Below are 72,089 nucleotides of genomic sequence, written 5' to 3'. Positions count from 1 at the left end.
ATTGAAGGCTGACACATTGATTAATATAGTTGATGAATGCAAACAGCAGGAGTAGTGTGGATGAGCGCGCGCACACACACATGCACACAGTAAAATTAATCAGGATGATCTTGATTTTTGCACCTTACAGTTTAATTTACAACGTTGTTTTTGACCAATGTACAAAGTAGATTTTTCACACTGTTTATGATGTTTTTTATATAATTATTATTATTATTTGATTATTATATTTTATATTATTATTTTTTTAATTTTTTAAATATTTTTTTTAAGGTGCAGTAAAGGGTATATGAACTACGCAACCCGATCTCACGGCAATTCGTACGTATTTTACGAGGTGGCTAAATCGTATGAATTCATACGACCTCACTCGTACTAATTCATACGTTTTTTGCTAAATCGTATGTATTTTACGAGTTGACAAATTCGTATGAATTCATACGAATGACCTACCCCAAACCCCGCCCCTAAACCTAACCGTCACTGGGGTTTAGACAAATCGTACGAATTTGCACGAGTGATGTCGTATGAATTTATACGAAATAGCCACCTCGTAGAATAAGTACGAATTGGTCGTGAGATAGCGTTGGAACTACGCTGTTGGACACTGTTGATATTTGAAATCAACCCAAACAAACACACCCCTCTCTTCATTGTTCTGCCTCCAAAACTAACTACCCTGCTCCACATCAAGCCCCGGCCCAATCGCTGCTGGCATGCGAGGCGAACATGCTACCAATGGCGCTAAACATCGCAACTCTCACTAACTGGCCGCTGTTACACACGCAGTGCAAGTGGATGTCTGTTTATCACAGCTGACGCGCAACAAAATGTTTCACGAAAAATAAAGCGCAGTTGATGAACGAACAACAAGGAAGCACAAAAAATGAACATACAGTACACACAAGTAAATACAAAGTTTCGTTGTTTGTCGCAAACAGCACAGCAGCTATATACAATCAAAACCCAGTGTACTCACATGATAAATGGGATCAAAGCAGTTTTCAGGCCTTCCCTCTTAGCTCTTTCCAGCACTGGATAGCTTTTCTAATATAAATGTGGGTCCTAAAGCACTTGCCCAGGCATAAACCTTCATTCCAGTGATATTCTTTTGAGCTGTTTTGTATTGTGTCCCATTTCTCATTCTGCATTTTTTTTTATTATTATTTTCAATTCTCGTTCTCTCTCCTCGACTGTCATATGCCTCCTAATGCTGATTGGTTAAATGTTTGTTGTTGGACTCAGCCCGACTAACTTCTAAAACAGTGGATTTGAAATGTCGCTGAGTCCCCCTTTAAAAAAAAAAAAAAAAAATGTTATTAAAACCAATCCTGTAAAGTATATATGTTAATAAACCTGTCATGGCAACTTTCATTCAAGTATGTTTTTGCCTGAGTACTTTAAATCAGGTCAATTTTTGACAAATTACCAATTTGTTAACTGTAATTTCACTGTACTTTTTATATGTTGAAACAATTAGAAATTTTTCATTTTGTTTTGGTTAATAATAAAAAAAAAATACAGCAGTATTTTTATATTATTGTCATTGCTTGACTGCTTATTATTATTATTATTATTATTATTATTATTATTATAGACAGTTTATTACCTATAACATTGTAATAAATGATTTATTACAATGTTATAATGATCACATTGTAAAAAAGTTGCATTTAAGCAGGTTTTATTTGGTGTAATTTCTAGATGTATGCTTATTATTATTATAAAATGTCATGTGGTGCAACTCCTCAAAAAAGTTATTTTTAATTTTTTTTTAATGAATAATTCATGAAATTGGTTCTCATCATTTTACCATGGCAAAAACCTACTAAATATGACTTTTCAGTTGATGGTTGCACTATATGACATTTCCAGGGTTTTTTTTTTTGGAATTGGTATTGGAAATACATTATTATTATTATTATTATTATTATTATTATTATTATTATTATTATTATTATTATTATTATTATTATTATTTTTAAATGGTATAAAATGTTTTTCAAAAACCTATAAAAAACTAACATGAATATAAACTTTATATTCTGGTTTGGATATAAAGAGTAATTTTCAAAGAAAGTAATTTTCATATTTCATATTTTCATAAATAATAAATACAATAAAATGTCATGTAGTATGACTTATGTCACAGTTCTTGTGACTCTTTGTTTACTTGGATTATGTAGTTAGTCTGGAACCTGACTGGTGAGTGTGATGATGTGTTTACAGGTAGAACAGATTTAATCTAATTGGATTGAAGGCTGACACATTGATTAATATAGTTGATGAATGCAAACAGCAGGAGTAGTGTGGATGAGCGCGCGCACACACACATGCACACAGTAAAATTAATCAGGATGATCTTGATTTTTGCACCTTACAGTTTAATTTACAACGTTGTTTTTGACCAATGTACAAAGTAGATTTTTCACACTGTTTATGATGTTTTTTATATAATTATTATTATTATTTGATTATTATATTTTATATTATTATTTTTTTAATTTTTTTAATATTTTTTTTAAGGTGCAGTAAAGGGTATATGAACTACGCAACCCGATCTCACGGCAATTCGTACGTATTTTACGAGGTGGCTAAATCGTATGAATTCATACGACCTCACTCGTACTAATTCATACGTTTTTTGCTAAATCGTATGTATTTTACGAGTTGACAAATTCGTATGAATTCATACGAATGACCTACCCCAAACCCCGCCCCTAAACCTAACCGTCACTGGGGTTTAGACAAATCGTACGAATTTGCACGAGTGATGTCGTATGAATTTATACGAAATAGCCACCTCGTAGAATAAGTACGAATTGGTCGTGAGATAGCGTTGGAACTACGCTGTTGGAAACTGTTGATATTTGAAATCAACCCAAACAAACACACCCCTCTCTTCATTGTTCTGCCTCCAAAACTAACTACCCTGCTCCACATCAAGCCCCGGCCCAATCGCTGCTGGCATGCGAGGCGAACATGCTACCAATGGCGCTAAACATCGCAACTCTCGCTAACTGGCCGCTGTTACACACGCAGTGCAAGTGGATGTCTGTTTATCACAGCTGACGCGCAACAAAATGTTTCACGAAAAATAAAGCGCAGTTGATGAACGAACAACAAGGAAGCACAAAAAATGAACATACAGTACACACAAGTAAATACAAAGTTTCGTTGTTTGTCGCAAACAGCACAGCAGCTATATACAATCAAAACCCAGTGTACTCACATGATAAATGGGATCAAAGCAGTTTTCAGGCCTTCCCTCTTAGCTCTTTCCAGCACTGGATAGCTTTTCTAATATAAATGTGGGTCCTAAAGCACTTGCCCAGGCATAAACCTTCATTCCAGTGATATTCTTTTGAGCTGTTTTGTATTGTGTCCCATTTCTCATTCTGCATTTTTTTTTATTATTATTTTCAATTCTCGTTCTCTCTCCTCGACTGTCATATGCCTCCTAATGCTGATTGGTTAAATGTTTGTTGTTGGACTCAGCCCGACTAACTTCTAAAACAGTGGATTTGAAATGTCGCTGAGTCCCCCTTTAAATAGGACATACTTTAATGTGTCCTAGTTAAGTTTGTTGTATCCATGATTGAGCTACATTGTTCAGCTAAAACAGTTTAACATATTAAAAAAAAAAAAAAAAAAAAAAAAAATGTTATTAAAACCAATCCTGTAAAGTATATGTGTTAATAAACCTGTCATGCCAACTTTCATTCAAGTATGTTTTTGCCTGAATACTTTTAATCAGGTAAATTTTTGACAAATTACCAATTTGTTAACTGTAATTTCACTGTACTTTTTATATGTTGAAACAATTAGAAATTTTTCATTTTGTTTTGGTTAATAATAAAAAAAAAATACAGCAGTATTTTTATATTATTTTCATTGCTTGACTGCTTATTATTATTATTATTATAGACAGTTTATTACCTATAACATTGTAATAAATGATTTATTACAATGTTATAATGATCACATTGTAAAAAAGTTGCATTTAAGCAGGTTTTATTTGGTGTAATTTCTAGATGTATGCTTCTGAGAGGGTGTTTGTGTATGATTTTATCTCCTAATGAAGTGGCATTACATAGACCCCACGACAAGTCTTTCAACCCTTGAGAAGAGAACAGAAATGCTTACGTTATGTAATCGGTTGAAGTGTCAGTGGATTTTAGCATTGTGTTGCGCTAATAAGATTTCTGTTTTTATATTCCAGATTTCATTAAACTGCAGTCTGAGGTGAGAGAATTAAGCAAATATTGGAGAAGAGATTGTACAGACAGGGTTTTTTATTGCCAATAAAAACATTATGAGGGAATCATTTCACCTGGTTGAAAGTAAATATTCACACATTCCAACCGCACAAAGATAGATGGGGGGATCAGATGATAGGCAGATCGATAGGGAGATGCGTAGACAGAGCAGACGAAATCAGGAGCGGATATGTACAATTGGAGAAGAAGTGGGAGGCATGGATTATGGATGGATAGATGAGAGGAAAAGAGAAAAGAGAATGAGGAGTAGAGGTTTGGATAAATGATGAATGTAGGAGGAAAAGGCTGGACTGTGAAATTGAAGAAAGGGAGAGATATGTTCGGCAATTTTAAGTTTCAGTAATTCCCTTGAGGTTTTAGGAGTGTATATGGAAATATCACAGGTTTTATTCTGCATTGAGACACAAGAGCAAATTTTAATTAATTGAATTTAATCAACTTTCTTAATATTTTTGAGTTGGAATTAGAATTAAATTGGCCACTGCACAGGGAGGTACATTTGAATGATAGGAAGATTCAAACAATTTCAACACAGTCACATACTCGCTACTATACTATTAGTATTTAAACACAAGTTGCAACAAAACAACAGTAAATAACGTTTTGTTAATGCAATGCGCTTCTTGTCTATTTTCACCTTGCAGGTTGTATTTAGCTTTTACAGTTTACAGTGTCTATGCAGATGTTGGGTTTCATTTTTTATGGGGACTTTCCATAGACATAATGCTTTGTATACTGTATATTCTATTCCATAACCCTAAACCTACCCCTAACCCTACCCATCACAGAAAACTTTCAGCATTTTTAGATATAATATATATATATTGTATGTGTGTGTGTGTGTGTTTTTTTGTTGTTGTTGTTGTTTTTTTCCTTCATTTTTTTCTGACTTTAGCTGTCTTACATGACATGATGGGAGCCCTCCAACCACACCAAAGGAACAAGATCCATCTGTGGTCTGTGACTTTCTATTTCTCTGTCTCTCACAGTCTTTTTCTGTCTCTCACTCTCATTTTCTGGCTCTATATATTGAGTTTGAGTACAGGTTTGAAATTTTAATAAGCTCTTTCATACAGCTGCTTGTTTTAATATAAGTAATACTTCTGAGGCAGTGATGAACACACACACACACACACACACACACACTGCAGTCATTATTGCTGTTGCTCTCGACTGTCACTGTGCAAAAGCTCTTTTCACAAAAATAACAACAATGCTTGTTTGAGGCTTAGAAATGTAACTGATGAAAAATGCCATATATCCTGCAAAAGCATATGGTTGAATATACATTTTATATTATTTTATATTGTATATTTCATATTTATATTGTACTCAAAAAGTATATTTAAAAAGTTTTAAAGTTTTTTCAATGCAATTATTGAGCATTAAAGGTTTAGTTCACCTAAAATGAAAATTCGGTGATTAATTGCTAACCCTCATGTCGCTCCATAAGACATTCATCTCCTCCACTCCCAGCAAGACAATTAACACTTTCAATGCCCATAAGCAACTAAACATATTTAAAACAGTTGATGTGACTACAGTGGTTCAACCTTAAAGACCCCCTGTGGTGAAAATCAAGTTTTTAATGTTGTTTATATGTATATTTAGTGTTTTTAATATGCTTTAAGACAAACCATATGCAAATTCATAAGTCAGCACCATTGCTGAGTATGTTATATTTGAAACTGCAGTAAACCAAGACAGACAAAAACCCGTGGTTTGAAATCGGTGGTGTTTGTGACGTCACAGACTACCTTGTAACCAATCACAACAATGTGCCGGCAGGCTTTAGCATATCATAAACTATGACTGTTCTGAAGCAGGAAAGTCTCGAGAGAAGCCAGGTTATTATATTTTCGGTTGATATGAAAAATTGTGTAGATTTATCAATATAGCGAGTCTATTACGATGTTATGATGAGCTATATGCCTGTCTCCACTGACAGTCTGAGTTGTTCAAAGCGTTTGTGAGGACACTGATGGTTAGAAGGCAGCTGTCTGACTTTGTCTGAGATGAAGAACAGGAATGGTGTTTGTAACATTAGCAACACATTATTAGCTGTTTGATAACGTAGTCAAGCAAAAGGGTAATTATATTAATTCATATTACTTAATGACAGAATCGTCGCAAGGGCTGTGCCAAGTGTGCGAGTGCATAGGGGCTTGCGCCAAGGTAAAGTGGCAGCTGACTTGACGTAAAGCCAATAAAGTTCATGTTTTTGTCCTTCGAAATATTTCAATGCTATAAAACATAGCTAAAACAATATTGCTCTGAGTGTGTGCGTGTGACCGTGATTCATGTGCATATTCAGTCAGTGTGGAATCGCACGTCAAGTTCTGAAAGAGCTATTCAGTCCATTATAAATTTTAGCCTACCTGATATCTTCCAGTAAATACGCTGGAAGTCCGCGCTCATTCAAGGATATGCATTTGTTTCATGTACGGAAAAAGAACGGGCACCTGCAGGATTTCATCTGAATGTTTTTTTAAATCTGAAAATTAAAAGCAATGAAATTGTCAAAATCCATTTAGTGCATGTTCAGAGGAAAACGGCTAAGCCAGTGGAGGTGGGTATAATTTGCATATTCATTGATCCGTGTATATTAAATGAGACAAGGGTGTACAAGCTATTTTAAGGCATGAAGAAATGTTTTTCACTTGAATTTTTTTTTTTTTTTTAAATATGTCATTTTGGTGATCAAAGATGAGTTTTAAGGGATAAAATAATTGATTACAGGGGGACTTTAATGTTATGAAGCAACAAGAATACTTTTTGTGCATCAAAAAACAAAATTAGACTTCATTCAAAAATATAAAAAAGGATTTGTTGACACAACTTGACTTAGTCAAGTCATCTTGTTGCATCGACTTAATTTTAGCTAACATTAGGTGTTAAGTTCAATTAACTTATATGTAGTTCTTGAAATAAATTGTAAACAGTAAATTGAGCCAACGTACGATATCAATTATAGATCATTTAGAAATTTGTAGTTAAGTCAATTGAAAAACATATTGGTTGAACTTAATTTTTCATGTTTTCACAACCATTATAACTTATTTTAACAAATGTACCTTAGTGAAGCAAGGCGATTTTTGGTGACTACAAATCTTGCAACACCCCTCATCGATAAGGAGTTGTGCTTCCACTCTGCTTGCACTGTACTGATCCTGCAAATAAAAAAACAAAAAAAAGTAAAATTCCAGGCAAGTACACATACATGTTATATATAGAAATATTCACTGAACATCTTACTTCCTAAATACAATGAGGAAAAAAAATATCAACACTTTTTATTTCTATGACTGGGTGATATATTGAATATTATAGTGATGGTGTTTCTGGCAATATAAAATTGAGCAACGTTGTAAATATAGCTTTTATTAGGTGAAATCGTTTTCTACAAATAATGTAATTCTGACATTACATTAATATAAGATCAGCACGCAAGTTAGCTATACAGAAGACACACCCTTTGCACATGCTCAAAAACATTCATATGGTATGTAATTTGAAAGAATAACAACTGAGTGTTTAAGAAACATAAGTCAATCAAGCATTTTTATAATATAACAACAAATTAGAACTAAATGTTGTTGCAACCATGTATAAATAAAAATGCATATTTCTCATATTAAACACAAATATGGACTGGCAGTGGTGCTTCAGATATTACTGGTCATTCGGTGTTTCTATATATGTGTCCCAATTCAAGGGCTGCATCCTCTGGAGGTTGCATTTGAAGGCTGCATACGACGTTGATTCGGACTCATTTAACGTTATATTGCAAAGTAATAAAAAATGAAAGTATTTTACACTTCACAAGCAATAACAGTCAATTTTATTATGGTTACTTTTCTTAAATGACTCGATGACATATGCAGCCTACAAATGCGACCTCCGGAGGACGCAGTCCCTGCATTGGGACACACAGCTTATGATAAAAACTAACGATAATGAGATCCGATTAAGAACATGATAAAAAAAGTCACTTATACATACAACATTTGATCTATTTATCAACATTAACTTGCAATAGTAAAAGACGACTTCACTTTCTGCTCACATCTCGACAGCAGCTTGGTGTCTAGTGAGCAAAAATACCTGGGAGTGCGTGTATCTCCTGATTATTAATCAAGTTGTCTTAGTTCGCAAAATGTGATTGCCTGAAATCAAAACGTTTACAGTGAGAACTAACGAAACAAGCCTAAATTAACATTAATGAAAGCACAAATCAGGGTCAAAGTCCATCTGTAATCATTCAAACGCAGGCTCCTTCATCTTTTCTTGCATGATCAACAACATCTCGTGCAATGGCGGATGGCGGGTCTATCTCAAATTCGTTAAGATACTACGTCATCATGACGTAGAGTTTCTGGCACATGCACATTTCACAGAAAATTGATAGAACCTATGTTTTGTTGTTATATGAAGACGTTATTTAAAGTTTTCCATTTCCCTTCAAGTTGCGGTTGTTATAACTCATCCTATTGTGTAGTGAGACACTGCAAATTGACAGGACATGATTTAAATTGTCCACCTGACTAAAACTCAGAATAATTTTTTTAAAGTGTAGTGATGGGCAATTTCAAAACACTGCTTCATGAAGCTTCGAATCTTTTGTTTCGAATCAGTGGTTCGGAGCGTGTATCAAACTGCCAAAGTAAACAAGGCTTTGTTACGTCATAAGTGTTTCGAAATTGCAATGGTTCACCACTGGGGGGTGTGACTTTGGCAGTTTGATACACGTTTTCGAAACAAAAAATTCATAAATCTTCTAATCTTCATGAAGCGTTGTTTTGAAATCGCCCATCAGTAGATATTGTTGAATAAAGTCGTTATTTTGTTTTTTGGCATACAAAAATTATTCTTGTCGCTTCATAACATTAAGATTGAACCACTGTAGTCACATAAACCTTTTTAAAATATGTCTTTAGTAGCTTTCTGGGCATTGAAAGTGTCTTGCTGGCAATGGAGGCCTCACTAAGTCATCGGATTTTATGAATTTTTTTTTTTTTTTTTTTTGGGGTGAACTAATCCTTTAAACTTGAATTCACTGCATGAATGAATTGTGTTGGATGTTAAGTTCATACATCATGGCTAGATGACAACAAATCCGTTGACAAAAAATAAATCTGTTGTAAAAAATAAATGATTTATTTACTTTTGTGTGTAGTAGTTTATTATAGTATTGTCGTATATTAGATATTATCTTGTTAAAGTGTTTGATTTAGTATACAGTATTCTGTGTCTAAAATTAGGGCAACAGTAGTCTAAGCATGTATAGTACTAATGATACTAATTCATAAAGCCAGTTGTTCATGGACACCTATATTACACACTCGAACACATAAACACACCGGTGGAAGCAGCTCTTGATTGTTTGGGTCGTGGCTTCAAGTGCACAACAGGTCAGCTGCCTTCCACTTCAAAGCTTTTCACGATCAAACTTTAATTAGAGAAATGTTAATTACAATTTAATTACACATTGCTGCTGATGAATAAAATTATGCAGATATAATGAAAATGAGGGGAGACAAAAAAGAAGAAAAAAAAGAAAAAGAATGATTCGCATACTGCTTGTCTGCAGTTAGTATTTCGGTTACAGCCAAATCTGATATCAAAAGATTAAAGCCAAATTAAGTCATAACACAATCAAACCCAGAGCCGAAAGTCATCAAATTATCAATAAAGCAAAATAACGTTATTCCGGGCTCCTTTTTTAATTAGTGCGATCTGAAGTAAATTGCCATTACTCCGGAATTCCATCATGTAAACATTCTTAATTGCATACTTGATTGCTAATAGTAGAAGAGCATTTTAAGAGACATTAACTCAAGAACCCAAATTATTGCAATATTACAAAGTTACATGAAATTAATTGCAGGATGGGGATGGGAAGGGGGGGAGCTGTAGTGATGGCAGCGACGGTGGTGACTTCTGGAAATCTCTGAAATATTAAATCTTAAGATGCTGCTCGGCAATGTCAACCATGAGGATGTTAGTTTTATTGCTGGAAAAGAATTAATTGGACTTGAAAAGAATGAGACAACGTCTCAGAAGTGCCTCTCTAGAAGATTCTAGTTTTCACACTATTGGATTAGGGGCTTTTTCAGTCGCCGCTTATGAGAGAATAAACAGCATGGTGCACTATTGAGAAAGCATATTAGTGAAGGATTGCTCTTTGGGTCAGTTTTGCTCTTCGGTTTATTAGATTAGAGCAGTAGATCAGAGTGGGTAGACGTTAATCTGACCCTGGATCAGTGTGTTTGGGGATTATTGTTATCCTGGGTCAGTTCGGGGACGCAAGAAGATTGCTGAATGGCATATCTACTATTGGCAGACAGAGACAGACAACAGGTGTAGATTCTGTTGTTACCAACAACAGCTTATTTCAATGATTCAGTGTTTCTTGAAACCACAGTTCTAAAGCACATTTGCAAACAACTTAGATAGCAGACTTAAATAGATCATGCTTATGAACAAAATAAGAAAACTAACATATCTATATCATGATATATCTTTCATTCCCTATATGCAAAGTTCATTCTACATTTTTTGGTTGTCAAGATAATGAATGCACCATTTTTTGAAAAGTGTGCATGTGCGTATATGCATTAATACCCTAGGGAACCCACAATTGAATTAAACATCTGGAAATTAAGTAAATCAAAGGAGAGCAAAAAAAAGTCCTCAGGCATGTTTGTTATTTACAACAATAATCTGACATGAATTTGATCTCAAGTCAATTAATTAGCAGAAGTTATTACTGCGCCAACTGCATGATGTCATTAATGGCAGTTGTATATTGTGTTCAAACGATGGATTTGCGACAAAGTGTGTGTTTTCCGGAAACAGCCAATGTGATCTCATGAGTATTCATATATATTTCACATTGATGGGTGGTTCTACCACACGTACATTTACTTGTATTTGGATAGATAATAAAACAAATAATATTGACAGCATCTAAAACATAAATTATTTACGTACTGTATGAAAATAACAAAAAGAACAAACCTCTTTCAGAAGCTCAACCAATGAGGTTCAGTCTCGTGTGTTATGCATGTTTACATGTGAGTAAAAGCCTAAATTAATTATTTTCATCATTAAAAAAAAAACAAAAAAAAACAACAAAAAAAAAACTCTCTGAACTAAAATTTGTTGAAAATTTGAACTAAACCATTTAATTCACGTGGATTACTTTTCCAAACGTCAAAGTGGTAGTTGCAAAGGCAGTCAATGGAGTGACAGACATCTGTCAGATTTCATTAAAAAGATGAACAAAAATTTGTGTTACGAGTTTGGAATGGCATGAGGGTGAGTCATTAATGTCGTGCCATAAATTTTTGGGTGAACTAACCCTTTAATGCATTTGGTTAAGTTCAATAAACTACATCAAATAATTGTTTTGTGTTTTAGTTCCATTCGCCTTTTCCCAAGCATACTGCCATGCACTGGGCCATGAATAAATAATATGGCTTCTTAAATCTTTGTAATTTTACATTCTTGTTTTTTTTTTTTTTTTTTTTTTTCACACATTTTGTACAGTAAGTTTTCTTGTATCAGGATGCGTATGCTACCCATGTCTTGAAGTTTATAGTGTTTTAAGTTTTTTCATGACATGTTTTTATTCTCATGAGTGTTCATGATTTGACGGCAAGCACTTTTGGTCTGTGACGTACATTTCTCCTGGAAAATATGAAGTAAAGCTTATAATGAATAATTTTAAACCATGAAAGTGAAGGAAAGTGAACAATTTGCATAGAAACATTTGCCGTCATAGCTCTACGGTCCATATTTTCCTCATATGATTGTGTGTATGTGTGTGTTAGGTCAGTGTCCTGATAAAGAGAGGCACTTTAACTCTTTAATAATTTCCTCATTTGTTTTTCTCTGCAGGTTGTAAAAATAAAGTGTTTTGTAAAGTACAATGTGGGATTCAATTCATCCCCCACTCGGAAAGAATAATATGTTTTGACGTTTGTTATTTATTCTCTCTGCCTCTCACCCTCTCTCTCTCTCTCTCTTTCCATTTCTGTCTCAGTGTATGTGTCTGTCATGGCTTTCTTTCTTCAGAGAAATGCCTGTTTATTCCTTTGTTAATATGACAGATATAATGAGTTTCCTGATTCACCACCAGGCGCAAATTAAGACTCTCTTTTGAGTTTATACAGTCAAAATCCATTTTTTTTCTCCCTCGTTTTTAATCTTGTTGGTAGTTTTTTTTTTTTTTTTTCCGTTCTCTTTTTTTGTTTTCTTGGTTCAGTTCAGTGTGAAGAGATAATCACATTGCCAAACACACTCGACCATCTCGCACAACTCTTTCTCTCCTTAATACACACTCACAGACAGCCACATATTGTGATTGATGGCAAATTTCATATGAATGACATTTTTTTATTTATTGGTTGTTTATGGTTTATTTCGAAAGACATTTGTCATCCTGGGCGTATAGAGATGAGGACTGTGTGAGTGAAACACACCAGAATATGTGAGAATTGCATGATTTTGTCTTAAGGTAAAATTTGTATTTATTTATTTTTTTCTTCATGTTAACAGCCCATAATACAATTACATGTCAGAAAGAATTCAACAATGGTAATATACTATTAGTCTGAATGAAAGGTGGAGTTATTTGTATATTTATAAGAATACAAAGCGTTTAGTGAAAAATAATGATGGACGAACATGGGTGAATGCAAATGAGGGGAAAATCAAAGATTTGTTTTTGTGAAGTGGATTTTTGAAGAATCGTCACAACAGTTGGCATCAATTGATGTCACCAGATTATCTAGCCTCTTTGCAAGCAAAAATTTAACCGTTTCAGGAGATACTCAATGGAAATACTGCCGTTCTTTCATTTTCACACATATGGTTTCTCTTCTTTCCTCTTTCTTAATGAAAAAAAAAATAAATAAATCTATCTGGAAGTTTCTTATGTACACAAATGGATATTTGAGGCACCTGCAGTTTTATAGTTGTTTAAATACTTCCCTGTCCGCTTAGTATGATTTTGGGGTGGAACTGTTTGGCCGACCAATAGAAGATAGGCAGACTGTAATATGATTTTGCAATTCTGCAAATTGCACACTTTAAATTACAGACTTGTGTTTTTTAAATTTTGTGAATCATGCTGCGTCATTGTTTCTTTTTCCCACTGTTTTTCTGGCTTTCTTGGTCTCTGCACATTTCTCCATCTTTCTCTCCTCATTTAGTTTTTATCTCATGGGCTGTAGTGTGAGACTGACAATGTGCGTAAAATGATGGCTTAACCTCCGGGACGGAGGAGCAGCGGTAAACAGAAGGAAAGATTAAAGAACAATGCTCCCTCGCCTCACAGGACCGCTGCCAGAGGTGTGTGCGTATGTGTTTGATGTGTGTGATAAAACGTACAGCAGATTATGAGAAAAGAAGAAGACGAGCTCATTAGAAGCTTGCACCCTCAAAAGCACAGAACGAAGGATCAGAGAGAAGCCACCAACCTCTACGAACTCCTCCCTCTCATCCCTCCGTTCTTTTGTAGTCCTGTCCCCATCACTTGGCTCTGATCTTCTGCCTCATATGGTCTTCTATGCTTCCTTGGGGATGACATGATCTCTTCTCTTCACATTTTGTCTTTTCTCTTCTCTTCTCTTCTCTTCTCTTCTCTTCTCTTCTCTTCTCTTCTCTTCTCTTCTCTTCTAACTAGGAATGAATTTCAAAAACATGATGCTAAGACAGATTGTCATTTGAACAATAACATAAAATGTGAAATGCTTAAAAGCGATGAACAGATCAATTTAACAATGTCTTGGCTTTATTTTTTTAATGTATTTTGTGCCACCCAATGTCTTTCTCATATTCGTATTCAATTAATTAAATGCAAACATTAAAAATAATTTATTTTGTATGGTGCTGTAGATCCCATCCCTGTTATTGTCAGCTTTCCCTTTTCTTCCCTTTCCTTTATTTCACATCCCTCCTGAGAACCACTACTTTCCTTGTGGTTTCCTCATCTTTCCACTTTTTAAATTCCCCTGTTCAGTCTCATTTGTGAGGAAGGTCCGAATTGCAGTAATTAAGCCATGCTCTATAAGATGAAACCTGGCTATAAATACTTCTAGCATAGTCTGATGCATATATACTTAATGAATCTGAGGGGATGTGTTCAGAAAGACGACACCCCTGCTGCTTGTTCTCGGAAAACTCCTCCACACCTTTTATATGGAAATGTTTTCTATGTTTCAAGATAGTAAGCCTGTATGTGTATGTGTAGAGAAAGGGATAAAAAGAGATAAAAATATATCTGTGTAAGCATGAACCAAAGACAGAACATAAAACCCAATCAAAACTTTATCAAAGGTTCTCACACAGTCTATATACATAAAGACAATTGTATTGTTCAAGCACATGTTTTCAACGCAGAAACATAAACCCAAATACATTTCATCACATTTCAAAATCTTGAGGTATATTCAACAGTTCACCCAGGCTACATTGTAGAAGCTGTTGCTGACCAAGCATCTAGCCAAAGGTCTGGGCCATGCCACCAAGAAGATGATACAGCTTAGGAGGATGACAAGCACACCCCCCACACATAATGGGCATGCAGCTCAGAAGCTTCTCATTAAATTGGCCAAACATTATAAGTTTAAGGTACTGCTACCCTTTCCAGCATCCACAAAGCTCTGAAGAGTTTCTGGAGTGTGCTGCCCAGCAGCTTTATGCCTTCATATTTGACTCTACATTCTACTTCCTTCTTGCAGTGATGGTTGTTCCCTTCCCTACCAAAGCAGAGGAAGTACAGTGGAAATTTTCAAATATGGACAAGTTATTAATTCCCCTTCCTTGCCAAGAATATCTAGCAACCAGTATAAGAGGACCACAGACCGTGGAACAGTTGATCAAAGCCACTGAGCTAGGAAAGGCTGCAATAGCTCCCCCGAAGGACTACCCAGGAACGAGAGTTCTGTCAGCACCCTGGAGAGCTCCACAAGACCGACAGAAATCTGTGGGCGCACACACCAATGTAACACAACAAAGGGTCTTTTTAAAATTAAGTCTCCAGAGGCAGCACCAGAAATGTTTGACCTCATGGCTTGGCTTTCGCTCAGCTTTATCCATAATGCATTGCTGATCAGTACTGCATCAGGCATGACAACACAATACGGCATAGTCTGGATTGTCTACAGGAAAGCATGAGTCATTATTACACACAAATCCTTGGATGCCTTGTGCTAAACAAGGTCAACAAGGAAATACCTTTATCAGTAGTTCAATAGCACTATTAGCCAACTCAGAGAAGAAGTGTACTGCTGTTATTCACAGGCCTAAACCCCCTCAACCACACTTTCATCATAAGTGGATATTGATGTAGTAACAAGACTTGAGCTAGTGTCTGCCACCAGCGATACATAGATGACATCAAGCTGTATTCTGGGAGAACAAGGAACACTGACTCAATGATCCACTTGACCTGAATCCACATCAAATAAGACATTCATGAATGAGGATATGGCTTCCATATGGCTTCATGGCAAACTGGATGAATTGCAAACAGTCAGAACCAGTAAACGTGGCTGTACAACACCAGAAGGTCCAGGGTGAAGCTGCTGATCAGTATGCAAGATTCAGACCAGAACATCATGAACTAACTAGAACCATAAAAGGGCTTTTCACACTGCACTTAACCCCGGGTTATCATTGTTCTAAACAACGCTTTTAACCCCGCGGTTAGCACCACATTTTTACCTCAAATGTTAACCCCACATTGCGGTGCCAAACTTGTACAGTGTGAAATGATGCAGTGTTAGAATTTTATGCTAGATGCTTAGCAACAGACAACCAATCACATGCCTCATATTTGTCTGCTTAGGACAGTCATGGAAACACCACACGTTGTATATAATCAGTAAATTTAGCGTTTGTGGGGAAAAAATGTCAAATGCTGACAGAAAACACATTTGAGTGATGAAGAGACTGTTTCATTCTTACCTTTATAGTCTGAAATGCCCATTCAGTATAAACTCAATAGTTACAGTCAGCAATATGAGGATACACAATGCTATAGCTATGTAAACAGGTTGCGTGCTGTTTATCCAATCAATGACACTGACAGCGCAAATATGCAAATAAGAATATTAACCCAGGGTTTAGGAAAGTACAATGTGAAACGTCAGTTTATGAATGTCCAGGATTAATTGTTAACTCTGGGTATGTTATGAGCAGTGTGAAACTTGATGCAAGATAACCCAGGAATCCGTTTAATCAGAGTTTAGAATGACCCAGGGTTAACTATTTCAAGTGTGAAAAGTCACGGGAATAATGCTATACAGCAATGGTCGGCAATAGGCAGCAATAACAGCAATAATATCTGGCCCGCACCCGCAGCCAGATTATTTTGATAGCGGCTGGTTCTGAAATAGATCTTTTTCTTGTGGTGCCATCTAATATTATTTTTTTCACACTGCAAGAGATAAAAGCTGTCTACTCTGAACTTGACAAACCAACTGTTGCAAAGCACTTTGGACTACGTCATGTGTTGTATCGCTTGACTCGCATCGCACCATGCCGCATCCAGTGTAGACAATCACTGATTAAAATGGGTTATATTATCTTTTGACGCGTAGCTTCACACCGCTCGCGTCTGGTGTAGACACGGTGTTATATTCTTTGAAAACAGCAACAACTTCGTTGCAGATAAGACACACTGGCTTTGCATTCAAAAAACTAGGTAGGATGAAGCATAGTTGTATTTCCATTCTTCTTTGTATGCCCTATTTTCGCTGTCAACTTTCCTCTTTAGACTCTTTGACAGTGCCATTTCCTCTCACCAGCTAGCTTAAATGTTAACATCACGCTGCACACGATGTAATAGCATGCCTCCAGCAGGCAAGCAATTAAAAAAAAAGCAGTTTAGTATGTGAGGATGCCAAGGATTAATTCTGAGTGTAAAAGCAGGCTACGTCAAATAATTATTACAATAAGTTAGGCTCCATTGTGTAACAAGCAAATCAAAATGTGACACATTTATTATTCACAATATGGAAAGAGGAAATAAAACATAGTTCGTTAATAGCATGACTCAAACATACCATTGATGGGCTTATTCAAGTCCTCTTTTATTTTTTTAGTTATTTTTATCCATTCCGCATCTCCCACATATGTGTGTTTTAGCAAGGCGCTCTGTCTTGCAAGTTGGTAAATGAAGATACTTGCCAGGTCACTACTCCACTTTATTAATTTATCCTGTGTAAAACCCAGACACTGCCACACAAATGTGGCTTTTTGTTAATGACTGTCCTACTACAGGATTTAACACAGAGTAACAGCTCAATACCAGTTACAAAAGACACTGTATCAGTCTGTTACAGGCAATTCTAGTTGCATTTTTTATCAATTCATTTAAATTATCCTTTGACTATGTTCTAACATTTTTTTGTCCCGATGCCAAACTTAATTGCCGACCCCTGCTATGCAGGATTCTTCAACACCAGTCCTGGAGTCCACTGTCTGGAGATGTTTAACTCTAACACTAATCGAATGCACCTGCTCGTAAATTTCAAGTAATCCAGAAGATGTTGATTAGCTTGTTCAGATGAATTTCATTAGGAGCTTAACTTTTCAAGACAGTGGTCATCCAGGACCAGAGTTTAAGTGTCCTGGTGAATAGGAATATCTCCACATCTTTATATCCACATAATGTACAGTACAACACAATCCCAACAACACGGCTGGGGTCGTTTTGTATTAAGTTATAGACAGACACACAAGTTACAGGCCACCCTACCTGGCAATATTAGCATAGCTATGGACAAGGGTGACCAGTCCTATTCCTGAAGGGTACTATCCTGCAGAGTTTAGCTCTAACCCTAATTAAATATACCTAAACCAGCTAATAAAGGACATTGGGATTACTGAAAACATCTAGGCAGGTCTTGGGGCAAGTTGGATCTAAACTCTGCAGGAAGTTGGCCCTCCAGTAGCAGGTTTATATGTTCCTGCTAAAGAACAGAAACAGCAGGGATGATAAGTTCGGGAGTGCCAAATGACAGTATAAAGGAAGCAAAGTATAAGAACCTTAAAAAAATGCCAGGAATTCATAGAAGTAGAAGGAATGTGGCAAGTCAAGGCTAAGGTAGTTCTAGGGTTTGCAGGGTTGAACAAACAGCTTCAGCATGTTCAGCATGCACAATCTAAGATGCTGCGTTGAATTCTTTAGTACCCAGGCCTCTGATAAAAAGAAAAACATTGAAATAACACTGTATGTAAATATATGTTTACACACATGGATTATACAGGATTAAAACAATAAATCAAAACCACCAGCTCCAGAGGAATGTGTACAAGAAAAAGATAGTGTGTTTGTAGGGTGTAGTTCAATTCATGTTGTAGTGGTGGTTCATGCTATCACACAGTTTCTCACACACTGGAGCATAAGGGTCAGTTGTTTTTCCACCACACTGCCCTCATACCGTAGACCTCAACGATCAATAGTAAACAATAACTTTAAAGGGCTCTCAGTGGCCTACCTCTGTGTGTGTGGGTTTGTGAGACTGTGAGTGTGAAGGAGAGATTTTGCACTAAGAATACATATTTCTTCTATTCTGCTGTACTGTAACTTGTCCGGATCATGAACAATATAGACTACAATTATCAATAGCCCCTTTCTCTCTGTTGCTAAAAGTAGTACTGTAATCATAGGTGAAATATATATTCTGATACAATTTTACATAATAACAATTCATAGACTTTGATAAAAACAAAGCATTTCTTTTACATTTAAACAGCATTTTATAGATACTATATTGTATTATAGTATAGCATTGTGATATTATTCAAGGACATCATTTGAGAGCCTCCATTTTACTCATACAAAAAAGTGGCTGTACTATGGTACTGTCATGGTATCAGATGGCAGTGCCATGGTATTATATACCATAGTATAAAATGATTACCAAAACTGTTTTAAATAATGCAAAGTTACTTCAATGGCACATCTACAAAAACACGATATTACCATTTTTTGCTCAGTTTTGTGTATACAAGGCCCTAGCAATAGTCACTTTCTATTTTACAACACTATAGTTATTAAGAACACTTAATGTAGGCTATGAGATTTTTCTTGACGTTCTTCCAGAGATAAATAAATATGTGGAATATAAACATTATCTATATGCCCTCATTGCTGTAGATCACATTGCCTACTTAATCATTCACCCAAGCCGCAATGCATGTAATTTCCATACATCTTAATTATTAATGTCACTGATGAATTTTTTAAAGACTTCACACTACCCAAGGCCTCTGTGATGTTGTGTCCTGGTGACAGTCTCTGAGCTTCCATGTCATCAACCTGCGCCAGCAAACAGGAGTATGAGCCAACGTGCTTCAAAGAGATGCTTTATTAAAGAGTAATCATCAAAAAGGGAGCAGTAGCGAGGGAATGGGGGGGACGAGGGCAGTCATAACAAAGCAATCAAAGGCAGTCAAGGAAGTGAGTTGTCGACAGCCCTGTCAGTAAGAAAGGTGCGAGTGATGTTTTTGGAGCTTGTGAATGGATGTGTGTGTGGGTTTGTGATCTTGGAGGACCTCACACCCTCACGTTTGTTTGATTCCTCCATACGAGAGCAGGTGACCTGGCATTTCCATGACTTTTAGAGGTGAGAGCAGCGTGACACGTTGCTCTCCGCCTCAAACCGCTTTCAGCCCTCAAACTCTCTCTCTCTCACACATGCACTTTAGGATATGAGTAATTTTAGTAACGGTATACTTCACAATATACTGTTTGATTTATTAATATCAATTTAATAATCATGCAGTAAATTAAATACAATAGCAGATGAAAAGTACTTACTTGAATTATATTATTATTTTTACTTGGAACTTGATTGCTGAAAACCTAAAGATAAGCCTGCTATCCCCTTCAGTCACCATGAAGACATGTTCCTGGATCAGCATATTTTGTTGATCCTGGAACAACATTCCTGTCCGAAAATGTAAGGCTCTGGTATACTTCAAACAAACTTCTTTTTCGTTCTTCGTTCTTTTAGGGGTAAAACGAAGTTCGAAATGTGTGACCAGCGATAGACCAGATGTAAATGGACATCTGCCGCTGCCCACACTGGTGAGATCAATGTTTAGATGAATATGTAAATATGTGCCGTGCACTTTCTTCTCAGTAACAAAATAAACATAACAAAAATGAGAAAACAGTAAGCATTTATTATAGAAAGCATAAGAAAAGCGTCTAATCATAACAACATGGGTATGTTAGCACGAGCTCTGCAAATTAGCACTCCGGTCATGTCACGTCTTCATATAGCACTTTATTCAACGGATTGCTTAAAATCAAGCAGCTTTACAGTATCAAACATGAAAAACAGTGTTAGTGCCTCATTTTTTTTACAAGCACAACTTCATTTTGTACTATAAAGTAGCTATCTAGTCTGTTCATGTTTTCACCAGCGGAGATCTTACCTCAGCAAACCCTACAGATCAAATGAGTCAGAGACGCGGTCCACGCAAGTAAAGGCGGAGCCTTAGCGCACACCTCCTGTTATGTTATCGTCACTGACCAATGGTAGTACGAAGGTGTTTTGGTGCTGGAACGAACTTTTCCTGAAAGTTCGCTTTGGCAAGCCGTTTCGAACTTCCAAAAAGAGCACAAAACGAACTTCGTTTTGGCCTGATTTTGTTTGAAATGACGTCACATCAGTTCTTTCTTCGATTTCGATGGAAGTATACCGAGGCCTTTAGTCTTAACCTTATTCCCACTCCTTAACCTATTCCTACCCATAACTTATACCTAACATCAGAGGGGAGAAAAATAGGTGAATAAAATTGATGTAGAAGAACCTAACCCTGGTTGTAAGCCTAAACTTGACATAAATTGTTAACTTGTCCCTCAAATCTGATTGGTTGATGGGAATGTTGTTCCAGGATCAACAAAGATGTTAATCCAGGAACATGTTGAACTTGGTGAAACCACATTCACCTATCAGGTCCACAATATCCTACATTTCACTTTATTTCACTGCTAGTATGTTATGAGTGTTTGCTGGATGTGATAAGTGGTTAGCAACTGGGTCAGTCAAGTCAATTTGGATTACTCTTAATTAAAAGCTCTTCTTTGTCTCAATTTGTTTTGGAGATTTTCACAGTACTCAGTGTTTCTTCATCACTCTCATTTGTCAATAACATATTGCGCTTCTGCCCACTGATAGCCTTGCAGATATATCCAAACTTCTGGGATGTTCTTTGCCACTTTGAGCATATGTCTTGGAGATGAATGGGAATGCTAACATTTAATGTTCTCTTGGTAACATTGTCCTCCTTGGACACTGTATAGAGGATATAACAAAATCTCTACAGCTGAATTTTTTTGTACTGCTTAGCCCAATCGCTCATTCGTTTTCCCTCCTGGTCTCTTTTACCATTTTTCTATTACACACCCAACTTCTCCCCTTAACAGGTTGGTATTTAGACCCAGACAGGGAAGTGTGCAGAGGCAGGGTGTGATTGTCTGGCCCTCTCTCCCTTTCATTTCTCTAAAAATAAATGCTTTCTTTTCTTCTGTCTTAAAAAAAAAAAAAAAAAGAAAGAAATAAAAGTCTTCGTCCCACTCCCAGACTTTCTCCAAGGCAGACAACGCTCTGTCCACTGGCATTTTGATCATGCACGGAAAAGCGAAGCCAGCCCAATTATCAGCTCTGCCGGTCTTTATGAAGCTATTGACCTCCATCCTCTGTGTATCTCTGCAATTTAATTTAACCCGCACGACAAGCTCTGCGCTAATTAGATGCATTTCAAAGAAATGCTTCGGGAGCCCACGGAGGAAGTGATGGAAAGGAGACGAAGGTAGATAGAGAGAATGAGTTAGAGAAAAAACAGAGATGCACAGACAAAGACAAGGCGAGAAATTTTGAAAGAGAGAGCGACAGATGGAGAGAAAGAGCCACAGACTGAGGCCATGAGAGAAACAGATACAGAGAAGAGCATTATCTTAACGGCTGGAGACTCGACCCTGTCGACACATTTTGAAAGGATTAAAAATTATAGTGTTTTCTCCCACAGCGTGAGGGTGAGAGAGAGCAGACTGCTGTTTCCTGTTCTATGGTACAGCATGTTAGAGTATGTCAGAGAAGTTGCACAACTCTCTGTTTAAAACTTTCAGATCTGATTTAGCCTCTAATACTAAGGGCCCTATCATACACCTGGCGCAATGCAATGCCAGGCACAACACAAGCATTTCTTGGTAGTTTCAGCCCGATGTAGTTACCATTTTCACGTCCAGCGCCACATTGTTTAAATAGCAAATGCACTCGCTCCCATCTGTTCGCTCATGGGCGTGCTGGTCTGAAAATGAGGTGTGTTCAGATGCGTTGTTAGCGCATTTCTATTTTGGGGCAACTGAAAACGACTGCGCCATCGACGACCAATAAAAACCTGGTCTAAAGTCAATGGCGCAGTATTTTATTTTATTTTATTTATTTTTAATATAATGGCCGCGTTAGTAATATGTGCCTATAGGTGGGTGCACAACGCGCATACACTGCTTGTTACACACACAGGGACTCGCAGCAACACACAAACATTTTTAAATATTAAAAATAAAAGGATTATTCTTTGGAGAAGCATTCTGTCTTTCTGCTTGCTAATTCCGCCATGTAAATAGTGATCCATATAGTGAGCCAGTTGTGCCATGGTGCAAGCGTAACTAGCTTTTAAAGGGAATGGGAGATGACGTTTATTGCACGTTACTCCCAAAATACACCCATGACTCATTAAGAGACTAGGTATAACCGTTTTGGACCATGCGACTGGTGCGCCAACCATTTTTTTTTTTTCGTCGTTAAACTAGTAAAAGAGGATTCGGACACGCCCTAAATGCACCTGCGTCATGCGCTTAGATCAGCCCTTTATATTAAACTTTGGCATACGTTATATTTGGACTACGAGCCTGAATGATATCTCAAATAAAGCAACTTGTTGAGGATTGATGTGCTGTTACTTCCATGTTTCCCAAGATAAGATGCCTGCTTAGAAAGCAATAAAATTGTTGAAAAAATCTCATAGCCTTATGTTGACGAAGGAACTTGAACTAGCAACCCCATAGCAATATAGGGTGTCCAATCTTGCTTCTTGGAGGGCCAAGGAAATTAGCTCAAACCCTAATTAAACACATCTGTATCAACATAATCAAGGTCTATAGAACTACTAGAAACTTCCAGTCAGGTATGATGGTATAAGTTGGAGCTAAACCCTGTAGGGCATTAGCCTTTCACCCTCCAGGACCAGGATTGGACACCTCTGCTCTAGTATCATGGCATGGAGTTTTGAACAGGCAAGCACCACTCATATTTTCAGAAAATATAAAAATCTAGTAATTTCTTGTTAGTTTATTTTTCTCTCTTTCCCCCTCAGTTTTTCAACTCTTGACATATACAGGGCTCTTGGATACTGGAAGCCACTGTTCTGTCTCCCTGAATGTGTATTTGCATGTGCGTGTGTGAGTCCACATGAGTGTTTGTTAAGGTTGATGAAACTGGTGAACTGACACGGAAGACTTGGTGACATTATCTGGGTGCAATCATGGGAGACAGAACATCAAAGCAGACTACACAACCCTAACACACACACACACAAGTACACACACACACACACACACACACACGTACACAAGAAAATGCATAACTGATGCAGTTGCAGCGGATGTGAGACCTGATCCAGTGAGAAGCTTACAAACAATTCACCACTGCGACACATAGCTAAGGGTCTGGAGAGTCATACTGAACGAAAAAGTTTAAAACAGCAAGTGAGAAAGAAGGGTGATGGTGGCCCATAGTATTGCTAATCATTTTAACTAGTCATTTACTAGTCATCAATCAGTTGGAACACAACAGCAAAAATTGTGTGTATGTGTGTGTTTTGTTGTTAGGATTGACACCGCAACATTTGGGCACTTAAAGAAACCCTCACTGCCCAGTCAAGTGCTGCCATTTCATACAGACACCATTATGATTGCAAATACTTCAGGATTCTTCACATGCCAACACACACTCACACACACACACACACACACACACACACACACACACACACACACACTTACACTGACGTGTGTGACACTTCCTGTAAGCCTCTTAGTGCAATGGTGTTTCAATACACTGTGTTTTGGAGTGTGTGTCATTTGCTCTCTCTAAGCAGGATTAACAGGGTACAGGCCTTTTATATAGTTCACACATGGAAGCGACTATGCAATACAATCAAGAAAAAAACAAAAACAATGCTCTCATTTTTTTTTTTTTTTTTTTTGGTCATGTGCAAGGATTAGGAAAGTAAATGAAGATTTGACTATTGTTTTAGTGTTTGATGTACTTTATAGACATATGTGGACATTCATAATGCAAAGCAGCTCCCTTTCATGGGAACATCGACGCTGCGTAGTTGCTTTAGGAACGCCTCTGCGCGTTTTGTCTTGAAGCACTCGTGAAATCGAACCAATAGTGTGACGGGACGTCAGTGTGGGTGACGTCACGGACCAGGAAACTATAAAGCACTCCTGAGACAAAGAACGCCAGCTTCTGTGTCTTCAGCAAGCGCTCTGTGTTATTGTGTGTCTTATTTGGTGTTGTCTGTCATTTACATATACAGAAACGATCTCCTTTGTTTGAGAACAAGAGTATCAGTATTACACCACATATATATCTATATGAAAGACACTATAATAACGAGCAAACAGCATCAGACCGTGTGCCTCTCCCTACCTTCATTACTTCACGGATGGGGATACACACGAGCTCTGTGTTGTTTGTCTGGGAGCGGAGCATGCCCAGGCGGCCCTCGACGGGGTTGTTTGCGAGCATTGTAATATAAAACCTCTCCACTCCCGAGTGGGGAAGGCGCCGCGGTTCGCGTTCTTCGTGTTAGAGCGGCGGCTCAGATCATGGGGTTCGCAGATGAATTTGGCAGAGGGGTTAGAGACGGGCGCTGCCCTTTCTCTGCCCTTACCTGCCAGTTTCAGTGCCGTCTCCCAGGTGGAAGCACGCTCTGCGGTACCGGCACCGGTACTTCACATGTCCAGCTCTGAGGATGTGGATATTGTGATATTGATTTGAGGACTCGCCACCTCACACTCATATCGTGTTTCAAAATCACACGTTTATTATTCTAACATCAAAAACAAATCAGTTGTGTTTGAAAGCCATGATTATTTTGTTTATCTGAAATACTTGTCTGATTATTTTCTTGATTTAACTGAGAAGTTATCTTTCTGAATTTGTCAACTTACAAATATTGAAGATATATTTGTGTATGTATATTTGTGTGTGTATATATATATATATATATATATATATATATATATATATAAAGAAAGTGAACAGCGGTTTGAGTCGCGTTCCTTCCAGTGCTATACTACAAAGCCAGTAGGGATGCACACGATGCTTTGTTTGCTGAGAGTGGAGCATGCACGTCAGTTCACAGCTGACAGTGTCCATTCATAAAAATGTCCCGAAGTGTAAAGAGAAGTATGCACTAGCATGAGTTCCCTTTCGTGGGAACAGTCGACGCTGCGTGGTAACGCATTGGGAACCTTCTGCGTGATGTCGTCACTGAAGCACTCATGTATCTAACCAATCGCGTAGCGAGACGTCAGAGACGGGTGACGTCACGGACCAGGAAACTATAAAGCATACCCGGATGCAGAGCACGCTAGCTTCTGTGTCTTCAACAAAGCGCTCTATGTTATCTTGTCTGTCTTATTTGGTGTTGTTTGTCCCGTATCATTACAATATATCTTCGTCTGAGGACAAGAGTTGCACAAACACACACACATATATATATATATATATATATATATATATATATATATATATATATATATATAAATAAGACAATTATAATGGCGGAGGAAAAACGTTTCAGGAAGTGTGTGCATCCCTGCCCCAGATACATTCCTGACGGGGACACACATGATATGTGCGTTTTTTGTCTGGGGGTTGAGCATGCCCAGGCAGCTCTCGAGGGAGCTGTCTGCGTGCATTGCGAGACTAACCCTCAGAGTGTTGAGATCTCGCCGAGCACTCTTCGAGGAGGGTGCCTCGGCGAGCGTTCCCCGCGGGTCGGGTCCTGCTGCTGCTGAGGCGCAGCGCCGGCTACTGTCGTGGGGTTCGCAGATGGAGCTGGCGGAGGGGGTTGAGACGGGCCCAGCCTTATCTCGCCCTTTACCCGCCAGCCCCAGTGTCTCTTCTCAGGCGGCGGAAGCACGCGTTGCGGTTTCTTCCCCCCGGAGAGAGACACCGGCGCTTCACCTCTCTTCCTCCGAGGAGGTTGATGTGGTGAGCGTCGAGACTGGGGAAGAGGACCCGCCATCCTCTTCCCCAGCATATGAGGAGCTCCTGGAGGTAGTGACCAGGGCTGTGGCCAAGTTAAAGATTGATTGGCCAGCAGAGCGGGCAGAACCGAAACCAAAAAGTAAGCTAGATGAGCGCTTTCTGCCCGCTCGGTCGCTACCCCAGCGTCGGGGTTTGCCGTTTTTCACGGACCTCCACACCGAGGTGTCGAGGTCGTGGAAAAGGCCCGTGCAGCACCACGTATTCAGCCCCCAAACGTCTGTATATAGCAATATAGTGGGGTTGAAACGGCACGGTTATGCGGCGATGCTCCGGGTTGAAGAGACGCTTGCGGGCTATCTCTCGCCCGAGTCGGCATCTTCACTAAAAGCCCCGACGTTGCCCACCAAGCCCTTAAGAACAACATCAAGCTTGGTGGGCAAAGCATACACGGCAGCAGGTCAGGCGGCGGCATGTCTACACACCATGTCGCTGCTTCAAGCATATCAAGCAGACCTGCTGGGGGAGATTGATGAGAGCGGGGAGGCCACTTATGATTGTATTCAAGAGATCAGGATGGCAACTGATCTCGCTCTCCATGCCACCAAAGAGACGGCCAAAGAAATCGGCCGGTCTATGGCAGCCTTGGTGGCTACGGAGAGACATTTGTGGCTGAACCTCTCGGACATAAGGGAGCGAGACAAAGCTGCCCTTATGGACGCACCGCTGTCCCCTGCGGGCCTCTTCGGCGACGCTGTAAATACAGTCGTCGAGAGGTTCCAGGAGGCAAAAAAACAATCAGCGGCGTTCCAGAGGTTCATCCCCCGCCGCTCTATTCCCCCCGAGGCTGCTGAGCGGGAGCAGCCTCGGCCGTCCACGAGCTCCTCAGCGCACCAGAAAGTGAGCGTGGCCACTCGAGCTCCCCCACAAACAGCTTGGGGACCGGGTCGGTCCGCTCACAAGAAGCCTTCCAAGGGTAAAACGGACCTGCGGGCCGTTATCATCGCCAGGAAGGCTTCAAAGCGGTCCTGACATCTGTGGGTCAGGACCCAATGAGGGTGGTCCCCTCCGGAGGAAGCCGGGAAAAAATACATCTAATCCCCGCTCCCCTTCGGCACCCTCAGGGGGACAGTCCGTCAACCCTGCCACCCAGTGTGCGTCAAGGCACGGCGGTCCCCGCCGGTCCTTCGAGGAGGGCCGGCCACTTGATTCGGTTATCTGCCGGCGCGCCGTGTGAGATCACCGAGCCAAGTGCTCAAAAAACACCAGAGACCAGTCTCGAGAGACTGGTTCCCTTAGTAGATTTTTTGGCAGAGTGGAAACTACTTCCAAATATATCAAATTGGGTGCTGCTCATGATAGAAAAGGGTTACAGAATACAGTTCGGGTCTCGCCCGCCCATATTCAATGGGGTCCTTCCCACAGTGGTGACCCCCGAGCAGTCTCTGGTGATGGAACAAGAGGTTATGACACTCTTGCAAAAAGGAGCTATAGAAAGGGTCCCTCCTCCCAGCAAGCTGTCAGGCTTCTACAGCCGTTACTTCATTGTTCCAAAGAAGGATGGAGGACTACGTCCTATCATAGATTTACGCGTGTTAAATCGCTCAATCCAGAAGCTCAAGTTCAAGATGCTTACACTCAAACAGATTATCCCACAGATCAGGTCCGAGGACTGGTTTGTGGCGATAGACCTGAAAGATGCTTACTTTCATGTGTCCATCCTTCCTTCTCAAAGGAAGTTCCTCAGGTTTGCTTTCGGGGGCGAAGCTTTCCAGTACAAGGTTCTTCCGTTTGGCCTATCGTTATCACCCCGCACATTCACGAAGTGCGTGGATGCGGCTCTGGCCCCGCTAAGGCTTCAGGGCATCCGCGTGCTGAATTACATCGACGATTAGTTGATTCTAGCTCAGTCAGAGCAACTGGCAGTCCAGCATCGAGATGTTGTTCTGCGTCACATGGAGAGGCTTGGGCTGAGGCTCAACGCAAAAAAGAGTGTGCTAGTTCCGGTTCAAACTATCACTTATCTGGGGGTAGTTTGGGACTCCACCACGATGCGGGCACATCTGTCTCCCGCTCGGGTGAGTGCCATTCTTATGGCTATGAAAGGGGTGAAGTTAGGCCAGTCACTCACTGTAAAACAGTTCCAGAGGCTGTTGGGTCTGATGGCAGCTGCGTCCAACGTGATACCTTTTGGCCTCCTGCACATGAGACCCTTACAGTGGTGGCTCAGGACCAGGGGATTCTCCCCGAGGGGAAATCCTTTTCGCATGATCAAAGTCTCACGACGATGCCTTCGTGCTCTGGTCATGTGGAAAGATCCCTGGTTTCTGTCCCAGGGACCCGTGCTGGGGACTTCTGGTCGTCGCGTAATGCTTACGACGGATGCTTCCCTCACGGGCTGGGGGGCGATCATGAGTGGCCGTCCAGCTCAGGGTTCATGGGAGGTCCATCAGCTCTCCTGGCACATAAATCGGCTGGAGATGATGGCGGTGTTTCAGGCATTAAAACACTTTCTCCCAGATCTGAGAGGCCATCATGTGTTGGTCCGCACGGACAACACTGCTGTGGTCGCCTATATAAATCATCAGGGGGGTTTGCGGTCTCGCCAACTTTATTACTTGGCCCGTCAGATCCTCCTGTGGGCCCAAGGGAAGCTGCTCTCCCTGAGAGCAGCTTACATCCCAGGGAGCCAAAATATGGGAGCAGACGCCCTGTCGAGGCAGGGCCCGAGGCCCGGGGAGTGGAGACTTCACCCAGAAGTGGTGGATCTCCTATGGAAAAATTTTGGTCGAGTGGAAGTCGACCTATTTGCTTCGGGAGAGTCAACCCAGTGTCCACTCTGGTACTCCCTCACCCATCCAGCACCTCTGGGGCTGGATGCCATGGTACAGACGTGGCCGAGGCGGCGTCTGTATGCATTTCCCCCGATCGCCTTGCTCCCGGGAGTTCTGGAGAAAGTACGCCGGGAGGGGGTCAGCCTAATATTGGTGGCTCCCTTTTGGCCAACCAGAATATGGTTCTCGGACCTAGTGTCCCTACTAGACGGCTCCCCAATGGAGCTTCCCCTCAGACAGGACCTCCTGTCACAAGCGGGCGGCCGGATAATACACCCCCGCCCAGAATTATGGAAACTATGGGCCTGGCCTCTGAGGGGGCCAGGTTCGTAGATACTGGTCTCCCAGCCGAGGTTGTGGAGACCATATTAAACTCCAGAGCTCCCGCCACGAGGAAGCTTTATTTATACAAGTGGAATCTGTTCCCTGCCTGGTGCAGACGTATTAATGTGGACCCTGTCCACGCCTCTATTAGCCACGTGCTTACATTTCTCCAAGAAAAGTTCTCGGAGGGCCTATCCCCTTCAACATTAAAGGTTTACGTTGCGGCTATATCTGCCTTTCATATTCCCCTTGTAGGTGGCCTTTCGGTGGGTCGAGACCCCCTGGTCACTCGCTTCCTCCGTGGCACACTAAGGTTGAGGCCTCCAGTGCGCATAAGGGTTCCGGCCTGGGACCTGGCCGTGGTTTTACAAGGGTTGGCCGAGGCGCCCTTTGAACCAATAGAGGAGGTTCCTGAGAGGTTCCTCACTCTAAAGACTATTTTTCTACTTGCTATCACTTCTCTGAAAAGGATAGGAGATTTACAAGCACTGTCAGTTGCTCCCTCATACATTGAATTTGCACCAGGAATGGTGAAAGCATTCCTGCACCCTAGACCGGGCTATGTCCCTAAGGTCCCTACCCACGTTCCAGGTCCCATTGTGCTCCAGGCTTTCTGCCCTCCTCCCTTTAAATCTTTGGATCAGGAAAAACTAAATCTGCTCTGCCCTGTGAGGGCCTTGGATACTTACGTCCACAGAGCTGCCCTGTGGCGTAAGACTGATCAGCTTTTTGTCTGTTATGGGTCCCCTAAGAAAGGGGGCCCTGCATCTAAGCAGAGGATGAGCAAGTGGGTGGTCGAGGCCATCACACTTGCATATGATGCGGCCGGACAGCCTTCTCCTCTGAATGTCCGTGCCCATTCTACGCGGGGTATGGCGGCATCAAAAGCCTTAATGTCAGGTGTCTCCATCGGTGACATTTGTGACGCGGCTGGCTGGTCATGTCAGCACACGTTTGTAAGGTTTTATAACCTTGATGTCGGCTCCACTCCGGGGTCATCAGTTCTGCCAAGATAACCTGGCAAGTATTTGCCGCTACGGCACAGTTGGGATAGCGTTCCCAATGCGTTACCACGCAGCGTCGACTGTTCCCACGAAAGGGAACGTCTCAGGTTACAGATGTAACCCTGGTTCCCTGAGTAGGGAACGAGACGCTGCGTCTCTTGCCGTACCCCCTACATACTTGCGAGCATTTGTCTCAGACTTATCCAGAAGCTAGCGTGCTCTGCATCCGGGTATGCTTTATAGTTTCCTGGTCCATGACGTCACCCGTCTCTGACGTCTCGCTACGCGATTGGTTAGATACATGAGTGCTTCAGTGACGACATCACGCAGAAGGTTCCCAATGCGTTACCACGCAGCGTCTCGTTCCCTACTCAGGGAACCAGGGTTACATCTGTAACCTGAGACGTTTTTAGCTCCACTCTTATTTTTGAGTGTTTGTGTTTGGCTGCATTTAATTAGATGAATAAATGAAATATTGAATACATCAAATTCTGAGGAATTTAAAAGAAAAGAGGCCGGTCTGCCAACCCTGTCACCTCGTGTGCTTCAGGGCGTAGCGGTTTCCAGTGATCCTCCAAGGAGAGGAGGGTCATAGAGTGGTCAGTTCAGTTGTTCCCTGCCGGTTCGCCGTTTCAGGGCACTGGTCTGACCGTTCATTCAAAAAAAAAAAAAAAAAAAAGTGTCGCCACCTGTGCTCCCCCACAGAAAGCTTGGGGACCGGGACAGGCAACACAGCAGAAGTCTTTGTGGAGTAAGACAGATCTACGGACTGTTATTATAACGAAGAAGGCTTTGAAAAGGTCCTGACGCCATTGGCATGGGGCAATCGAGGGTAGCCCCTTCCGAAGAGGGTTCTTTACCACACTATATGGTATCCGCCCCTCCTCTGTGCCCTCAGGGGGCCTTTCTGCCAACCCTGCCACCTTGTGTGCTTCAGGGCGCAGTGGTTTCGACTGACCCTCTGAGGAGGGCTGGTCGACATTTGATTCTGTTGTTCCCTGCCGGTTCGCCACTTCAGGGCGCCGAGTCAAATGCTAAAAAAAAACACCAGAGGCCAGTCTTGAGAGACTGGTTCCCTTAGTAGATTTCTGGTAGAATGAAAACTTCTTCAAGTATTTCTCAATGGGTACTGCTCAAAATAGAAAAGGGTTACAGAATTTGGGTCTCGCCCGCCCCAATTTAACAGGGTCTTCCCTATAGTGGTGGACCCCTTGCAGTCTCTGGTATTGGAACACATAGTTCTGGCACTCTTGCAAAAAGGAGCTATTGAAGGGGTTTCTCCTCCCAGCAAGCTGTCAGGGTTTTACAGTCGGTACTTTGTTCCAAAGAGGGTTGTAGGGTATTTTCATGTATCCATCCATCCTCAGCACAGGAGGTTCCTCAGATTTGCTTTTGGGGGCGAAGCTTATCAATACAGGGTTCTTCCTTTCTGCCTAGCTCTTTCACCCCACACCTTCACAAAATGCGTGGATGCAGCTCTGGCTCCTCTGAGACTCCAGGGCATTCGCGTGTTGAATTATATCAACAATTGGTTGAATTTAGCTCAGTTTGAGCATATAGCAGTCCAACATCGAGATGTTGTTCTGTCTCACATCAGAAGGCTAGGGTTGAGAATTAATGCCAAGAAGAGTGTGCTTCTTCAAGCTTAAACTACCAACTATCTTGGGGTAGCCTGGGATTCCATCACGATGCAGGCACGTCTGTCTCCTGCTCTGGTGCGTTCCATTCTCTCAGCCGTGAATGGGGTGAAATTAGGCCATGGTGCAGACGTGGCAGAGGTTACATCTGTACACACTTTTTCCCTGAACGCTTTGTTCCCAGGAGTTCTAGAGAGGGTTTGCCTAGAGAGGGTCTATCTCATACTGATAGCCCCGTTCTGGCCAACCCGAGTTTGATTTGTAGACCTAGTGTCTCTTCTACACGGCTCCCCCATGGAGATCCCCATCAGACAGAACTTTCTGTCTCAAGTGGGCGGCATGATAATTTACCCCCGCCTGGAGTTGTGGAAACTCTGAGCCTGGCCTCTGAAGGGGCTAGGCTCATAGAATCCGGTCTCCCAACTGAGGTTGTCGAGACTATACTCCACTCCAGAGCTCCTTCCACAAGAAAGCTATACAGACAAATAAATGGAAGTTGTTTTCTACTTGCTGTAGACAACGTCAGCTGGACCTATTCCACTCTTCTATCAGTCTTGTGCTGCAATTTCACTAAGTATAAAACTTGGATGGTTTATCTCCTTCTACTCTGAAGGTTTATATAGTGGCTATTTCCACTTATCATGCTTTGTTGGGAGACTCTTCTGTGGAAGAGACTCTGTGGAAGAGACTCCCCATTTATATGCTTTCTCTGTGGTACCCAGAGGCTGAGGCCTTCGGTGCGTACAAAACTCCGGTCTGGGACTGGCTATTGTGTTGTAAGGGTTAGCTGAGGCTCCCTTTGAACCATTAGAGGAGGTGTCTGGAAGATTCCTCCCTCTTAAAACTGTCCACCTGTTGGCAATTTCATTTCTCAAAAGAATTGGAGATCTTCAAGCACTTTCCGTTGTTCCCTCGTGTTTGGAATTTGCGCCTGGTATGTTCAGGGCTTTTCTTCATCTTAGACCTGGTTATAAATCCAAGGTCCCCACCAACGTCCCAGGACCGATTGTACTGCAGGCCTTTTGTCCTCCTCCTTTGATTAATCCGGATCAGGAAGAATGAGCAAGTGGGTGGTCGAGGCCATTTCTCTAGCCCATGAGTCATACGGGCAGCTTTCACCTTTGGCTGTCCGGGCACACTCTACTAGGAGTATGGCTGCCTCAAAGGTTTTGATCTCGGGGGTTCCCATTAACGAGATATGTGATGCGGCTGGGTGTCATCTCAGCAAACCTTTATTAGGTTGTATAACCTTGATTTGGGCTCCACTCCAGGGTCCTCTGTGCTCTCGTCGTAAGATAACAGACAAGCACTTGGTCTTATGGCCTAGTTGGGATAGCGTTCCCAAAGCGACTACGCAGCGTCGATGTTCCCATGAAAGGGAACGTCTCGGGTTACGTCTGTGACCCTGGTTCCCTGAATAAGGGAACGAGACGCTGCGTAGCTTAGCCATACTCCCTGCACGCCTGTGAGCGTCTGCTTCATCCATATCAGAAGCTGGCATTCTTTGTTCTCAGGAGTGCTTTATAGTTACCTGGTCTGTGACGTCACCCACACTGACGTCCCGTCACACTATTGGTTCGATTTCACGAGTGCTTCAAGACAAAACGCGCAGAGGCGTTCCCAAAGCGACTACGTGGCGTCTCGTTCCCTTATTCAGGGAACCAGGGTTACAGATGTAACCCGAGACATTTTCTTGTACCATAGTATATAGATGATTCATCGGTGTCTCATAATTATTCATGAGACTGCATGTCCTCATCCTATTCGAAGACACCTTGCTTAAATATTCATGACAGGTGCTTCAATCTGTGTGATAGCGTACAGTAAGTGAGATATCCATTTATGGATCAAAAATTTGTGTTTTTGCTTTGTAAGAGCAAAACATCAAAAGTTATTAAAGATGCAACAGCACATTCATAGATATTTTCGATATAGAGAACAAATGCAAACAGGTGTGCATTTATTTGTGCATTAAATTATAGATGTCACAGGATATGTATATTTTTGTGTAATTAATAGTGTTAATTATATAATGTTAATTTTGTTGCTTGTAATGATGAATTGCAGCGTGAATTTGTGGGAAGCTTTCATGATTTTATCTCAATGAGAGCGAAATAAAACTCTCTGACTCAAAGCTATTGTTGTGTTGTCAGTCTCTCCTCTTCACCCTCCACTCTGCAGCTTACCACGCCCGCTTTTGTAGCATTTTTCAAAACTGTGCTGAGAAGTAACTGGTGCTGAAATGGTGTTTCTCTTAAAACTTCAGTGTTTAACAACATGTAAGTGCCACTGTTACTCATTTTACATGCAAAGTTAGTAACAAGAGAGGAGATTATAAATGTAAAAATCTTAAAGGTAGGCCTACTGTAGCAAAAAACAGCCTGTTTATATCTAAGGCTTACGCAAGTTTGCGAATGGAGAAAATAAAAGTAAAAAGACCTATTGTGCTAATGCTCGCTGTAGCGCCCCTTGTGGCAACACTGAGAATGCAGTTCCTTCTTGCACATTTTAGAACTCCATGACATGAAAACGAGCTACCATACCTGGGCACATGATTGAATAGAGTATTCAAAATTCTTATGATAAACTATTGCAAGAATAAAAAATAATGCTAAACGGCTACAAAAGTGTAGAATATGGCACCTTCATTATTCAAAACATGGGAAATCCCTGGTTGATTTGACTTTTTTTGCTTTACTTGCGGGATTTTATCAATATAAAATTAAATTAAGACTAAAAAGACTACAAATAAAACTTCTGAAAACACTCTGAAAATGAAAATAAAATTTTATAGAGGGCCAGTACAGTTCATAGAGAAAAAAAAAAGGGTCATGAATAAGATATTCAAGAACCATGAAAGGAGAACAAACCACAAACACTCTGATTGTATGTGTGTATGTTTGATTGAGTTGTCAGCGCTGTAAGGGTTTGTTATCTGACTGAAAGCATGTGTTCTGCGCTGATGTGTGCATGTGTTTTGTCCCTAATGGTCCTGAGGCAGTCTGAGATAATAATGTGATCTAATCACTTCTGCTTTCTCCACTCCACAAGACGAGTCAACAAAATGGCTCCCACAGGAATTTCTTTGCTGCCTTTTGTATTCATTTGTCACTTTGTTACATCAATCTTCTGGAATTGTGTGTCTGTGTGTGAATTAGTTCCTTAGTAAAACTAGGTCTTATTTATTTATTTGTTTGTTTTTGTGTATTTCGTTGTAGATTGTTCAAATTGAGGAGAATTCAAGATGCCTCTGTCCTTATTTCTTTCTGTATGTGTGTGTGTCATAGAAAGTATGTGAGATGTGGAGTGTATTACCACTGTTGTTGCTAACAAGACCATTAGTGCAAAGATATTGCTGTTGCTTTTCCTGCTAGATTGAAAAAAAAAAAAAGTCTGCTTATTACCTGCCCACGCACATCTTTCTTTCTCTGTCTGTCTCTCTCTTTTACATAAGACTGATTCCACATTAAAATTCACCACATTTTTCCTCAAAGTTTATCACATATCACCTAATGCTGTGGTTACAGAGCATTGATTATATCATTATAAGAGCATTTCATCTGACAGATTTGCCAGATAAATTTTTTGTACAAGATGTAATATAAGTCTAAGGTGTCCCCTGAATGTGTCTGTGAAGTTTCAGCTCAAAATACCCCATAGATTTTTTTTTTAAATATATTTTTTTAACTGCCTATTTTGGGGCATAATTAGAAATGCACCGATTCAGGCTGCTGCCCCTTTAATTGCTTGCGCTCTCCGCCCCCCTCCCGAGCTCTCGACTCTATCATTGCATAAACAAAGTTTGCACAGCTAATATAACCCTCAAAATGGATCTTTACAAACTGTTCGTCATGCAGCATATCTAATCACGTAAGTATAGTATTTATTTGGATGTTTACATTTGATTCTGAATGCATTGATTACGAGAAATAATTGCTTTCAAACCTGGAGCAGTAGGCTGCAATGGATATTGAAGCTGCGAGGACTGGGAAACATTTTCAGCAAATAATGACTTAAACGTGATGGGCTCTATTCTAACGATCTAAACACATGGTATAAAGCACATGGCACAAGTGCACTTAAGGCTTGTCTGAATCCACTTTTGCTAGTTTAAGAATGGGAAAATGTCGGCATGCTCGGTGCAGGGTCTAAAAGGTTTGTCCCTATTCTCTTAATGAGTAATGGGTGTGTTTTGGACGTAACGTGCAATAAACCAGTCTCATCCCCCATTCCCTTTAAAAGCCAGTTGCGCTCACGCCATGATGGATTCGCTGTTCACATGGTGGAATTTGCAAGTGGAAAACCTGAATGCTTCTCTAGCGAGGGAACGAATCCGCTCGTGTGCGAGGTTAAAGCACGCGAGCAGACCATCAACGGGAAAAGCCGGATTCCAGCAAAGCATTTTTATCTTTATGCACGCAATAATAATCTTTTACCTTTGTAATCCTTTTATTCTTAAAATTTGGCATTTTTGTGTCCAGCTGTGCATATAGGTGCATATTACTAACACGCTCTTTAATTAACAAATCAAATATTGCGCCATTGACTTCAGACCAGTTTTCAGTTGGTCAATGGTGCAGTCTATTTCAGCTGCCTCAAAATAGTAAAGCTCCAACAATGCACCTGAACACACCTAGTTTTCAGACCAGCACGCCCATGGGTGCACTAATGGGCACAAATGCATTTGCTGTTTAAACAACGTGGCACATGACATGGAAATGATAACTGCGTCAGGCTGAAACTAGCAAAAAACACTTGTGTCGCGCCTGACGCTGCATTGTGCCGGGTGTATGATAGGGCCCGATATGAGTAATTCATAGTGGCAATAAATGGAATAGCAATCTGTGTGTTAGTGACCCAACAGGGTCAACACAACATTTGGTCAACCAATGACATCTGAGGCGGGCCTACAGGTTTAACCAACTGTGGCAGCTAGGGAAGTGTTTGAAACGGTCATGATGTTGATGTTGGCAATTACAACACTGACTCATTGGTAAAAAGTGCATGTGGTGACTTTTCTGCATTTATATTATATTACTTCTTGCATATTTCATGGCAATTTCAAAGTGAAATGTATTTGTATGAATCGTGGAACTTCTGAAATTAAAAGTAAATCCACAAATCTGCCCCTATAATCATAAACTTACTTGTGTTTTATACCACTAGTGTTCATTTCAGTTGGAAACGGCAGTGAATTGTATGTATAGGTACATCTTTGAAGTTCTGAAGTTAAAATTTAGGTAGAGGCATGTTTTTCCAATGACCCCTATGTTGGGAAATTCTGTTTTGTGCCTCTAAAATGGTACATAAATTTCACCTTTAAATTGTGGGATGTTCCTTAAAGTTGTTTTATAGCCTGAAAGTATAGAATATGGACTTATTTTATAGTACTGCATGGTGTTGTTGTGTCCTTTTTGGAGCTTGACAATATAAAACACTTTAATTGAAAGAAAGAGCAGCATGAACATCCAGCTAAATTTCTCCCCTTGCCTTTCATGGCAGAAAGAAAATCATATGGGCTTGGGATAACTTGAAGCTGAATTAATGATTTAACAAAGTCTGGTATTTGTTTTTTAGTTGGTTGTCTATCAGGATGGCACTTTGTTTAGTTCAGCTTGAGAATCTCTCCAGGTGCCGCATGACTGGATCTGTTTCTCTGACAGTGAAATGTGTGTTTATGTTTACTGGCTATCTAATTGTCCTTCTCTTAATGCCTTGCTCTGTATTTACTTTCATTGATTGATTAACTAGTAGATATTGAGCACCGGTGAGCTGCCGAGATTGCAGTGTATGCGACAGACAGAGAAAGTGAATGTTGAAACGTGCTGCCAGTCAAAGCGGGATTGTAATGAAATCTTCAAGTAGTCCTGACAGTCTGTCTCAAGCACAAGCACATTTACTCAGGGGTTCAGTCTCTCTCATACATAGTATACATCAATCTGTCCATCTATCTCTTATTTTCGCTCCTTTCACAGTCATATACCTACATTCCGTCAGTCAGCTCTTCTCCTTCTACATCTGATAGTGTTGGGTGTGTTTAATTTAAGTTTACTCTCAGTCTGTCGGGTTCAATATCTCTCTCCCCTCTCTCCTGCCTCTTTTTCTCTCGTTCTTCTGTCATTCATTGCTTTATTTCATTCTGGATAAACCTGCGTATAGAAATGGAGGCCAGGTGCTGTTAGACTTCAAAGCGTTTCAACAGAAAACTCTGTTAGGCCCCACTGGTGTTTACAAAATGGCTGACAGACTCTTAACAGCAAGCCGAGGTGGTGAAAGTTAAACAACGTTGTTCCTTTAGACATGCTTTGCTGAAAACTGAAAGTCTTGCACTTGTTAAACTTTTCACTACAGGGTGAGAAGCCACAGTTAGATGATCCAATTGTTGTTGTTTTATGTGACTAGTTCATTCTTGGTTTTTAGACTGGGTTTGATTTCAGCAGAATTTTGTTGTGTGTGCTTGTGTTGTTTTTTCTCTTTGTAAGTTTGTTGCAAGCAGTATTGGAGAATTGTTGCTTTTGCTGTTGCTACTTTGACACTATTGCTTGCCAAGCTACAAGCTACTATAATCAGACTATTTTTTTATTTTATTTTTTTTAAATAATGAGTTATATACCGACAAACTAGCAACGTTTCAAAATGGACCCTAATCACTTTGCACACAATTCACATTAGTTTGAAGACAATTATTGTTTGTCTTCATAATCTTTCATCAAAATGTAGTCTATAAATTGTCTGCCTCTAAAACTGTCACCATCTATCTATCTATCTATCTATCTATCTATCTATCTATCTATCTATCTATCTATCTATCTATCTATCTATCTATCATCTGTCTGTCTGTCTGTCTGTCATCCATCGTCCATCCATCCATCCATCCATCCATCCATCCATCCATCCATCCATCCATCCATCCATCCATCCATCCATCCATCATGCAAAAACAATGATCTCAGTATGGTGACAGCATCAGATTTAACAGATTAGACTTAACAGTTTATATAACAGATCTGTACACTAAATACTTACATTTATTTAATCAATTGAAAAAATAAATAAATAAATAAAATAAGCTGTTGTTTACGCTACTGAAAGATTAAGTTAGTTAGCCCTTCAAATTTTAGTTGTTGCTTACAGTTTTTCTCAGTCGCTTTGGTGCATTTCTCACATCACTATTGACATTTGCACAACAGTTAATGCAGTTCTCAAAACAATTAGTACAAACTGCAAAACCTAGTTGATAACCTGCAAAAGCGTGTCACTTGCTCAAAATGGATAGGTCATTCCTCAAAAGCAAGTATTCATGTCAGTGAAAGTGTCAGTGTCATCAAAATGAAAAGTCCTGACACCATTGTTTATGAACAAGATAGTCAAATGGCTTTGTCATGTTTTCATTATGACAGTTTACTCTGTCAGTGTTTTCCAATGCAAAAGTCAGCTCTTGGTGACACTACCTGAAAATGCTTCAGACAGTACTACTATTTGCACAGCCATTTGAAAAATACAGTAAAGTTACACATTACTGTATTTAGTGAGTTAACTGAATATGTATGTTTCACATTTTTACTGCATATGCTCTTTGCAATTCTAATTTGTTCACAGCATTGTGCAAAAGAAAAAAATACACCCTTATTTGCAACAAACATAAACTCCCTTTGGGTAGAGCTGTGCACAACTGTAAACAATATTGCAGTACATATGGAAAATCTTTACTGTGACACTACTGTACACTACAGTACACTAAATGTGTGATGCAGTAAAGATTTGCCATATGTACTGCAATATTGTTTACAGTAAAGCTGTACATCTAAATGTAAAATGTACAGTGACAAGTTCTTGTCCCACTGCAAGCTTCATGTATGACACAATGACAGTAGTGTAGTGCAGATTGTTTAGTGCTGAATTACTGTCCATTTATACACATGTGTTCTCCCGATGAAATGTTTGAATAATTCAATTTAAAGTGGTTCGCCATACATTTGGCAGCACCCTTCGACCAGCCTCAGCCATTGTGAGGCCGTGATTGACGACATGATCCACAACTGTAGCCCTGATTTCATCAGGGATCTGCCTATGTGCTTGGCCTCTTCTTCCACTTCCTCCCTGCACCCTCACCCCTCTTCCACGAGGCTGACCTTCCATTTCTATGTCACAGTATTGTAGAAATGGTACACACTATGTCCTGCTTGGTTCATATATGCTTGTAAAGTGGGGGTTTATTGGATTGAGCTCTGACAGTAATTCTAGAGAAGTGGCTTATCATAGGTTGCAACTAATGCTTCACACACCCCTTCTCATCAGTGAAAGTTGAGATTCACCTGAGAGAAATTGTTTAATTTAGGAGACATTTTCAGGAAAAAAAAAAAAAATAATGTGTAAAATTTGCTTGACAGATTTTGACAATTAGTTCAACATTTTTGTATGTAATGACTCAAGCATTGAAATGAGGACTATTAGTTTTATATGGAATGACTATTCAGCATTCACAAGTATAGTTAATTTTGACTGACATGACATAAGCAACTGATAATTGATGTTGTGGAGGTTGAACTAACTGTTGTGCAAATGTAAATAGTGATGTGAGAAATGCACCAAAGCGACTGAGAAAAACTGTAAAGGCACAGTCTGTAAGTTTCCCCACTAGAGGTTGTTTATGCAAAACAATACCAAAGGCGTAGCTTGATGATGCCATGAATGAGTGTGGAATCATGGGAGTTGTCATCTTCTCCTCCACAGTCGATGAAAAGCAATCTGATGGGACTCGGGCAGAAATAATATTTATGGATGAGGTAATGTATTAAAGTTTTATTCACGTTACTGTGCTATGAAGCAGGGTGGGGCCGAGAACCTGGGCTATTTTACGTTGCTGTTTTTGTAATGCTTATATGCTGCAGTCGTTTTTTTTTTTTGCGATTAAAGTTCCGTTTAACGTCTGCCTCCTTTTTCCCTGACCTTGAATTTTGTTACAGTTACGTTTTATCAGTTAAATTCACATTATTTTATTTCATTCTAATGAAATAGCCACAAGTGCTGCTCATACAGGTCACTTTGTTTGACTACTTAAAATTGTAGGGTAACACAGCACTGTTTTACTTGGTCAAAACAATCATGCTAAAAATACATTTGAGTTTGTCTGAAAGTTACGTTAACGTTACTCTGTGTGATAGTTCTGTGGCTGGCGTGAGACACTTGTTGCACACTGCAGTAATCTAGATCGATATTAGAATATCATATTGATAAAAGCTGGATGTTGCTAAATGGCATGCAAATCTGCAAAAAATGCAAATTTTAAAATATATTGTATGGTGGAGGAAATGCTGTATTACTGTTACTACAAATAAAGCTCTTTCTGATTATGCTATGTTAGCCACTAAGGCATGGTGCAAACATGGTAAATCAAGAAAACAAGAGATTTAAACAATGACTAACCAATAAAGGTATTCAAACAGTCACCTGTCTAATAAAACATGTAATATATTAAAGTATCTTTGGTGTTTCCATGGTTTCTAAAGAAGAAAAAATGGAAATAGAGGTTAAGGTGGATATTGACAGGTGACGCAATGTCACGGACCGTTAAACTTGTTAAAATAGCTGATTTCTCTGGATTTAAACATTATTGGAAACATTCGAGATAATGTAAGTACAAAAATATATATTATTGTTTTAGAGGTTTTTGGATATTAAATCTAAAAATCTTACATACTGTGCCTTTAAGACTGGTTAAGAGAAAGACCACAGTGAAGCATGTTTTTATAGGAGAGTAAATGTAAAAGATCTGATTGTGTATATATCAGCTTTCATGGGGAAAACTCACTGGCTAAGATTAGATTAGGGCTCAAATTCTCACGTAGAACACTCAAGTTCCATTTTTATACACAGGGCTTCAGATTTGAGTATCACTGATTGCAAAGATTTCATGGAAAGACTTTTCTAAATACATGGTTTACACAATACTTTCTTCAATCACCGGCAGTTATGCCCCTCTTCAATTGAAAATGTCTCGCACATAAAAAGCAAATTTTTTTCTCATAAAAATACAGTAATAAAAACAGTAATGGCAGTGCTTTATTGTCGCTTTGGGCTCAAACATTTTTGAGTGTGTGTGTTTGTGTGTGTGTGAGAGAGAGAGAGAGTGTGTGTGTGTGTGTACTCTGCTTAATATACACACTTAATGCATCCTCCGCTTTGATGGCTATAACCGTCTTTTCTTTTTAAAGGTGTCTACGCGTGTGCATGTGTGTAGATATGTTCTCGGAAGTCTTTTAGTGAGAGCCAGCAGTCTTTGAATGTCGCTCAGTCAAAAGAGTCGAGTCCTGATTGCGGTTATAAGGAGACTCGGAGAGCCCTCTCTGCAAGGCAAGATAAGCTGAGTGTTTGTGGCTGAGTGACAATCCAGCTCTGTTAATCATATTAAAGGCAAATAAATGTGAGCTCTGCACACTCACACCTTACTGCAAAAAAGAAGAAAAGAAAAAAAAAATAGAGATGCCTCAAGGGTTGATTATTTCTCTTTTGAGTGTGTTATTATAGGCACATTTACATTTTCAAATAGAGATGATTTTTTTTTTTTTATGCTTTCAATGAGCAGAAATTTCATTTGATAAATATATACACTACTGTATAGAATGCATACAAAAATGATAATAAACTTCATATAATAAAGCTTTTAATAAAGTAAAATAAATAATGGTTAGTTGTTCAGAAAATAATGTGTAAGCTTTAAGATAAATGTAGAACTTTTTTAGATTTTTTTTTTAAAACTTGACTGATAAAGGTTTGTGACACCAGTGACTGAATCAAAAAAAAAAGAAAAGAAAAAAAAAAAAAGGAATAAATATTAAATATCTCATTCAAGCACATGCTCTTAAAGGGACAGTTCACCAAAAAATTAAAACTACATTTTTGGTCTGCTTTTTATAGAAATCTGCCATATGACTTCTGATAACATAGAATATAGAACACTGATTGTATTAACTATGATATATTTTTGGAACTGAATATCCACATTTGCTATCCACTTTCAATATATGGAAAAATTGATTTATTTACTTGCTTACTTACTTGCACTAATGGCCCAAAAGCTCATGTTTTGACCAGTTAATTAAAGCTCCCATATTTCTGATGGAATTCACAAGGTCACATGACCCCTTTACATTGAGAGGTCATGGAAGTTATAGGCACAGGTGTTTGTGAGAGCTAAAGCTTGTTATTTCACCAACTGTCTCTACCACACACACACACGGAAACACACCCAGAGACTCTCATTAAGTAAGCTTCAGCAGTATATCCGCTCATCAAAACACTGTCTGCACTAATTACTGCCTGTGACGAGACACACACTCCAGCATTTTCATAAGCACACACACATACAAGCACTTTTCCCAACAGTATAATTCATATGCATATAGGCTCTTTCACAGACACACATACACCTACATGTAAGTCTCTCTCCCTCTCTCTCTCTCTCGCTCCCTCTCTCTCTCTCTCTCTCTCTCTCTCTCTGTATGCAAATGCATTTAATTGGTCTGTCTGCTAATGCCACCCATACTGTCAATCAAAACCATTCAAAGCTCTGTCAGGACAGGAAAATAGAGGTAGGATTGTCTCCAAGATTGCTGTGTGTTGTATTTTATACATGCAAAAAATATTTGAAGAACCATCGAAAAAGACACTCAAATGCATACTTGTTTTTTTTTTTGTTTTGTTTTGTTTTTAGAAATAATTTAAACTATTATATAAAGTACATTTAAATTCTTAAAGACTTTAAAAATTTAGGAAATGGCTCTCTTTAAATTCATGGGATAAACCTACTTTTCAAAGGTTTGAGGTCAAGATTTATTAAAAAAAAAAAAAAAGTATTGTGATTGTTATTGTTATTATTATTATTATTTACCATTTAACATCACTGTTTTCTATTTTAATATATTGTAAAATGTAATTTATTCATGTGATGGCAAAGCTGAATTTTCAGCAACAATTACGCCAGTCTTCAATGTGACATGATCCTTCTGAAATCATTCCAACACTTTTTTTTCCAGTATTATAATGTTGAAAACAGTTGTGCTGTTTAATATTTTTGTGGAAACTGTGGAGGACTGTTTCTTCCGAGGAGGCAAGAGAGGCAGTGCCTCCTCAAAAACTGGATGAGAAACTAATCCATATTACAAAAACAGAGCCACAAGTATTACAAAAAGTGACATTAAAAAGTAAGTCACTCTTCTTTTTTCTCAAGTTACACTGCCCAACAGCAACAGCAGTGGGAGCCTGCATCTGTTTTGCCTCCACTGAACCCATTGAGTTTTAACAGACTCCCTAAAACGTGCGGTGGGTTTGGTTAATTCGTTAATTTAAATAATCAGTTATTGGAAAAATAATATGTTAAAATTATTAACACATGTAACTCACCCACCCTGCCTCTGACCTACATAGTTCATTTTACATTTCATAAAGTAAATTATTTACTTATTAGTAAATGTGTAGTTCACGTCAAGACAATATGTTTGTGTAATTCATACTGAAAAATGAAATGCACTATTAAAAATGAATAACTTACAGCAGTTACAGTAAATGAACAACTTCATTCTATTTTAATTTTACTTCCCATTCTGTTTCCTAATTCCCATCTCAACTTAAATTCAATTGTAATTGAATTGTTATTTATACATTCTTAATTCAGTTCTGATTGGTGCCTAACCCTGTAAACAAGTGTGTAGAACCAAAAAAAAAAAGGCCTTGCTTTGAAAGACTTGTGCATGCGTTGCATTCCTAATGATAACATAGTTTGGATTTTCAGAGCAATATGAAACAAGTGTCGATAAACTAAGCATGAAATGGTGGTGATGCTATATTTCCTCAAGAGTGTGTGTGTGTGTGTGTGTGTGTGTGTGTGTGTGTGTGTGTGTGTGTGTGTGTGTGTGTGTGTGTGTGTGTGTGTGTGTGTGTGTGTGTGTGTTTGTGTGTGTAGTCTTGATGAGAATGTGTTTTGTTATGTGTGGGAGGGACCTTCTGGATTGGATTGAACTCCCTCTCTCTCTTTCTTTCTGTCTTCTTCTTTCCTCTTCTCACAAATTCAGTGTGAATCTCTCCTCCTCCGGTTCTCTCACACCTCCCACACACACACACTCGTTCTTTTCCGGTCTTCCTTGTTCTCCTTTCACATCATCGGCGTCGTTCAGCTGCTCTGCCTGTTTCTTCTTTCCTACTCCTCTGTTAGCGCCCGCACATTTTTTTTTTTTTTTGCATCATTTTTTTCCTTCATGTTTTCGTTTAGTACTCAGTCCATTCTTTCTGTAGTGTTTCATGCATGTCTATCTTTGGCCTGTGGTATTTATTTGTCTATGATGTTGTGTGTTTGTGTTTCTTGGTGAAAATGAAATAATGAATGCAATGCTGCTTATACACTGGTATTGTTTACTATTGTTTTGAATAGTATGTAAAAGAAAATGGATAAGTGTATATATATATATATATATATATATATATATATATATATATATATATATATATATATATATATATATGAAGAGTTCAGATGCAAAAGCCGCTAAACGCCAACTCTGTCAAAAAAGAGATAATAACATTGAACGAATGCTTACGGCACATAGTACACATTCAACAAATCACGTGCCTCAAATCGTCTAAATCGCAGCGTCAGCCCATCCAGAAATATCGGTTTGTTGGCAAAAGCCTCTAGACGCCACTTCCCTTTGGCAGCAAAAGCCGCTATGTTCCGAGAACCAATCAGAAGGCACGAATCGAATCATATGATTTCGAGAGGTTTCAATATAGCGGCACACTTAGGAGATTTTTTTAGATTCAGATTGAGATTTTTTAAATAAAAGATGGAGTACGATTAAATAGATCAGCCTACTAACATTGAATGGCAGAAGAAAACGTTATTTACCTCAAAACTCTGCCTGTCATAAGGCAAAACAGCCTACAGTGGAAATGGCTTGGTCGCAATTGTATCATGCACTCATAACAGTTCTTCGTGCAGTGCATTACTTTGAAGGAATCGGATTTATTATACATCAAACAACAGCTCTATTTCGACAAAGACAAACAAGATGCTATTCTTCTGTCTCATATGGAAGCTGTGCCATGTAAACGGAGGAGGCAAAAAGTGGAGGCTGAATAGAAGAGACATGTGTTAGATCCCTGTGTAAAGAGGTTTGTCTACTGTTTAGTTTTGAAATGATTGTGCTCTCATCTTTTTCAGGGTTTCTAGTTGCATCTTTAGTGATTTTTCAACAACTCGTCCCAAATAGGTATATTTAGAGGTTTTTGCAAAAAAAAAACACAAGTGGATTTAACTGGTTTTGATGCAACAGAAAATCTAACTTGTTAAAAACCAATAAATTGTCTAGAGTGACATTTTTGGAAAAAAAAGTTATTTTATTCAGTAGCTAATAACCTTAACCTTATCATTACCTTTAAAATGAAACTCCTGAACATGATCGTAAAAGCCTGGCAAAAAAAAAAAAAAAAAAAAAAGCTCATTTAAAAGAAAAGAAGTCTGATGGATTTAGAGGGTTTTGCATCTGAACTCTTCATATATATATATATATATATATATACACACACACACATAATTAAATAAAATAAATTCATACATTTTATATAAATTAATTAATTAATAATTACTGTTATTTATATAATTACACATTTTGGCAAATATAGTCCTGTAGGTTGGAAAATGTCCATACTCTAGACTGTATACATATTATATGCGGAAGAGGTAGGAATTAGTAAGAGTATTATGCTGAACAAAGCCTCTAGCTAAGTAATACCTGCCATGATTTTTAACATCTCTTTCTTGATTGATTATGCGATCTGCCTGCCAAATTCTTCTGCAATAAAAAAATAAATAAAAATAAAATAGAAATATGCAGTAGCTTGTTTCTTTGTTAAATGTCCAAAATCCATACTATATCCCTCATCACTTTGCATGTGTAATAAACATACTGTATGTTTGTGTAGGTGTATATGTGTGAATGTTTGTGTGTATGCAGCTGATTGTGAGCTCAGTGTGTGTGTGTGTGTGTGTGTGTGTGTGTGTGTGTGTGTGTGTGTGTGTGTGTGTGTGTGTGTGTGTGTGTGTGTGTGTGTGTGTGTGTGTGTGTGTGTGTGTGTGTGTGTGTGTGTGTGCTTTTGTTTATATTACATTGTGGGGACCAAATGTCCCCATGATGTAATATAAACCTGAGTTCACCTACATCGTGGGGACCAGCCAGCGGTCCCCACAATGTAAATGGGTTTATAAATCATATAGAATGAGTTTTTGTGAAAAAGTAAAAGTTTGCACAGTTTCCTGTGAGGGTTAGGTTTAGGGGTAGGGGCAGGGTAGGGGGATAGAATGTACAGTTTGTTCAGTGTAAAATGCATTGAAGTCTATGGAAAGTCCCCACAATTCACAAAAACAAACATGTGTGTGTGTGTGTGTGTGTTTGTGTTTAAGAATTTTGTAGGCATCCTGTCATCATGTAATCCTCTTTAAAACTTTGCTTCAAAAGCCTAACTTGTTTAGTTATGAAACAAACAACCAATTTTATCAACTGTATTAAATGTCTGATCTCCAGATAACATCACATTCAGGGCCGTCCTTATTGCGGTGCAACTGGCTTTAGGGGGCCCCATGCTGAATGGACCGAGGGTGACGAAAAACCCCAACCCCTCTGACGGACCACTTCCAACTAACCAGCCAACGCATATTCCCATATTCCCAGTCCGATGTATGTGTGAGTGAATGTTTGAAAATAAATCCATGTTACTGATTAAAGAGCTTCACCTGCTAACCCTGCTCTCCATTTCCTCATGTGTGTGTGTGTGTGTGTGTGTGAGAGGCAGTGGTGTGTAACATATGTGCTGCACACTGTCAGTTTGATAGGGGTTGTGGGATTGGCTGAGCACTGATCCGTAAGCCCACTTATTATACAGTCCAGATCAGAGCTACAGCGACTCCAGCCCTGCTCTGAGCATCTCCATATATCTGTCTATTCTTCTAAATGTATCCTTTTTTTCCTCTTCCTGCGTGTTGTATGTGTCGTATTTCCAAGTGAAACTGGATATTAAAAGTGTGATATCTTTGTATAATAAATACATAAATAAATAAAAAAATACATTTTATACTGTTTTTATTAAAGATTGGTATTTTTTTTAGTTTAACAATAGTATTTTATGCCAAAACAACAATAAATAGTCATGTACATTTTCATTCATTCATTCATTCATTCATTCATTCATTCATTCATTCATTTAATCAATCAATCTATTAATCAATCACACAAAAAATTTAATCAGCATAATGTTCGCAGTGTTGGAACGTTTTATATATTATATAGTAATTCTCTCTGGTTCTACTTGGCCCACTCTGCACAGGATTCAAACCGATGTTTTTGGCATGGGAGGTGAGCATAATAACAAGGAAACTAAAGACCAGGGAAGTGAGGTTTATTTAGACAGCTTTTACTAGCTTGCCTCTGTAACACTCATCCCCCTAAACCTCACTCCCATCCGGGTCACAGCATTGTAACAAGAATATGTAAATATTTATGTTGGTAAAAAAAAAAAAAAATAATATATATATATATATATATATATATATATATATATATATATATATATATATATATATATATATATATATACTGTATATATACACATATACTACTGAATGTGTATATATACATATTCCTTCTCTCTTTTACACATTTTTCTCCACTTTTCCTCATCCAGGTTCACGCTCTCTTTAATACACACAGTTCGTCATGCACCTGCCTGACAATCTCTCCTTCTCAAATTCATTTCATTTCTCTCCTCTGATTCAAGTTCCCTTCATTCTCTGCATCACCCGCCACGTCTTGCCACTTTATTGCCCATTTCTCTATCACTCCTTCTCTCTCAATCCTTCCATTTTTCCTGTCACTCACACAGGGGTTGGTGGCATCTAACTGTGCCTGCACACTTTGGCAATGGTGGTCACGCCACATGACATGGCAAAGTTCAAGGCATTCTGGTATAAAATGACAGGCTGCCTGGATACTGCAAATATCTGTGCAAGCAAAATCACAAGCACATTTTGACACTTGCCATCTAGGTTAGATTCCCCTTATTTTGAAGCAAAACACTTTGTTGCAAGTTGACCAGCAGAAATGAAAGGGGCATGTCCTGAAAAAAATAAATGTCCTTTAGTTTTTTCTTTCTTTCTGTATAAACAAAAAAATAAATGCAAATGCAGTTGAAATGTATGTAATGTAGTGTAACAGTAGATGCTAAACCTACCAGTGCAGACTTTAATAAAAAAAAAAAAAAAAAAAAAATGTATTACAATAAATTCACATAATAATGTAAAATTGATTATCATCATCATAATTGACATCACAACCATAGGCTCATTAACATATAACAACACACATTTCCATAACGATACCCTTTCAATATCTTGAACCACCCTGATAAAAAACAGTGTGAACTGTATTTATTTTACAGAGTTTAGCCAATCATAACAAAGATCATTTACATTAAGACGTCTTAAAGGTGCAGCAGTAAAAATAGCCTGTTTAATTTTACGGATCAGGTACTTCAGGAAAAACAAATACAGTTCTACAGAAGTGTAAAATACATCTTTGTTAATACATCACTATTAAGCTTAACATATCTGTACATTAATCTATTCAGTAATGGACTTAATATATCAACCACAACATTAAAAATTGAAACTGAGTTATTCAAGATAATTAAAGTGTATGCTTTCTTGATTGAACAAATGTAATGATTACCACACACTTAGGTTGGTGATTAGCATGTACTCTGTAGTAGGTTTTAGATGATTAATAAGGAAATGTGTTTTACAGTGTAAATTAATGAATTAAATATCATATATTAAAGCTAATTAACTTATTATATATAATTTTCAGTCTTTTTCATTCAGTGCTGCTGGTCTTACTATAAATTATACTATACTATAACAACTAACTTGTTGGGCTTCTCAAAAGCATTGCTAGCCAACTATGGTCGCTAGTTCCATCATTACCAACGTAGTTCAAGTATTCATTGATTCCCAAAACGATAGTTCGAAAGAACATTTGCAAACAGTATCGGAAAGTTGTGTATCTGGAACTATGTACTGCACTCAACCTCTGGTTAGAAGTGTTCGACGACAGATGTTATGTTCCTATGGTTTCAGCAAACAGTTGTGACGAGCTAGCTTGTTTGTCCTTGACAATGCATTATAGTATTGTAGTTTATCGGTAAGTTGCATCGTTGTACGAGAAAAACGCACCTCTGGTCAAGATTTTCCAAAAAACTGAGCAGTGTTTTGAAAATGCAACAGTGTTTACAACCAATAAATGGCTTTCATTCTACATTAAGAAATGTTAGCCATGGAAATTTGACTGAATTGTGATTGGTCCCCCTTCATGCAGTCATTTACATACTGAGTTGTGATTGGTCGTACTTAGATTTGTGCATCATAGACATGGACATTTTTTCAGACAATGCTGATGCTGAACATTTCATCAGTACAGCAGTTATCGTGCACTTTGGGCTTTCTTCCACATTGCTTTAATTTAATCCTCCTTCCATTCTTTTTATTAAATTCTATATTTCTCTCTCTTTCTGTGATGGTGTGGGATTAGTCAAGGGGATTTGGGGTTCTTGGGCTGTCATCTCTCTTGCGTATGTGTGTGCGAGTGCAATAGTTTCCTTGTGGCATGAAAGTGTTGCATCATTCGCCTGTGTGTCACTGGCAGTTCTGTGGAATATGTTCTAACCAGCTCTGCAGTATGATGCTTGTGCTTGCATTTACAATCTGCTTAGCTATCACTCTGTGTCATCAATACTCCAGGGTTATGTTGCCACGTACATGCTGTCATTTAGAAAAATATGACTTATGAGCTTGGCACTTTTGTTATTTTGTGTACTTGAGTAGGTTGTGTGGTTCAATCTGTGATTTTTTTTTTTTTCCCTTTTTTTTCTTTTAGTTGTTAATCTGTGTACAGATGAGCATAACACTGCATCTTTAAAATGATCTCTCTAAAGCCTGGGACACACTAGATGATTTTCAAAGTTTAACCACAGACTTAAGGACAGTTTCAAATGATTTTTAACATTATGATCTTTCTAATGCACACACTACACAATTCGGCCAGATAGTGAGACCTGTCACAGGTTTGGTCTGTTCTAGTGACAACACAAGGAAGTGCTGTTACAAAGTCTTTAATCAAAATGCAGGAGAATCAAATGCAGGAGAAGTCAGGAGAATCAAAATGCTGGAGATAACAGGAGGCACAAACTAGCATGAACACAATCTAAATAGAGGCAATACAGGACAAAGAACTAACAAAAAACTGAGGGCTTATATACACAGCAGACAAAGGGAGAAACTAACTAGACACACCTGAACTGAGGGACCTAATGACTTAGTAGCCATAGAAACAAATAGGGAGAGAATGGAGAAGAACTGAACTAATTAACAAACTAGAAGATTAACATGAAACATGACAAAATAAAAACTTAATGAAAAATTGTGTTCTTGTGCCAAATAAGTACATAGGGGTGGGAGGGTGAGTGAAAGGAGGCTGATAAGTGAATGGCTTCGCAGAACAGTAAGGTAGTGCCGGCAGTTCAGGGGGCCAGGATGGTGAAGATAGTTCCTGCAATTGATATTAATCAAAAATAATCATAATGACACCACACAATTGAGGATTTTTTGGATAAAAAGTTGGATGCAACAAGCCTCGAAACCCCCCAAAACCTGCCCCCACCACCACCACATCTGCCCCAAAATCATTCTTAAAATCTTCAAGTATGTTGCTTGCATAAAAGTCGCTCTAAAACACTGTCACCATCTCAGAATTATTTACCCACCATTATGTCTTTCTTTCTTCTGTGGAACACAAAAGAAAATGTTAGGTAGAATGACAGCCTCGGTCACTATTCACTACTATTGTATGGGAGGAGGAAAAAAGACGCATTGAAAGTGAATGGTGACTGAGGCTGTCAGTCCCTGACATTCTGCCTAACATCTTCTTGTGTGTTCCACAGAAGAAAAAAAATGTCATAAAGGATAGGAAGAATAATATGGTGAGTAAAAGATGACAGAATTTTCATTTTGGGGTGAAGCATACTGAATTTAAGTGAAGTTACAAGGTTTAGTCACTAGCTCTTTTTAATACTTTTTAATACTTTTCATACTTTTGGTTAAATACCCACAGACAAACATAAAGGGTGACCATATATATATATATATATATATATATATATACAGTCAAACCAAAATGTATTCAGACACCTTGAATATTTAATTCATTAATACAGTTTATTCACTATAGTTTGTACAAACCCGATTCCAAAAAAGTTGGGACACTGTACAAATTGTGAAAAAAAAAAAGGAATGCAATAATTTACAAATCTCATAAACTTATATTTTATTCACAATGGAATATAGATAACATATCAAATGTTGTGAGACATTTTGAAATGTCATGCCAAATATTGGCTCATTTTGGATTTCATGAGAGCTACACTTTCCAAAAAAGTTGGGACAGGTAGCAATAAGAGGCCGGAAAAGTTAAATGTACATATAAGGAACAGCTGGAGGACCAATTTGCAACTTATTAGGTCAATTGGCAACATGACTGGGTATAAAAAGAGCCTCTCAGAGTGGCAGTGTCTCTCAGAAGTCAAGATGGGCAGAGGATCACCAATTCCCCCAATGCTGTGGTGAAAAATAGTGGAGCAATATCAGAAAGGAGTTTTTCAGAGAAAAATTGCAAATAGTTTGAAGTTATTGTCATCTACAGTGCATAATATCATCCAAAGATTCAGAGAATCTGGAACAATCTCTGTGCGTAAGGGTCAAGGCCGGAAAACCATACTGGATGCCCGTGATATTTGGGCCCTTAGATGGCACTGCATCACATATAGGAATGCTATTGTAATGGAAATCACAACATGGGCTCAGGAATACTTCCAGAAAACATTGTCGGTGAACACAATCCACCGTGCCATTTAGCCGTTGCCGGCTAAAACTCTATAGGTCAAAAAAGAAGCCGTATCTAAACATGATCCAGAAGCGCAGGCATTTTCTCTGGGCCATGGCTCATTTCAAATGGACTGTACCAAAGTGGAAAACTGTTCTGTGGTCAGACAAATCAAAATTTGAAGTTCTTTTTGGAAAACTGGGACACCATGTCATCCGGACTAAAGAGGACAAGGACAACCCAAGTTGTTATCAGCACTCAGTTCAGAAGCCTGCATCTCTGATGGTATGGGGTTGCATGAGTGCGTGTGGCATGGGCAGCTTACACATTTGGAAAGGCACCATCAATGCTGAAAGGTATATCCAATTCTAGAACAACATATGCTCCCATCCAGACGTCATCTCTTTTAGGGAAGACCTTGCATTTTCCAACATGACAATGCCAGACCACATACTGCATAGGATCCGGGTACTGAAATGGCCAGCCTGCAGTCCGGATCTTTCACCCAAAACATTTGGCGCATCATAAAGAGGAAGATGCGACAAAGAAGACCTGAGACAGTTGAGCAACTAGAAGCCTGTATTAGACAAGAATGGGACAACATTCCTATTCCTAAACGTCTCAGTTACATAGGTAACCCTCGTTCCCTGAAGGAGGGAACGGAGACGTACGTCGGACAGACCGACGAATAGGAATCTCGCTAGAGAGGCCAATGTACTTCGAGTGTAACTTAACGAGCCAATGCACATTGGCATGCAATCATATGCATCAGCTGCTTGCCTCGCAGCGCGGGTATATAATGAGCAGCAGGTGCGTTGCATCTTCAGGTTTTCGCTGAGGAGCCAAACCCAGCAGGCGGCAGCATCAGCAGGACAACGCCTGGGTTACCTATGTAACCGAGACGTTCCCATTCAGTCGGTCACGTTCGACGTACGTCGGACAGACCGACGAATAGGAATCCCTACCAAAGCGCCACAGGAGCTGCCCTCTTCCAGCGCTCCGTCGTGAGCCACCTGAACCCCTTTGCCTAAGGACGGTGGGACCAGGCTCACACAGAGAGGGTCGATCACTGTTGTTCCCAATACCCACTCAGTGCGACAATTGGATAACGCTGGGAAAGCGTAGCCTTACATGCGATAAGGAACGCTGCGGAAGCCATATCCTTCCCCGAAGGAGTTATATGGATAAGTACATATGGACTAACCTTGTAGGTTGTACAACATATGGAAGAACTGGGGTGACTCCATTCGGTGAGAGATGGGTTCTCCCAGAGGGAAAGACACGGGCTTCGTTTAGGAGCAGCCGTGGAAAAAGCCATATGGGATCCCCGTAGATTCACACATATGGAACCCAGCCTAAATCCGGTTCTCAATGATACAACGGAGTATAGGCCTGGTGCCAGACGCTCCGCCACGTCGGCTGCCGAAGGGTAACCGGAGGACTCAACAGGGTCTGCCCGTAGGGACTCTCTGGAGAATAAAATGTGCATGTAGCGCAGCAAGCCGACACTAAGCCAGGGCCTCTCCGTGCCTCTGACCTGAGGCGAGAACACGGGAGGAGACCGGCTCGACACGAAGGCTATAGTATCTAGCGAACGTGTTAGGTGTCGCCCAGCCCGCAGCTCTACAAATGTCTGTTAGCGAGGCGCCACGAGCCAGCGCCCAGGAGGAAGCCACACCTCTCGTGGAGTGGGCATGCAACCTGAGCGGGCAGGGCACGCCCTGAGCTTGGTAAGCCAGGGCGATGGCATCCACTATCCAGTGGGCCATCCTCTGCTTGGAGACAGCCTTTCCCTTCTGCTGGCCTCCGTAACAGACAAAGAGCTGGTCTGAGGTCCTGAAGCTTCGAGTTCTGTCTATGTACAGTCGCAAGGCGCAAACTGGACAGAGCAAAGCCAGGGCTGGGTCTGCCTCCTCCGAGGGCAGCGCTTGCAGGCTCACTACCTGGTCCCTGAAGGGAGTGGTAGGAACCTTGGGCACATAGCCAGGCCGGGGTCTCAGTACCACGTGGCTGTCACCCAGCCCGAACTCTAGGCACGATTCGTCGACCGAAAATGACTGCAGGTCCCCTACCCTCTTGATGGAGGCCAATGCCACCAGCAGCAAAGTCTTTATAGACAGAATCTTTAAGTCTGCTGACAGCAAAGGCTCAAAGGGAGCAATCTGGAGTGCTCTGAGCACCAGAGTAAGGTCCCAAGAGGGTATGGAGGGGGGACGAGGAGGATTTAACCGTCTCGCCCCCCTAAGGAACCTGATGACCAGGTCGTGCTGACCAACAGATTTGCCATCTATGTGGTCGTGGTAAGCGGATATGGCAGCAGTATGGACTTTGAGGGTGGAGGGGGACAGCCTACGCTCCAACCCTTGCTGCAAGAAGGAAAGCACGGCTCCGATCGAGCATCTTCGGGGGTCTTCTCGGCGAGAAGAGCACCACTCGACGAACAGGTTCCACTTCGAGGCGTAAGTACGTCTCGTAGACAGTGCACGTGCCGAAGTGATAGTGTTAAGTAACTGAGGGGGTAAGTCATCTAGAACCTCCGCGTCCCGTCCAGGGACCAGACATGGAGTTTCCAGAGGTCTGGACGCGGGTGCCAAAGAGTGCCCCGTCTCTGAGAGAGGAGGTCCTTCCTCAGAGGGATGGGCCAGGGAGGGGCTGTCGCGAGGAGTGAGAGTTCTGGGAACCAGGTCCGGTTGGACCAGTAAGGTGCAACTAACAAGACCTGCTCCTCGTCCTCCCTGACTTTGCACAGGGTCTGTGCAAGTAGGCTCACTGGGGGAAACGCATATTTACGCAGGCCCCGGGGCCAGCTGTGAGCCAGTGCATCTGTCCCGAGTGTCCTCTCGGTCAGAGAGTAAAACAACTGGCAGTGGGAGGTTTCTGGTGAGGCAAACAGGTCTACCTGAGCCTCTCCGAACTCTCTCCTGATCAGCTGAACCACCTAGGGGTGGAGTCGCTACTCTCCTGGCAGCGCAGCTCGTGATAGCTCGTCGGCCACACGGTTGAGCACACCGGGGACATGAATGGCGCGAAGCGACCTCAGATGCTTCCGACTCCACAGGAGGAGATGGCGGGCGAGTTGCGACATGCGACGGGAGCGTAGACCACCTTGGCGGTTGATGTACGCAACGGTCGCAGTGTTGTCCGTACGGACCAGTACATGCTTGCCCTGAAGCAGGCCTTTGAGGCGGCTCAGAGCAAGGCGTACTGCCAGCAACTCGAGGCAATTGATGTGCCAATGCCAAACCCCTGAGACTGCATGCCCGTTGTACGTGGCACCCCAGCCGGTGGCAGAAGCATCTGTGAAAACCACAGCATGCCGGGACACTTGTTCTAGGGGCACTCCTGCCCGAAGAAACAAAGGGTCCGACCACGGACTGAAGGTTCGGCGGCACTCCTGAGTGATTGGCACCCGGAACGTGCCGCGTTGCCACGCCCATCTCGGGACTCGGCCGTGAAGCCAGTGCTGAAGCGGTCTCATATGAAGCAGAACGAGCGGTGTTACAGCCGCTGCAGCCACCATATGCCCCAGGAGACTCTGAAAGAACTTCAGTGGGACCGCTGTCCTGCCATTGAACGTATTCAGGCAGTTCAACATCGACCGAGCGCGTTCCTCTGTGAGGCGTGCTATCTGTTCGACCGAATCCAACTCCATACCGAGAAAAGAGATCCTCTGCACTGGGGCGAGTTTGCTCTTTTCCCAGTTGACCCGAAGCCCCAACTGGCTGAGGTGACTGAGCACCAAATCCCTGTGTTCGCACAACTGATCCCGAGACTGTGCTAGGATGAGCCAGTCGTCTAGATAGTTGAGAATGCGAACACCCTGTTCTCTCATGGGAACAAGGGCTCCCTCCACGACTTTCGTGAAGACGCAGGGAGACAGGGCCAGCCCGAAGGGTAGGACTCTGTACTGATATGCTCGACCTTCGAACGCAAATCTCAGGAATGGCCTGTGTCGCGGAAGAATCGAAACATGGAAGTACGCATCCTTCAGGTCGATCGCTGCAAACTAATTTCGGGGACGGATGCACTCGAAAATGCGGTTCTGCGTGAGCATTTTGAACGGTAGCTTGTGAAGGTTCCGATTCAAAACTCGCAGGTCCAAGATCGGTCGTAACCCGCCGCTCTTCTTGGGTACAATGAAATAGGGGCTGTAGAACCCCGACGTCAAATCGACTGGAGGGACCGGCTTTTTAGCGTCCTTCGCCAGTAGGACTGCGATCTCTGCACGCAGAACAGGGGCATCGGCATCTTTCACTGTAGTGAAGAGGATGCCCCTGAACTTGGGGGGGCGCCGGGCGAACTGAATCGCATAGCCGAGCCTGATGGTCCGAAGGAGCCAGCGAGATGGACTGGGGAGCACTAGCCAGGCTCCCAGAGACCGCGCAAGCGGCACCAAGGGGACCACCGGCGTACACGCCACGGGGCAGCGAGGTGGAACGCAGGGACGCGGCCCGGGAGGCTCTCTGTGTAAGGCGGCCTGAAGCGGGGTCACAGTGTGCTGTGCAACACTTACTTGCTTCCACGGGTGGACAGAGGGAGCAGACGAGGTTTTGCCTACCTGCTGCTCGCTGCTGTCCGCTGGCGACAGAAGAGGTGGATGAGAGTGGTGAGGTTCTAGCCCTCCCACTGCTCTCCGAGCCCTCTTCGGACCCGGAGATAGAGGAAACTGCTCTTTTATTGAAAATTTGGGTACCGCTGGCCGTTGAGCCAGCGGCGGAACTAAAAGGGGAAACAAAAGATTCTCCACCCGGCCCTCCTCCAGGGGAAGGAGCGGTGCGGTCACCACCTCCTGAAGAGCAGTCCATCTCCGGGTCGCCCGTCCTAGGGCCGCTTGGACTTGGCCTTGCCACCCTTCTTCTTAGGGGGTGGCTGGACGGGCTGGGCACCCTGCCCGCGACCGGCTCCACGATGCCGCTTGGATGGAGGCTGCTGCTGCTGGGGCGTGGGAGCGGGGGCGGCTGCAGGGGGGCGCCCTCGGCGACGGGCAGTCTGAGGTGCCGCCGGCGGTGGATGTGCAGCAGCTGACCGTCTCGGCAGGATGTGACTTGGGGAGCTCCGAAGGATACGGATGGTACACACCTCTGGGGTGGTCCACCGCGTTCCCCCGGCAGCTCTACTGGCTGCGGAGCGCAAGAGGGGTGAGGGTTCCTAGGGGGTTGCTTCCACGAAGGAAACGCGCTCACCGTGATCCTCAAGTCACCAGCCCCGCCGCCCGAAGCAACCCTCTGAGGAGGATTGGAACGAGGCGTCGGGACCGGGACTCCACCCCTTTGCAGAAAGTGGAGTCTCGACCGCAACTCCGCGACGGTCATCTTCCCACAATGGGTACATGACTCGTCCACAAACGCCGCCTCAGCGTGCCTTAAGCCCAAGCACGCGATACAGCGCTGGTGACCATCCCGAGGCGCCAGGTAATGACCGCATCCAGAAACACACAAGTAGAACGACATCTTTAAAAAGACGCAAACTACTTGTGTAAGCTCTTTCAAGGACTGACTCTTTTAGGTGCTGAAGCACGCAGGGGAAAAGCCGCTGCAGCACAGACAGGGAAATGTGCAGCCTGTCGTGTGCACTCTCCTTGAAGGCGCTCTCTTACCAGCTGTAATAACAGCTTTTTAGCGCTCTAGGCGCACCGTTTCACCAGCCGTGAGAACGGCCTTCACGCTGATTACAGCTTTTGCTCAAAATAAAAAGGCAAAGAAAAACAAAGGAGAAATCGCCCCCGCTGCTGCGCTGTCCGCCTGCACCGCAACCAAGAGACGTCTTGAAGAGCAGACTCGTTCACCACACTCGTGCTTTCAGTAGCTATCTTCTTCAGTGTTGCAGAAGGTTTGGCTCCGAAGCGAAAAGCTGAAGATGCAACGCACCTGCTGCTCATTATATACCCACGCTGCAAGGCAAGCAGCTGATGCATATGATTGCATGCCAATGTGCATTGGCTCGTTTAGTTACACTCGAAGTAGATTGGCCTCTCTAGCGAGATTCCTATTCGTCGGTCTGTCCGACGTACGTTGAACGTGACCGACTGAATGGGACTTGAGCAACTTGTCTCCTCAGTCCCCAGACGTTTATAGACCGTTTGCAGACTGTTATACTTTTTTTGAGATGTGTTGATGCCATGAAATTTAAAATATTTTTTTTTCCCTTAAAATGATACATTTTCTCAGTTTAAACATTTGATATGTCATCTATGTTGTATTCTGAATAAAATATTGAAATTTGAAACGTCCACATCATTGCATTCTGTTTTTATTCACAATTTGTACAGTGTCCCAACTTTTTTGGAATCGGGTTTGTATTGCAAAAATTATTATTTTATTTTTTTTATACCTGATACAGTATATTTACATTTAAAAAGTTTGGAAATTTTAATTAATTATGAATATTTTAATCAGTTAAACAGATTAACTTGATGTAGCTACATTAAAATGACAAATAATCAATCAGTTTCATTCTGTAAACATTCAGTATTGATTATTAATTAATTCTAAGAGAAGGGTATTTTTCATGGCCATAGAAAAATAATTCTTTCTTAGCATTTACACCACTTAGAGCTGGTAGCAAAATCTAAATCATTTAATAGGCAATTTATTAGCAGACAGGGAGTCAGAACCAAATATGCATTGTGCACAAGTTGTATTAACTAAATCACAGACACATAACTAAACTAATGAACACATACATACACAAGTCACACATACATAGGTAAAATGAGCAATGATAGAGTTGAAACGGAAGTGGGACAGGAAATTGAGCTATGGAGAAGCCAAAAAAAAAAAAAAAAAAAAAAAAAACAGGAAAGAATCATCAGTATTCATTACAAAGCTACTTTGGTAACAAATGAGGTTCACAACTTTAACTAACTAGCAGCAATTTAGTATATTGTACAATACTTGCATTAGGCCTCAGCCTTTTGAAGATCATCCGGATATACTGTTGCCGTAGGAAGTCCTTAGAGTGGTGCTGAACTTGCAATCATTGTCTTCTGCTTTGAATGAAGGAACAATGACAAACTTGCATGGTTAGTTTGACTTAGTAGGAAAGAGTTCTTTCACTCTTCTAGATGAGCACATGGCTGGGGTGCAGGTTAAGGACTACAGGCCTTGGCCTAAAGAGGCCGCCCAGCAGGGGCGTCCAAGAAGCAAGAGAGAGGGAGGAGCATTGTGTGCTTGCTTTTAAGCTCCTGGAGAAGTTACACCCCTGACCTATGCTGCTGGCCACTCCTCCTCTGGGCATAGCTGTCAACCCTCCCGTTTTTATTCCGGGTTTCTCACGTATTTTAGCTCTTTTCCCGCTCTCTTCCCGTTTTAGTATTTTCCCGTAAAATAAAATATCCCGTATTTTTACGCTCTGATTGTGTTAACTCAGAACACGCAACTATCTGTGTCTGTGAAGTGGCTTGCACTTGCACCACACATGCGCCAAACGCGTCTTTCCGCACTCATGGAGTTTCTTTGAAAGGCTCGCGGGAAATGAAGTATCTAAACTGTAATGGACATCGGGAGAAATAGGAACACGGGGGCACCGCGATGCGACTGCAAAGGACACTTTCACGATCAAAGTGCACGCCACTGATAAGCATTGTAAATGCAGTATTACAGTATACACATAGCAATTAAATGCGCAGTTCTCCTCTCGTGCGTTCTCCTCACTGGACGAGGCAATATCACTTTTGTTTCGCTTTCAGATATCTCTTTTATAGATGCCATCAATGCTTTTACCTTTCTAGATGTATTTACCGAAACCCTTATCAAAAGTGCGGGGGTCGATTTCTGTCTTTTCAAAACTGCGGGGGTCCTGACCCCCTGTCCCCCCGTGCGAACGTAATAATCGTGTAAAAAATCCCTTATTTTGGGGATGGATTCTGGGAAATCGCCCTTATTTTCAGTGTTCAATGTTGACAGCTATGCTTCAGCTATGTTGACAGTTCACGATCTTTGTCTTAAGCAGATTGTGTGCATGTAACTGGATCGGTTACGGATGGAGAAGTAACTATTAACTATTAACTATTAATTTGCACAGGTATCGACATATCACATAAACGAGCATTTAAATCTTCGAAATACAAACTCATAGGCACCAAACTTGGTGTAGGTTAGTTTACGTTAACCATTGGTTCTTATCACAAAATACCATACAAAAGACGCTGCACAAAACAGTTCTAATAATACACACAATGGCTACAGGCTTTGTGCCTTCCCTGTAACTTGACTCACAAGGACTTTTGGCTGCATAGTTTCAGATCATAAAAGTCTTATCTGATGGTGCCCATGAGGCCCTTGCACAGACTGGTCTTCTCTGGGGATGGGGACAGACCCCAGAGTAAGTTTTAAACAATTATATGTTAAATATAACAAATAATTGTGTCTGATTTGTCTCAGTCATTACAATTGAATCAAAAAAATCATCATTGACGTCACTGAGTGCAGTTCTGAAACATAGTGTATGATTTGGACCAGGAAGTACACCCAAAAATTAAGCCCAGATGACCCATTATACAGCTGCAGGTGCCTTTGTGTTTTTGGCACATTTCTGTGTAGTTATTTCTGGATTTTAATTAAAATGTTTTAATTTCAAATGTTAAAATTACAACTGGTCAACTAACACAGATATTATTGAAGATCAATCATGCTGTTATTTCAGAGTACTCATGTCCATCCAGCATATATAGTACGCAGCTGTAATGCTTTCTATTTCAATCTTCTCTTTCTTTCTCTCTCTCTCTCTCTCTTTCTCTCTCTCTGGTTTGATCAGCTGATACAGATCTGTATTGTTTAGTTTGAAGTAAAAAAGGCATTTTAGTGGGACATCTAAGCACTTCTAAGCCCCCCGCCAGCTAGAGGACGCTTATATCGACCACAGACAGAGAGATGACAGACCACTGTTTAGTAAGCACACACACATACATAGAAACAAGCAGACTGCATATTGTACTGTTCTGCTGAGAAGTTACCAGATCTGAGGATACACAAACACTCACAAACACACTACTAACCTAAGGTGCATTTACACTACCAGCGACTTTGTCGCTGCATGTCGCTAGTGGGCGTCCCCACTGCTGGTTGTCTATGGAATGTCCAAATAAAACATGGAAACCCAAAGTTTGTATGTGTTTGTGTGTGTGTGTGTGTGTGTGTGTGTGTGTGCTTTTGTTTATATTACATTGTGGGGACCAAATGTCCCCATGATGTAATATAAACCTGAGTTCACCTACATCGTGGGGACCAGCCAGCGGTCCCCACAATGTAAATGGGTTTATAAATCATATAGAATGAGTTTTTGTGAAAAAGTAAAAGTTTGCACAGTTTCCTGTGAGGGTTAGGTTTAGGGGTAGGGGCAGGGTAGGGGGATAGAATGTACAGTTTGTTCAGTGTAAAATGCATTGAAGTCTATGGAAAGTCCCCACAATTCACAAAAACAAACATGTGTGTGTGTGTGTGTGTGTGTGTGTGTGTGTGTGTGTGTGTGTGTGTGTGTGTGTGTGTGTGTGTGTGTGTGTGTGTGTGTGTGTGTGTGTGTGTGTGTGTGTGTGTGGCATCAGCCCATCAGATCCAGTTCTGGTGTGTGGCAGCTATTTTTCGCCTGATCGCTCTCCATATATCCATTTCGGTGCTGGGTAGATACACATAATACACACACACACACACACACACACACACACACACACACACACACATTCATATAAATATATATATATATATATATATATATATATATATATATATATATATATATATATAAAATATATGAACACATCAAAGGATAAAGTTTGGACTTCCTTTAAAGTGTCATAGCAAAATAAGAGTTTGTCCGTGTATACATTCACAAACACATGAAAAATTGACTGCAAGAATACAGTTTCGTTTAACAGTAACATTTGTCTGCAGAATAGACATGTTTAATTCATTCTCTTATAAACGTGTCTGATAAATCCTTAACATAGACCGTATAACCTCAATTTAATTTGACATAAATTGAGGCTTTAGGGAAAAGATGTACAGGCTGTTCAGTTGGCTTTCGAACATTCCGAAAGAAACCTAAAAAAAAAAGAAAAAAAAAACTTTCCACAAAAACTCTATTTGTGATCTGAGGCCTTGAGGCAGCACAAGACTTTCAACAAATCATTCTTCTATCGATTACAGCTTCATTTTCATTCACATGAAATTCAATATGACATCTATGACAAAACCCTGACTGAACATGAAAATTTATACTAATAGTACTACTAACACACACACACACACACAAATATATAATATATATACACGCACAATTTACTAATTTGTTCCTTCGATTTATAAATCATGTGAACATTTTAGTAAATCGAGGGAACGAAATAGTAAATTGTGAGCACTATTTAGCCTACTATTTTTTTTTTTATTTTTTTTTCCTGCATGTCATATCCGGGGCTCTGTAGATATGAGTTTGATTTGAGCTCTTTTAATTTAGATGAACTTAAAGTTAACTGAAACTGGGCTAGGAGTTCTATTTCCCAGCATGCTTTGCCGTGGCACTCGAAAAGGGAGAGTAAATGCTAACATTAAGTTATATGTGATGTTTTTTGCTCAAGATTAATGTTGAGTTGGAGATTTAGTAGTGTTTGGTTGCTCTAATTTAGAAGAGTTTCTCTTATGTGTTCTTATTTGTTTTTTGTTTTTGTTTTTTTGTTTTTTTGTTTTTTTTTTAGGGTTACCATCATGGTGACAAGTGGAGCATGTGGCTTGGTTTGAGACCAGGTAAATTATTTATAATACTGTACTCACTCACCAAGTGTTATGCCATGATAATGCTTGCATGTTAGCATTTATTCACTCAGCTAGTGTTAGCTTAGCTATGTTTCCAATAATAAAATATTTGTTGAGATTACATGATCATTTTAAGTAATGTAGTTAAAGTGTATTATTTATCTTACTCAAACATTTCAAGTTGAGAGCAATTAAAAAATGTATGAGTACGAAATAAAAATCTGCCAGTTTTGCTTACTTAAACTTTGAATTCCTTCACTTAAAAATTTTTATGTAACTGATTACCTCTTTTTTTTTTTGCCAACTTATTTGGGTTTACACTGTTTACTTACTTAAAGGGTTAGTTCACCCAAAACTATGTTAATTTGTGTTCCGAAGATGAACAAGGTCTTACTGGTTTGAAATGACATGAGGGTGAGTAATTACAGACAGAAATTTCATTTTTGGGTGAACTAACTCTTTAATCTTTATCCTTTTCCTGTAAATCATGAACGATCAGAAGAGTCTAGGGACCTTTAGATAGTGTGTTGGACAGTGGGGAGTCTTACAGTCAAAAAGATTGAGAACCACTGCTCTATGATTTTCCGGTCTCAGGATAAGGCTTGAGTCCCTCATTTGGTTTAAATCTATGGGATTTTTTTCACCCATTTTATTGTACACCAGACAGAAATCTTCAGTCTGATCACTTAGAAAAGTAATAGCATTCTCCTCAATAAACCACCTTTTAGGTATCATCCACGTTTGTAGCACAGACAGTGCGGAATGTGTTATATGCTGAAGTAAAATACTGAAGGTTAATGGTTTTGAAAAGCCTAAGGAAAACAACTTGTTATAATTTTACAAAGATTGCCACTTCCAAAGCTGTCCCACACTGAGGTAATTGAGTTTATTCTCTTACACACAGCATTACTTTGCATATGAAAACAAAACACATTAGCGTTATCAGAAGCGCTGACGAGAGCAGAAGGTCTGAACGAGCGGCTATTAGCTTATTAGCCCTTTTGTGTGAAAATCGTTTCCTTTGAAGTGATCATGGCCTAGTACATGTTGCTTTGTAATTCTGTTGTTGCAGCATTACAGCTAAAACACAGTTCTTTATAACCACACAAAACCATTCACAACCTTCCTCCCACAGGCCGCTGTTTCTGTTGGTGTTTAAGACAGTTGTAAGCAAAGCACTTTATTGATTTGTCATTTAGAAAACCTTACCCGCTTTCATTTGTCTCATAAGCAACACACAAAGAGAACCAATTATAGCAGCACCCTCTCAGCGTACACGTAGGAGCTGCTGAAGAATGAGTAAATCTATCTGTACTAACAATGCACCAAATCTATCTATCTATCTATCTATCTATCTATCTATCTATCTATCTATCTATCTGTCTGTCTATCTATCTATCTATCTATCTATCTATCTATCTATCTATCTATCTATCTATCTATCTATCTATCTATCTATCTATCTATCTATCTATCTATCTATCTATCTATCTATCTATCTATCTATCTATCTATCTATCTATCTATCTGTCTATCTATCTGTCTGTCTGTCTGTCTGTCTGTCTGTCTGTCTGTCTGTCTGTCTGTCTGTCTGTCTGATTGTCTATAACTATATATCCAACTGTTTAATTCTATGTTCACCTTTCCACAGACCTTTTCAGATCTCTCCAGAGATGTTCAGTCGGGTTCAAGTCTGGGCTCTGGCTGGGCCACTCGAGAACATTCATAGAGATGTCCCGTTGCCACTCCTTTGTTATCTTGGCTGTGTGCTTAGGGTTGTTGTCCTTTTGGAAGATGAACCTTTGCCCCCAGTCTGAGGTCCAGAGCGGTCTGGAGCAGGTTTTCATCAAGGATGTCTCTGTACATTGCTGCATTCATCTTTCCCTCGATCCTGACTAATCTCCCAGTTCCTGCCGGTGAAAAACATCCCCACAGCATGATGCTGCCACCACCATGCTTCACTGTAGGGATGGTACTGGCCTGGTGATGAGCAGTGCCTGGTTTCCTCCAGACATGACGCTTGCCATTCAGGCCAAAGAGTTCAATCTTTGTTTCATCAGACCAAAGAATTTTGTTTCTCATGGTCTGAGAGCCCTCCAGGTGGGCTGTCATGTGCCTTTTACTGAGGAGTGGCTTCCGTCTGGCCACTCTAACATACAGGCCTGATTGGTGGAGTGCTGCAGAGATGATTGTTCTTCTGGAAGGTTCTCCTCTCTCCACAGAGTAACGCTGGAGCTCTGTCAGAGTGACCATCGAGTTCATGGTCACCTCCCTGACTAGGGCCCTTCTCCACCAATTGTTCAGTTTGGCCGGGCAGCCCACTCTAGGAAGAGTACTGTTGGTTCCAAACTTCTTCCATTTATGGATGATGAAGGCCGCTGTGCTCATTGGGACCTTCAATGCTGCAGAATTTTTTCTGTACCCTTCCCCAGATCTGTGCCTCGATACAATCCTGTCTCGGAGGTCTACAGACAATTCCTTGGACTGACATGCACTGTTAACTGTAGGACCTTACATAGACAGGTGTGTGCCTTTCCAAATCATGTCCAATCAACTGAATTTACCAAAGGTGGACTCCAGTCAGGTTGTAGAAACATCTCTAGGATGATCAGTGGAAACAGGATGCACCTGAGATCAATTTTGAGTGCCATGGCAAAGGCTTTGAATACTTACAGTTCTCAGCGTAAATGAGTACACTCCATTTGAACATTAACATTTTAAACAATATCTTAGTGAACACAAAAACAATTTCCAAAATGTTGACAAGACTAAGTTTTATATAGCAGCAGTTTAACTGATAACATGAAAGTAAGGTTAATAATATAACTTAGAGAACAAAATGTTCAGATTTACTTACATTAGAGTGATGCAAAAATGAGTACACCCCACTGAAAGTCTCTGTAGCAAAGCTAAATTTTAGACCACAAATGTCTAATTTAACAAGAATTCAACCACAGGTGAGTACACAGCGTACACTGCAGAGGAATGGCATGCACGGGTGCCGTCCACAGCCTGCCTATTGTTTGACAGGGCCCATGCTGACAAAGATGAAGACTACTGGGACTCTATACTCAGGAGTGATGAGACCAAATGTTTTTGGAAGTGATGACTTCAAAACTGTATGGCGTCGCAAAGGTGAGGAATACAAAGAAAAATGCATGGTGCCTGCAGTGAAAGATGGTGGTTGCTGTGTCCTTATGTGGGGCTGCATGAGTGCTGCTGGTGTCGGGGAGCTGCATTTCATTGATGGCATCATGAATTCACAGATGGACTGCTCAATAATGAAAGATAAGATGCTACCATCACTCCGTGCTCTTGGTTGTCAAGCACTTTTCCAACATGACAATGATCCTAAACACACATCTAAGGCCACTGTTGGATTTCTGAAGAAGAACAGGGTGAAAGTGATTCAGTGGCCAAGTATGTCTCCTGATCTGAACCCAATCGACCACCTTTGGGGAAGAGACAAGTTGAGCATCACTCTCCATCGTCAACTTGTTCATTCCATGCCTAGAAGACTTGGTGCTGTCATTAAAAATCATGGAGGCCATACAAAGTGCTAGATGTAGTAGTTTGTAGTAGTTGTTGTGTGGTGTACTCATTTTGTGTACCCTTTGATTTGAGTAAAACTGAAAAATGTGTAATCTACAGTAAGTTATATTATTAACCTTACTGTGGCGACCAGGGTGGGCGAGAGCTGTGAGGGAATGGCGCGAGGAGCTCCGGGAACAGCGGAACGGCGCGAGGAGCTCCGGGAGCATAAAAGGAGGAGCGACGACCGTGAAGGACGAGAGAAGACCTGGCCTGGATATTATTTATTTATTATTATTTATTATTGTTTTATTATGTTTGTGTGGGTCTTCCGGCATTGCTTTCATTTTGTATTTGTTTATTTATATATTAAAGTTTTGTTTGAACGTTCGCCCGTTCCCGCCTCCTTCTTCCCGTTTACGAACTGTGTTACACTTACTTTCATGTTATAAGTTAAACAGAAGTTATATTAAACTTATGTCTTGTCAACATTTTGGAAATTGTTTTTGTGTTCATTGAGATATTGTTTAAAATGTTACTTTTCAAAGGGGGTGTACTCATTTACGCTGAGCACTGTATGTACATGTGATTTTTGTTTGTTTTGTTTTTTTTATAAATTTGCAAAAATTTCTTTCATGTTGTCATTATGGGGTATTGTTTGTAAAATTTTGAGGAAAATAATGAATTTAATCCCCATAACGAAATGTGGAAAAAGTGAAGCAACGTGAATACTATCCAGATGCACTGTATCTATCTAGGCTTGATATAGTTTGAATACTTGAGCAGTTTGAAGTTCTGGGATGATAATTTAATAATAACATCATCTTTGTGCTTCCTAAGTTGTTGCCATGCAATTGCTGTGGTGCTGTTAATGGTTGCTATGGTGTTTGCGGAGGTCTTATGGCATAGAGAGAAAGGTGAACATAGAATTAAACAGTTGGATATATAGTTATAGACAATCAGACAGGTGACTAGACAGAGAGATAAAAGTTTAATGGGTAGTTACAAACTTGGAGAGTTGGACAGAAAGATGCCTACATATGTTTACTCTGATTACATGAGAAACAATGTGTGAAGTGAGAAACAGTGAAGTGATCTACTTCCTTTAAAGATCACACACACACACCTACACATATGCGTATATGCCACCGGGTGAGTTGAGTATTGGTGGGTGTTATCTGAGACGGCCTTAAAGGAAGAGAGAAAGGAAGAAATCAATAAACAACACAAATACACACTTATCTCCCAGCACCACCTCCAGCCCACAAACACACCCACACTCTGCCATGTGCTTGCTAGCAGCCTTTATTTCCACACAAATTTTGTTGATAAATGTGTTCACTAACAAGCCTTAGCTTTTTAAATACCCCAGACAGCTTGGCCAAGACTGGACACACAAACACACACATACAGTCATGACTGGTAACTCATGTGATAGACACACAGGTGCTCTGTCTCTTGCCGTGCAGTTTGATGTCTGATTCAGTTGACAGGAGGTTGTAATTAATTGCCCACGCACTCTCTGCTCAGCCATGATTGGCCATTTTCCTAAAATGGTGCAAGAGCCGCCGCCCACAAGTGCACTCGGCTGTCACCGTGGTTACTTGTCCTCCATGCCTTGTCAGCTACCTCTCACCTGAGATGTAACTAATTACAGTCACACACACACACATCGGCACCCAGAGTGAGAAAGGCTCAAGACACCTGTCAAGGCCTTTCTCACTTTATTTTTCTTTTTCTTTTGTGTTTTTTTTTTTTCCATTTCTCTCCTTCTGTCACTTTTCCTTGTTCTATTTGTTACTCGGTGAGGACAACAAATAAGAGACAGCCATCGCCCCCTTCCCTCCTCCTCTTTTATAGTCTCGCCTTGTCTCTTTTCTTTCTCTCTCTGATGTGTTTTGACAGTGAGGGAAGCAACACAGATATGTATTGTCAGAACAAACTCAAGAAAACTAAATGCTATAGTTAAAGTCAATGTGAAATGGTAGTCGCAAGCCATTTACTTTGTACTATTCATTTACACAATTAAAAAGCGCAGGAATAACGTGCTCTGAGGTATGTTTGCAAAAAACAAAAACAAGTATTATAAAGAGGAAAGCATCAAAAGCAATAGAAACTTATACTTAATGAAGCTGTCTACAGTTGCAATGCGAAGCATAGAGTAGCCAACAATAACCTGATGCCTCTTTCTTTTTTGGCTGTAATTCAGTTCAAAAAAAAAAAAAAAGTCCCCGTAAAATTTATAGAAAAAAATTGGCAGCTGTGGTTGCCAGAACATTAGGCTACCGTAAAAAAATACGGTAGCAGCATAAGGGACAGAACTTAGTTTACTGTCTGTTTTACAGTTCAAAACCATATTACTTAAAGGTTTATATTGTAATAATTATGGTTCATAACTGTTTATTTTGCACAATTTCGTTAAATTTACAGTACAAAATTCAGGCAGCTGTGGTTGCCAGAAATGTACCGTAAAAATACAGTAGCAACATTTTAGGTTTTACAGATTTAAATTTACAGTAAAAAAAAAAAAAAAAACATATTTCATTAACTGATATGATGTTAATTTACCAACTTATTGACGTACTAATATCTGTTTTGTACTTTTGTAATACACTGACAACCACCAAACACAGTGGTGATGATAGTCACGTGATGAATCAAAGCTCATCAAAAGCTCATCTTTTCCAAAAGCTGAGAAGGACAATACTAATATATAGAAGGTGCACACAGTGTCATTCACAAACACTAAACACCATCATGGTAACACACATGAAATTTTAAAAATGCAAAAAAAAAAAAAGAAAAACTAAGAAACTGAGTTATTTTAATGAAAATACATCAAATGTGAAGTGTCATGCAGGAAATTGTGGGAATGACAATTTACGTTTTTTCACTGTAAATTATACAATGACACGTTGTTTTTCACTTCCAAAAACTGTACGTTTTTTACTGTAAAATTACATTAAATGTAGGATTGGATCTATTACAGTTATTCCGTACAGTTATCCGTATATAGTGCGCAAACTTTCTGTAAACCAATTAACTGTTTTTCACCATAGCATTTTTACAGTCTTTTTACTATTGAAATCACAATAATTTTTTACAGTATTGTACGGATACTTCACGTGGCTGTATAACTTACTTTTTTCTTCTTTTTTTTTTGCTACATTCAAATATAATGTAAAATACTGGTAAATAAAACATTTACAAACACTATAAACACTGTTAACATGCACTAGCTGTACTAGCTTGATTTTACATAATTTACATTTGAAATGTTTCAGAATGCAACTTGTGAGTACACATTTCGTTCTTTAGGGCGATTTACTGAAAATTACCATAAACTCTCTACTTCTATGGTCAGCTTTCACTTTCAATTCAGTTAATGTCATGGTGGAGCAACAGTTTGGAGAGAATCTTGCTAAGCAAGTTAGCTAAACATGTTTATAGCTAGCTACATGAATAATAAAACATACGGTTTAATGTCATTTAAAGGTACCTTTATCGCCACTTTGAGAACTGTGGTTCGTTACCACTAAAAAAAATGCATGCATGTTCACTTACAATACATTGGCCTTGTATCATCTGTATTACAGTATGCTTCTTACCACACAAACACACACTACAACACAAAGTTTGCTTTGGTTCTCAAGTAATTGGGTTATAAAACACATAAAACGATCATTTAAAATATTTTCTGCCTCTAGTTAAAAGAAATTTACAAAGATTGTGAGAGAAATGAAAAAGAAATTGAGTTAGCGTGAAGTCATAGATGGCGACTGGCTTTAAAAAGAGTCATTGAGCGCTTGGTGTGCCTTTAAAGAATAAAGGTTTCTCTGTCTGCTCTATTAGTCATTTAAAATTCATTAACATTCTGATGCCCTCCTTCAGGGGACAAATGTGCAGAGACGGAACGGAAGAGCAGAGAAATAAAGCAAAGAAGAAAGTGGAACAGACAGCAGAGTATATTTGTTGGTCCAAATGTGAATCTAAATGCCTTCGATATGTGTGTGAGATAGAGATCTGTGCAACTGCATTTGAAATATTGGGATGTGTGTGAAGAATGGTTGTTTCGGTGTGAAATAGGCTGTGGTCCTACAGATGGAGGTGAGTGTAGTTTGCTGTCATCAGCTGACAGACATTTGTGTTGTGTGTGAATGCACACACTTATTCCAGAGTGTCTACACTGAAAGTAACTGGCATTGTGTTTTATCGTATCGTTATCAGTTTGATTGTTGCTACAAGTCGCTGTAACTAGAATATGTAAATGACATTTGCATATATTCAAAAAAAAAAAAAATATTGTACTTATTGTCAGCTTACTTATTTTGCTCAAGATAATGATTTATTAAGTCCACATGTCATAAAAACAAGAAACTTTGCTTCTAACCACAGCTCGAGAGCTGCCGTTCCAACCATACAACTTTGCAATGCAGTTTG

Source organism: Chanodichthys erythropterus, chromosome 8 (genome assembly GCF_024489055.1).
Source record: "Chanodichthys erythropterus isolate Z2021 chromosome 8, ASM2448905v1, whole genome shotgun sequence".
NCBI lineage: Eukaryota > Metazoa > Chordata > Actinopteri > Cypriniformes > Xenocyprididae > Chanodichthys > Chanodichthys erythropterus.
This window is presented reverse-complemented; position numbering follows the sequence as displayed.